Raw genomic sequence first — 72089 nt, forward strand, 5'->3', positions numbered from 1 at the left:
TTTGTTCAAGGTCATGGTATTTTTTATATTTAGATTTAGGCCACAGTGAAATTTACTATTTTTAGAACTGTTATGTTAATTGAATTTTATACATTGCTTTTCCAATTCCTTTCTTAAGGACAATAAATTTTTCATACTTGTTTAGGTTTAATTTAGAAATCATTAGTTGTTAAATTATGTAAAATACTCCAAATTTTTTAGATTGCTTTTAATCAGAGGTACCTAAGTTTCATTTTCTTTTCTTGAACACTTAAGCAGTTAATATTTTTTTTTTATATTAAAAAGGGTACTAAGATTGTTGCTAACCCTTAAACAAATATTGTAAAAACCATTTAAACCAATGTTTACACATTAATTATTGTTAGCTGGTTATCTTTAAGTGAATGATAGTCACATATGTTTTCCAAATTTCATATACATACAATAATCGTTTTGCCAATTTCTAACTTATTATAACAAATCAAAATCTCTACGGTTCTTTTTTAAAACAAATTTCAAAGTTTATAAAAATAAAAGGATGTTTTTCAAAATTCTAAGAACACAATGAAACTTACTTCGTTTACGGATATCATATATGTTTGTTGGAATATACTACATGTCTCTTATTTTAATGTTACAATTTTTTCAATTCCATGAGTTACATTCTTAGATGCATCTTTTCTTAAATAACCACTTTGAAGAAAGGAACACCTATTCGAATCATTACAAATTCATTTATATAATATAAATGTATTTCTTCTTCAAATTCATCCTTTTTTTTTTTTACTTTTGTATTAGCACTTTTCTACAATAATTTTTTTTTTGTTTTAAAATTTGTTGAAGTTCTTTATACTCCACGAAGTAGACATGCACTTCGCTAATCTTGTGGGCACAATGTTGCTTCCATAATAAAGATAATTTATTCAATTTTGAAAGACAATTCCTCTATTCATGGGGTGAGTAAATTGTCTTAAAAGGACAATTTAAATTTGTTAAGCTTAGACGTGTCTCTTGCATAGGAGGTTTAGTATTTTCTTAAAATGTGTACACACGTACACTATAAAATTTTATTATATACGTAAATATATTAATAATTTTGCCATTTATAACGACTTCTCACGGACCAATTTAGTAAACTTAATAGTAAAGTTCACAAGCAAAGAGAAAAAATTCCCTAAGATTTTGATGTTAAATCATCACAATGTTGATAGAGACTGCTTAGAAAAATTGAGGGAGTTTTTTTTTTCCTCTCTTTTCCTTTGATTGATTGATTCTGATTCCATATTTTGATTTCAATGCTTCTAATGAAAGGTGGCCATAAAAACAGTAAAGAAAGGATAAAAAGAGAGCAAATTATTTGATACAGGGTAGAAGATATTATCATATTTTTTCAATATGAACTTTTTTTTCTTTTGGTTCTTACATTTTTTTTAGATGTTCTAAATGTTTGAATGAGTTAGATCAGTTTATACTTACATTTGATATACTTTTAATTTTATTGGATAGTATTAAAAAAAAAGATAATTATGGTAAATTATAAAACTTTTAAAAATATTTACAAAATATATCAATATTTTAGATTCTATTACTGATAGACTTCTATTAGTGTTTATAGTCTATCAATATCTATCAGTGTCTTTCAATATTATTGATAGAAACTGTTAGATATCTACCAATATCTATCGATGACAAGAATAACAACAAAATAAGAGGTTTACTTTGGATAAATGACAATTTTATTTTTAAATTGACAAAATAGCAAAACATAAAATTTTTAAATAATAAATGGGAGAACAATGCCTTAAATGCCCCTACCTAATTGACAAATGTGATTTCTAAATACATTTGTAGCAGAATCCACAAATACCTTATAATTAATACAAACTATGCACCCATATATTTGGGACATGATTGCTCAAGGACGGAGGCTTCTTCAACGGCCAGGAGAACACGCCCTGGTGTGGCAACGTGCTACGGAGAAGGATGAATGGTGCAACAAGCTTCACGCGAATGGGAGACGTGACAACGACGACTGGGTTCGTGGAGATGCGACGATGGCGGTCGAAGCTTCGTGGACAAACATCGGTTGGAGTAAACACAATTTGCTCGCTTCAGATCCGGATGTCGTGACGTAAAGGAGATGGCTGACGGAAAGGGGAGCGACTCGGGGTGTGGCGGCTTGGGTTAACGAAAAACAAAAGCTTGACGGAGAACTAAGGTGACAGTGGCAGCTTCGACGGATGGAGGGAGATTGTTTTGTCGGAGATCTCAGTGGAGAGAAGAGAGGCAAGGACGGCGGCGGCCGTGTGATTTCGAAGAAGAAGATGAGAATAGGGGAGCTACGGTTGAGATGAAAAAGATGATGAATAATTTAGGTTTTACAAAAAGATATAATAATAATAATAATAAGGGGTCTTTTCAAAAATATAAAAAAGCGACAAAATATTTACTTTGTATAGAACAATTCCGAAAATGGAAAAAACCCAGAGGCCCACCGTGTAAAATACCAAAAATGCCCCGTCAACAATGCGTGTAATATATTTGGTAACGCGATTTGGTACACGATCGTTTAAGTAATTGGGTACACGATCGTTTAGATTTGTCAACACGATGGTTTAGATTTGGCTATCCCAAATCTAAACCATTTTTTTTAAAATTTTGGTATACGATCGTTTAGATTTGCCTACACGATCCTTTAGATTTGGGATCCAAATCTAAAAAAAAGTTCAAAATCTGGTATGCGATCGTTTAGATTTGACTACACGATCGTTTACATTTGGCTACATGATCATTTAGATTTAGCTACACGATTGTTTAGATTTGGAGTTCTAAATCTAAATTTTTTATGATTGTTTAGATCTGGGTACACGATCGTTTAGATTTGGTTACACAATCGTTTAGATTTGACTACACGATCATTTAGATTTGGCTACCTCAAATCTAAACAATTTTTTTTTCAAAATTTGGTATAAACGATTTTTTTTCAATATTTTTTATACACGATCTTTTAATTTTTGTTACTCTAATTTAAATTTCTAACCAATTTTTTCAAGATTCTTTATACAACATCTGCGTGAAAAAGAAAAGAAGAAAGATGATTTTTTTCAATATTCTTTATACACAATATTTTAGTTTTTTGTTACTCTAGTTTAAATGTCTAACCAATTTTTTCAAGATTCTTTAGACACTATCTGTTTAAGAAAGAAAATAAGAAAGACGATACAATGAAAAAAAAAAAAAAAAGAAACAGGAATAAAAAGAAATAGATTTAGTTACCCAAATCTATAAAAAAGAAAGATGGAAGAAATCGTATGAGTAAAGAGGAAGAAGACGATAAAAAATCGCATAGATGAGAAAAAGATGGAAGGACAAATCTGAAATATTTTAAAAATGGCTAAATTGATAGGCTTTGTTACACGGACCATAAATATTTCAGTAGTTTGCTATATTTAGAAAAGTTTCCCTAATAATAATAATATAATTTATATTATATTATATTATATTATAATATTATAAAACTTATATCTTTTTTTTTTCTTTTCCTTTCCAAACTTAAATAACTTTAACAATCAACAAAATAAAATCTCAATAACTTAAGATAATAATGTTGAAAATTTTTATCTCAGAATTTTGACATTAGGAATTCAAATTAAGAATCTAAACTTGATGTATTATGTGTGTTTCTTCCTTAAATAATTTAAAAAAATAAAGGGGTGAAATTAATAGATAATCCATTATCTTTGACATGATTTTAGAAATTCAATTTTGAATCTAAAATTAATTAATTTATGTATATTTTTTCGTAAATAATTTAAAAAATAGAAAACTATGAAATTAATAGATTGTTCATTATCTTTGGCATAATTTTAGAAATTCAATTTAAGAATCTAAAATTAATACACCCTATTTTGTATCCTAATAATTAGGGGATATTGAAGCTAATAACGTATCTTTAGGTTGAAACAATATAGGAATTGTTGAAACAATATTATATTTTGTTGATTTAGTTAAAAATTATTGTTTACAAATACAATAGGTAATTTCAAGCCAAAAAAAGTAAAAAAATATTTATGGCGGTTAGTTTTGCCATAAATCAAAATAATATAACAGTTTGCTATTTTTCTTTTTTTATGCTCATATTTGTTATTTCTATGGATTTTCCATATTTTTCGAAAATGTTTCATAAAAAACAATCGGTAAAGTATTATCCAATTTTTAAAATAAAAAAAATCACTGATCCATAAATTCTTCCATTCAAATTTTAGTTAAATCAAATGTCAAAATGAATAAACCTAGTTAAAAAGACACAATTTGATATAATATGATAAATTAACCTTCTTTTCTTAATTTTCAAAATCGAAATTTATCTTGTAAGATTGAGAAAGTTTTCACATTTTATAAGATAATCACATAGAAATAATTAAAACTACCATATCCAAAAAAAGTCATTAATTGATAATATAGTTTAAAATATACCATATCAATTAATGACAATTGATATATGTTTTTATCAATAGAAAGTGTTAAATCTTCATAATTGATAATTGTTTCTATAATGTTGGCTAAATGTTACATTTATTCCAGTAAATTTTTTAACACGTGAGTTTTTATATATATTTAACCGATGAGAACCCTAGATATATGCCGTGCTGAGTACTAAATAACACATGGCGAATATTACAACTAATTAATATCATACCATTTATTTATTTATTTATTTACAAAATTAGTTCATTACATTAAGCTGAATTTTTGTATTTGAGATGCTGAAATTACGTTCCCTCTCACCGTTGTCATATTTTAGGGGACCAAAACAAGACACTAAAACAGTATTTATAAGATATAAAGCTACCAAAAAGAATATGCTTGATTTGTGAAGTAGTTTTCATTGCTCAACTTTTTCTTTCACTAAAATTCCCATAATTCATTCAAAATTTTTGTTTGCAAAATGGGCTTTCTTTTTTCTTCTTTTACAATAATATTGAAATTTTTGGGTCCACAAGTTTGGATTATTTCTCCAAGTTGTTTGGTTTTATGGGGTTTGTTAATTATAATAAATAAAAAGAATAATATATATTTTAAATATCATTTCAAAGAAAATACAAAAGAAAAGAATATTGGAATGCTGAGAAGGATGACACCAAATTATTATTAATAATATTTTTATGGAGAGTGTGTTAAGAGAGTGGAGATTAACAAGGATATCATATTAAATTATTCATAGAGTGTGCAATCCACGTGACCACCACCAACTTTCCCATTATCTAATTCAAACTAAATCCAACCCTTCTTATCTCTTTGGCCAAATCTTATACCATCTTTATTTTAATTCATTCTTATTTTTAGCTAAATTATGATACTAATATACTGTTACAAATGTAAAAATGTAATGTAACTTGTAATTATCGTTTACTCTTTGGGTCTTTTTTTATGACCATAAATTATTTGATAGTATGATACCTATCTAGTATTAAAAAAGTGATGTGATTTGTATTTATCGTATATATAGAATTTTCTTTAATGAATAAAAAATATACGATATAGAACTTTATGTTAAAATGTATGATGTGTGACTTATGTGAAAAGAATGAATGAAATAAAGATCGAATTTATTCTATTCTATCGGATTTAAAATTTTGGATTTAACGTTGATCAAATCTAATATATGGTATTAGAATAATGGGTTAAGGAGTCTAAATTCTTAGAGTGTGAATTTTTTTATTCTACTTATTGATATTTGATTGCTTAAATATTAATTAGCTATCATGAATCAAATGAGTATACAAGACTATGTTTAAGAGGAAATGCTAAAAATATATTCAAGATAAAACATAATTCCACTCGTTAATTTTGTTAGTTAAGGTAGTGAAATATTGCACCCCAATGTTGTTTCACATGAAAGATGATATAAAATGAATCTGTTCCTATCATTGTGATTATTCATATAGTTAATGCACATTTCATTCTCGTTGAAAGCTTTAGCTTTATATCAAAGTCATGTTCTTCAATATCGTCACTATGTAACCTAGAAACTTCTTGTCCACAAATCCTACCATGAAAGCAAGATCGAGAACTTTTGAACAATATAGGTAATTATCCAAAATATAAGACCATTCAGTTCCAATAAAACTGCTATATCACTAAAAATACACTTAGAGGAGTAGAGTTAGGAGGACTACCATAATTTTCCATAAGATTGAAAATGAAAATTATTAGCTCAACACTATAAGTGATTATCTAATGATCAAAGTATGTTAGTCTAATTCCTGCAATATGTGTGTTTAATAATTTAAGTCAATTGGTATACTAGTGTAACGACCCAACTATTTATACTAAGTTAAGGGCATTACTAAAAAGAAACAATATCAAGAGACACTTTCTTGAAAAGAAGAAAACTAAATTTTCATTCAAAACATAATCCTGAAACACTAATATATAGATGCAGAAGCAAAATTGAGACTCCATATGGCATGTTACGGATCCTTCTCTGTCGCTCGCCAGCTTTCCTTTACCTTTACCTTTGCCTGAAATATTAAATATAGAAAAAGTTAGTATAAATATATACTCAGTAAGGGACCCACTACTAGTCCTGCTAGGTGTATGTTAACTTTCCATTAGAGTCTCGTAAGGAAGTACCCCTGAACTGGCACGTTCTCGAACACACGCAATCTAGTGATCTCGTAAGAACACATCTGGTCTTTGGTGAACCCAAAGGAATACCTAGTACAAAACTGATTTTCGGTGAAATGGAAAGAACACCTAGGACAAACTAATCTTTAGTGAACTCGGAAGAAACACTAAGACAATCGGGCCGTGAGTAACCCCATCGAGTCACTCATATACATGTCATTTCATACTAGACTGGTGATTCTGTCGGACTACACAATCATAAAATGGTGGTGATCCCAAGGGACACTCATGTGGGTATGACCCTAATAGATAAAGCTAACAGTATACCCTATTCATAGCATGTAGTATAACATAACATCATCATAAACATAACATGAGTATTAATCATAACATTCTAAATCATGAGATTAATACTTCATGCATTAACATCAACATCAATAGTCATCATCATTGACATACTACTACTCATAAACATAATATTAGTCATCATCATCAATCATCAACATCAACACATTATGCATCTTAGCTACATCAATGCATAATAGAAAATTACATGCAAGCTTTAACTTTAGTTCGAAGGTTTAGTAGGAGAATCCCTTACTTGGAGATTTTAGCCAAACAAAGTACTCCCTAGCTGACAGTAAAAATTCTTCAATTAATTTGATCCTAATCATAAAAAGAAATTTCAGTATCTTATTTAATAAAATTAGCAATTGGCTATCATCCAAAAATTCTCCTAAGTTAATTAACTTTCTAAAAAATGGGGTTGAAACCAATTCAACCTTGATTAAAAGAAATCAAAGATTAAATTAACAAATTATTAATTTAATAACTTTAGCTTATCAAGATTGCTCAAATGGAAGTTGAAAAATTCTTAAATCTTCAACTTTGCCAAAAGAACCAATCATAACTAAAATTGGTGAGGCGGCAGCAACAAAGGATTATGTTAACGAAGAAGATGAAGAATTTTTTTTCTTTTTTCTTTTCTTTTCAACTTAAATACGTTTACTTAATTTTAATTGCTGTCAATTAGTATATTTAATGTTATTTACTGGTTAATTACTAACTAGTATATTAATGATTTTCTTCCTAATTTTATTTCAACAATTACGGGAGATAGCAAAACTTTTAATCCTATTTTAATGTGATAATATTTGCAATTGTCCGATTGGATATATGCTTTATTGGTGTCAAGAAATAAATAAGTTGGTCCTGTAAATTAAGACCATTCCCTTTTGTTTTTGACTTCGTATCCATAATATTGGACTTTCACTAAGGTTTCTTTCTCTCACATCCACATGTTATAAGCAAAAGAATGTGTCAAAAACATCCGCAAATAGATTGGATTTGAAACATGTCCACCAACTAAAAGCCATATATATTTTTGGGTCATTCTTTTCATTTTTCACTACATTACATAACACAATGGGCTCATTGCATATCATGAATAGAACACATATCTTTTTTGATTAGGGTAATTATAATATGTAGCAATTTTTAGAATAATTATTAAGTATGTAGTAATATTTTAAAAAAATTGTAAATATAGCAAAATCTATCAATGATACACTTCTATCGTTGATAGACTCTTATGGTTTATCAGTGATAGACCAACATTTGCTACATGGTCTATCGGTGATAGACTTCTATCATTGATAGATTTTGACAGATTTTGCTATATTTGCAATTTTTTTAAAATGTTGCTATATACTTAATTATTTTGAATATAATTGCTACATTTGCAACTATCCCTTTCAATTACTACTTTTCTCTTTCATTCACAATATCGTTTCTTAAATAGAGTTTCCAAATTAACATATAGTCATATATATGATTCAAATATTTGGAGACTTTGGACAATGACATAACGTTTTCATATCTTTTTTCTAATTCACTTTTCGTCTATGCACTAATTAATTTTTTTTTAACATTTTTCATAGTAAAATAAACTAAAATATTTTTATTATAAACATCCATAGCAATTTAATAGAATTTTATCAATGATAATTATCAATATCTGTATTAATAGAATTTAATTTTTTTTTAAATTTTATAGATCTTTTCCAACAAATTTTCTATTTACAATCATTTTGCTGGATCGTTTATGTAAAAAAGGTGTTTAAATGTAGAATATAATAAGTAAAATATTTTTTTTTAGTTTTTCACACCCTATTTATAATTTTCTCAATATAACGTCTAGAAAAGTGTTAAAGAATAAAAACAAGCTTGATTTTACCGAAAAAGAAAAAAGAATTAAAATAAAAAGTCACTAGATAGAATATTAGCAAAATATTATTTAACATGTTACTACCATTGGAAAACCATCAAAACCCAAATGGCATTAAAATATTTGTGTAACGATGGAATAAATTATAAAACTACAATTTCTTGTTTTTGAATTGATTGATATTAGGGTTGAAAAGGATGATAGTTGCCTTATAAAAGTTTTGAAGCATTAAGTTCTTTGAAAAGTGTATCAATTTGTCAAAATAGTTGGTTGGTAAACATCATATCGTTAATCATCCTATTGGCAACTTTGTAATATCTTTTGTCATTATCAACTATTACATTTCTAAACCTCTATAGCTATTTTATAACTTGGCAATCCCGAACTTAATATTACACGTCATTATTGAAAGACGTTATAATATCATTTTTTTATTTTATTAATTTGTTTTATTATTATTATTTTAAGTTCAATACGGATTAGTGTAAGTGGAGATTCAAATTAATTGGTTTTTTTATTAAAAATATATTATTTAATTAGCTAAATCTTGTGTCATTTTTCAAAATTAAGAATTATATATATATATATATATATATATGAAAGAAAAAGGCATTTGACTTGGCAGTCAATAAAGTGATTTGTTGTAATTGTTTAAGAGAGAACATGTATATCATCACACTAATATGAGTTCAGTTGAACCGGCAGTTGTATGTATCTATAAACATAAAATCTTGAGTTCAAAGCTTCCAACCTAAAATTTTGAGTTCAAAACTTCCAACCTTAAGTTGTACTAAAAAATATATATATGAAATATTGTTTAATTTCAACTTAACTAAGATGAGAGTTACCTAGAATCTAAAATCTTCAATAATCATTTTGCAACATATTTTACTTTCCAATAATGAATCTTGTCAACAATTTTTTTAAACTTTATTTACAGTTTATAAAGTTTCTTTAAAATAAGAAGAAGAGTAAACATTCAACACATTAAATATATACATGTTTCTATAAAATTTTGAAATAAAAGTTTAAGAAATGGAAAATAAATTTTTGCCACTTATTTTATATTAAAATAGTTCATTTTCAATATATATAAAAAGATAATTTTCTACTCTAACATATGGCTAAACTAAAATAGATTGTTAGAATGTGTTGCCATGTGCTCGAGACGACACGGAGTAGCCGACATCCTCAAAATGGTTTGTTTTAAAACAAAATAGAAGTTGCCACTAATTTTTTTTTACGGTGTGATTGGACACCAAAATAGAGTAAACAATTTTTAAAAGAAAATCATAAAAAAAATAGTCTGCGAAAATTATAATTGAGTTCGAAAGTTAAATGTGTAAAGGGAAGGTGTTAGAACCCTTTATCACCCGTATAAACGATGGCCAATATTTTTTTCCTTTTTTCTTCAAAACCTAAATTGAAAATGTTGTTTGATTTTTATTTTTTTTACATCTTTTTTTTTTTTTTAAAATGACGTCTTATTTTATTCCCATTACTCTCATATTCATCAATTAGACTATATTGAGAAAACATTTTCTTTTCTTCTCATCTCAAGAGAGTGAAAAATTAGTACAATTTCTCAAAATTCGTCATCGAAATAGCCTTCTAATTAAGAGGGCTTTTTAAAACATTAATTAAAATCGTTTTTTCTTGTGATAAAATCTTGGACTTCCAAATTTCTTAGATTCCGTCGTAGGATTTTGTTCAAGGAAAACGATATAAGTTATTAGAAAAGATTGATTAGCCTTATAAAATTATAGATTAAATTTTGAAAGTTTAAAGGCATGAAATAAAATTATAACATTAAGACAAATTTTCTAAAGGATGAAAAAGTGTCTTTATGAAAGATCTTAAAACTGGAAGAATTTTAAATTAGAAATATTTTTAAAACATTTAAAAATTTTAATTAGAAAGAGCTTAAAAATTTAAATAGAAAATAAAATGATGTTTAATAAGAACATTAAATAAGTAGCACAAGACTAAAGAAGTAATCACAATAAATTAAGCAAATATAGAATAACATATTAAGATTTTGATAAAAGAAAACATATTGGAGATCGATCTCGAACTTCCAAAAAAACGATCTCCTCACCTCAATAATTCTAGAAAATCGGACTCCCAAATTTTCTAGATTCTGTTGTCGGATTTTTTAAAAAAAATAAGAAAATGAAGGAAAATGAGACATTATTAAAGAAAAATATCATATGCATTAATAAAAAGGATTAAAAAAACGATAGATATTAAAACAAAGAAAAACAAATAAGAGAAACTTAAGATTAACCTACAAGACAAAGTTAAATTTAGTAGAAGTAAATGATAATGATGGTGATGAAAATAATAATGATAATGATAATAATAATAATAATAATAATAACAATAATAATAATAATAACAATAATAATAAATAAAAATAACAACTAAACATTGTGGAATTGAATAAAATAAATTATAACAGACAACACAATAATAATAGAAAATGGAAAAAGAGAGAAAAAAGAAAAATATAGAAAGAAAGAAATACATACAAGAAAAGAAGAAAAAAGAAGAAAAAAGAAAAAAAAAATATACAGCGAGCAGCAAAAACCATGGTTTCCACCATAATACAATAATAATAATAATAAATAAATAAATAGCATTGTTGAGCAAGAAATTTTGACCAATTAAATTCCACCACGTCATTACAGTAAACATTGTGATAATTATAATTTGATTGGGTTTGGGTAATTAAGTTTTCTCATATCTAATCTAATTAGGCCCTTAGGTCAAAAAAATAATGGACCTGAGCCCCTTAAACAAGTGGGCTCGAGCCCAAACCCACAAAGCAAATGAGCCTAAGCCCAAGCCGCCAGGAAATGAGCCCAAAGCCCAAGCCCAATAGGCAAAGGACCCAAGCACAAGCCCAATAGGCAGATGAGCCCAAGCCAAAGCCCAACAAGCAAATGGGCCCAAGCCCACCTAAAGCCCATGAAATTTCTCTATAAATAGAGACATTTGTCATTCATTTTGGGAGCTTTTGGATTGGAGGAAGAATTGAGGCTCTGAAGAATTGAAGACTTAAACTTCTAAAAGCTCTTAGGAGGCGCAAGTTATTATCAACCTCGAGATCATCCTTCCGAAAGATTGAAGGCTTGGAAGATTAAAACTTTCCTAGAATTCCAGAACATTGAAGCTTGAGCCAACTTGTAACTATAGCTTCCTGAAGATTGAAGACCACGAAGTTCTAAGTTTTATTTTGTATTCAAGAGAAAGAATCAAACGAGTAAATATTAGAGATTGTATCCATAATACATAAATCAATACAAAGTTCAATTCCACGAATTACATTTTTCCTGAAATCTCGTGTGAACAGTTTGGCACGCCCGGTGAGACCGTCTCTACCTTTCATCTCTTTCTCTTTTTGAAGAACATCCAAAATGACATCTCAAGGCAACACTTCCAAAGCTCTCAGTGACATCGGCAAGCGACCAAGGGAGATTCAATCATTTGAAGATACGCCACCTTTTGAAGTCGCAAAGAATATTTGAGAGCAAATCTCCAAGCCACCAAAAGGTGGAATTGTAATCAAAGAAAATTCTGCGATTGACGAACACAACTCATTATCTGAGCGCTCAAACGAGGAGGTGCCTCATCCAAATATAATGTTAGTTATGGTGAGGGACGAGGATACAAGCGAAGACAGAATGGTAGAGCTCGAAAAAAAGATTAATATGCTCATGAAGGCGGTTGAAGAAAAGGATTTCGAGATTGCATCGCTGAAGAATCACATCGAGAGTCCTGACGCTGCTGAATCAAGTCACACACACATTATTAAGAAGGTTGACAAAGGGAAGGGGTAATTATGCAAGAAAGTCAACTACAAAATTTAACCTCAATCATATCGTTGTCTGTTCAATAGCTGCAAGAGATGATTACAAACTCCATCAAAACCCAATACGATGGACCTGCACAAATCTTCTTTTATATTCCAAGCCATATACGAAGAGGATTGACAATATGAGGATGCCACATGGATACCAACCACCCAAGTTATAATAGTTTGATGGAAAGGGCAATAAAAAACAACATGTTGCTCATTTCATCAAAACATGTGAAACTACTGGAACACGAGGAGATTTGTTAGTTAAGCAGTTCGTCCAAACTCTCAAAGGAAACACCTTCGAATGATACACTAACTTGGACCCTGAATCCATTGATAGTTGGGAGCAGCTTGAGAGGGACTTTCTCAACCGTTTTTACAGCACCCAACATATTGTTTACATGATAAAGTTAATTGCAACCAAGCAATGAAAGGGTGAGCTAGTCATTGACTATATTAATCGCTGGAGAGCATTAAGCCTTAGTTGCAAAGATAGATTAACTGAATTATCAGCTGTTGAAATGTGCACTCAAGGAATGCATTGGGGGCTCATGTACATCTTGTAGGGAATATAACCCCGTACTTTTGAAGAGTTAGCAACCAAAGCTCATGATATGGAGCTAAATATTGTTAATAGAGAAAACAATGATCTATTAGTCCCGAAAATTAGAAAAGAAAAGAAAGAAGTGAAGAGCACCCAGAAGGTATCGAAGGGTGTTACCAAGGAGGCTATGGTCGTTAGCACGGTCCCTTTAAAAGTTGTCTCCAAGGAAAAGATTATGGAAAAATGCCAAGATGAAGGCGAAAAAAGACGCCCAATGTTGAAAGAGAGACAAGAAAAATTTTACCCTTTTCAAGACTCTAACTTACCTTACATGTTAGACCAACTACTGGAAAAGCAACTCATTCAACTTCCTGAATGAAAACGACCTGCAGAAATGGGGAGAGTAAATGATCCCAATTACTGCAAATATCATCAAGTCGTCAGCCATCCCATGAAAAATGTTTTGTATTGAAGGAGTCGATTCTAAAGTTAGCTCTGGACAAAAAGATTGAGCTAGATCTTGATAATGTGGCATAAATAAATCATGCCGTAGTAATCATACAGCCAGATAATCAATTGTTTGCTATAGGGAGTCTAATGCAATTTGGATTGTTGGAGCCTGTTGTTATATATTATTTATTGGAGGCTTTACAAAATAATAACTTCCAGACTGTTTTCTCCAAGGAAGAAGAAAAGCAAGTAGATGATGCTGATGAGGGATAGACGCTGATAACACGTGGAAAGAAGCGTAAGCAAAATTTTTCCCAAAAAGAATCTCGCTCGTACTGAGAGTATAGGAGGAAGGGTAAGTCTCAAAGAAGAAAGACAAGAAAGAACCCGAGAAAGCTTCTACCAGATTATTGAAGAAAGTGAGGAGCTTCCTAAATCATGAAAACCAATAACTCTAAAGGACTTCTTTCTTGAAAACTTTCCAATAGAAATCGTCTCATGCCATACTATCAGTATGACTGAGGATGATGTTTTCTCCTCAAATTCGATGAAGGTGATACCCAAGCTAGAGGATTTGCTTTCTTTAGGCATAAATGATTTGTTGACACTATCGCGAGAAGCAAACGATACAATTATCGAGATATTAAAAATGATGATGTCTCGACTATTGCTACATCACCAACGAAGGCGTGTGATTCCTGTTATATATTGACATCATTCAGTGATGAAGATTTGCTACTTGGGTCAAAGCTTCATAACAGACCTTGATATGTGTCAGGATATGTTCGAAAACAAAAGCTCAATCAAATTCTCATTGATAATGGTTATGCCGTCAACATTCTGCCAAAGTCAACAATGAATCAATTAGGTATCTTAGTAGAAGAATTATCAAATAGTAAACTGGTGATTCAATGCTTTAATCAAGAAGCACAACGGGTAGTAGGCACTATTCATTTGGAAATGTAAGCAAGCACAATATTTCATGTGATCGTTTCAAGGACTACTTATAAAATGTTATTAGGGCGTCCATGGATATATAAAAATGGAATAGTAACTTCCACGCTCCATCAATGGTTTATATAAACAGGGAATTAGGAAGGTTGATACTGACACTAAGCCATTTTCAAAGTCTAAGTCTCACTTTGCTAATGCAAAATTTTACACAAAAAGTGATGATGTGAGTGAAGTCAAATCAACCAAAGTTTCAGTGGCTAAAGGCATTTATAAGCACCAACAAGAAACGATCACAACAAAAAGATCAAATAAAGGGGATGCACCCAATGGTCAACAAAATGATGAACCAACGACCTAAACTAAGTCAGGGGAACTAAGGAGTGAAAAGATAGCAATACCACTAAAGGAAGTCTCAAATCCCCCTGCTTTATGCTATATTCCTCTGTCTCGACGTAATAAGGGAGAATCACCATTTGCAGAATATCCAAAAAACTTGACGGTCGGAAGCATCGAGATCTTAAAGAAAAATTTCACCACGCCACTTATCAAGATAGAAAAATGAGAAGCAAAAAGATTTGAGAAAAAAGACTTAGAAGCATGCCTTCCAGAAAGATGAACAGTGGAGGGATTTGACCCAAAGGTATATAAGTTGATGGCAAAGGTGGGTTATGATTTTAAAACTCGTACTAAACTTAGAAGTGTGAAAATATTTGACGAAAGGCTCGAGCTTTCCCCTACACAAAGGAAGCTTCATAAACAAGGATATTCTATACCTAATTGTTGGAGTTGGATACAAGTCTTCCAAACCAGTTCAAATAGTTGGTAAAGGAAAATTGCAAGTCGCTAATACATGTCACATTATAGTTGAAGAAAGCAAAGATTCTGAAGTAGGCGAAAAAGATGGAAATCAAAGAAGTTTCATTTTTTATCGCATTACTTCTTCTGCTGCATGCCCTTCAATCTTCCACAGGTTGAGTACATCGACAGAGGATGACAAAATTCAAGGTTCAACTTCTAGTTCTACTCGACTTTCTGCCCTTCAACGGCTACACACAACTGCAAATAAAGTACAATTTACAAGTCCAACTTCGGTCACAAGAAAATTTACCTTCAGAAGGTTAAGCGTGTCAGTAACTAGAGGCCAAAAGAAACCTTCCATATCTGTCCCAAGCAAACCTGGCTTAATGACAGAGGATGAGGAAATTCGTAGTGCAGTTCCATCAAGAATGAAAAGAAAGATGTTCATCTTAGTAACTATAGAGGGTTCATTGAAAGTAAAGTGACATGACGTTGTTTTTGCTCTACCTGAAGATAATGAACCAGAAAACGAAGTAGATATGGTAGGTTGTTGCCATGTTACAATAGAAGAGACATCTGATCGTGATATATTTGAAGAAGATGTCGAAGCCGCTCCGTTATCACTTGAGGACGAGGGTTAATCAACAATTGATGAGTTAAAAGAAGTCAATCTTGGTATGAAAGAAGAACCTCGTCCAACCTTCATAAGCGCCCAACTTTCTGTTGATGATAAAAATGAGTATGTGAACTTACTCAAAGCATATAAAGATGTCTTTCTATGGTCTAAGAAAATGCCTGGACTTAATCCAAAGGTGGTCGTTCATCACTTTGCAATCAAATCAGAGCATCGACCAGTCAAGCAAGCCCAACGACGATTTCGACCATAACTCATTTCATAAATCGAGGAAGAGGTAAATAAGCTCATTGAGGCTGGATTTATTCGTCAAGTCAAGTACCCAACGTGGGTAGCTAATATTATTCCAGTAAGAAAGAAAAATGGCCAACTACATGTTTGTTTCGATTTTCACGACCTAAATAATGCATGTCCAAAAGATGACTTTCCTTTTGCCTATCATGGAAATCATAGATGCAATCGCAAGGCATGAAGCTTTATCTTTCATGGATGGGTCGTCAAGATATAATTAGATTAGAATGGCTCTAGATGATGAGGAGAAAACCGCACTTCAAACTCCAAAAGGTATATACTGTTATTAGGTAATGCCTTTCGGATTGAAAAATGTCGGTGCTACATATTAGAGCGCTATGCAAAGGATCTTTGGTGATATGCTACATAAACACATTAAATGTTATGTTGACGATCTCGTAGTAAAGTCCAAGAAGAAATGTGATCACCTGAAAGACCTGAAGCTTATACTTGATCACCTTAGGAAATATCAACTAAGAACGAGTCCTCTCAAGTGTGCATATGACGTAACTTTAGAGAAGTTTTTGGGATTTATAATGAGACATTGTGGAATCGAAGTTGATCACTCTAAAATTGATGCTATCCAAAAGATGCCAAGTATGAAGAACTTGTATGAGTTGAGACGATTGCAAGGTTGTTTGGCTTACATTAGAAGGTTTACATCTAATCTTACATGTTGATGTCAACCATTCCAAAGATTGATGAGGAAGGATGCAGTCTTTGATTGGGATCAGTCATGCTAAAATGTATTTGATAGCATAAAGAAGTATCTACTCAATCCTCTGGTCTTAAATGCCATCTGTAGCTTGAAAACCATTGATATTGTATGTCGCGGCTCAAGATATTTTGCTCAAGGCATTACTTGCACAAAAAAATGATAAGGGTAAGGAATGCACACTCTACTATCTAAGTAGAACTCTGATAGGAGCTGAGTTGAATTATTCTCCAATTAAGAAAATGTGTCTCGCCCTCTTCTTTGCAATAGATAAACTAAGACATTATATGTAAGCATTCACTATACATTTGGTGGGAAAAGCTGACCCTATCAAATATATCTTATCAAAGCCAGTCATCTTGGGACGCCTCCCTAAATGGGATATTAAACTCCAACAATATGATATTGTATATATCCTCTAACAAGCAGTAAAGGGCCAAGCATTGGCAGATTTCCTGGCAGATCATCCGATTCCATCAAATTGAAAATTATGTAATGACTTACTTGATGAGGAAGTATTGTTTGTTGAAAGTATGGAGCTTGGATCATGTTCTATGATGGTGTGGCATGAAGAAGTGGAGCTGGTGTCGGCATTGTCTTCATCTCTCCTGAGAAACATATGTTGCTATATAGCTTCACACTTGGTGAGTTGTGCTGAGTACTAAGTCCTAATCATTGGCCTGTAAATGGCCTCAGAATTTGGTTCTAAAATACATAGAAATATTCGGCGATTCAAAGTTAATCATAAATCAGCTCTCCTATCAATACGAGGTAAAACATTAAGACTTGAAGCCCTCCTTCATTTATGCTAGAAGATTGATGGAAAGATTCAACGACATAATATTAGAGCATATACCTAGATCAGAAAATAAGAAAGTTGATGCGCTTGCAAACTTGACCACTGCTTTAACAGTCTTAGAAGACGTACCGATAAACATTTTCGTTTGCCAAAAGTGGATCGTGCCCTCGATTGAAAGTCAATACGAAGAAGCTGATGTGATATCTGTGTATACAGTTGATGAAGAAGATTGACATCAACCCATTGTAGACTATTTGGAGCATGGCAAACTTTCCACCGATCTTTGACATTGAGCTGAGATACGTAGAAGAGTTATGCGATTTATTTATTACAATGACACATATTATCGACGCTCATATGAAGGTCTTCTTCTGCGATGCCTAGGAAAAGAGGAATTGACAAAGGCTATGATTCTTTGGACTTCATTTAAGCAAGGATTTTAACTATCTCAAGGTAAGGGAATTCCTACTACTGGACTCCATTTGAGATGTAGAACGCAGTGGCTGATATGAAAGTTAGATTATATTGACTGTACTGGACTGAATGTTGTGCGTTTATATAGAAAGCATTACTAGTATACACTTTAACTGATTACAGACGATCTGACTGTAATGTATAGTACAAATTTTGTGTTTGGCTGTTATGTGTAATTTTTTTTGACCGATGGGTCGTGCTGTTGGATGAATATAGATGATGAGGATTTATCTGAATATATATAATTTTGGTATATTGATGGGTTGTACTGTTAGTTGAATTTATATGATGATCTAATTGTCAGGTGTAATTACATATTGATGGTTTGTACTATGGAATGGAATTACATGGTGTAAATGTGAGATGTAGTTTAGTTGCATACACTGGTTAAGGGTATTGTGACTAAACTTCGATTGCTTGACTGATTATGCATAGAGACTGAACTAATAGTTAAGATGCTTTGTATATGATTGCCATGGACTGTTTAGACTGAACCTAGGGGTAACTGTTAACTTTATCTATGGGGTAGCGTACCTTGCAGGCACGGTGTCCTACGGGATCACCACATGTTGTGTATCCTTTGAGATTACTAAACTGATATGTATATCCTTTGAGATCACTAGATTCATATGTGTATCTGACGAGATCACTAGACTGATTGATGTGTGCATCACAAGGGATCACTAGACTGTTATGTTATAGGGTACCCTTTAATAGGAAGCTAATCGTTAATTTAGATTTGTTTCTTTATCCTAAGATGTTCCTTATCTCTAAGGTAACATGACCATTTTATTCTAAGTGTTTATGTCACAACCCCTCCCGGACTACCTGCTACCTTAGACCAAAAGATGGCGTGAAGCCAACGAACAACACTTTTCTGTACCTGTATCTGTCGACTCTGCTTAAAACTTCCATGTGATGAACTTTCCAATCTAGTATATAAACTATTATACATGCAACAAAACACAGCAGATCTTAGGCTAATCAAACACAGCTAGTCAAACACATACATGAAGTGTACCTCAAAATTTACCGATTTCACGAGTAAACCTAAAGACACCTTAATCAAAATATAACCAACAAAATTTACACAACTACAGCTCCTAAAGCTTATACAAACTGTGGAGTATCTATAACATACAAGGGTGTATATACATCACAACACAACAGACTCTATGCCCAACTCAAAACACGTACTGGCAATCGATAATGAAGCTTTCGCAGACTAAGGCAGTCTATCAGGCACCGGGAACTCGATCTCTACCTGGAAAATGGGTAAAATATTTTGGAAAGGGTGAGCTATGAAGTTCAGTGAGTGACTCAGTTTAAAACTATGAATTTAAAGATAAGAGCACATGAAAACTTTACACATATAAATCTGTTTATACAAGTCGTAAATGTAAACGTGTAGTAGTAAGAATAGCTTCCTTAAATACTCAGCATATTCATCATTGAAATCTAGCAAGGCATATCAAGTATATCGAAGCATTTTAACTAACATGACGAATCTACGTTGTGTAGGGTACACCTAGTACAACAACGTTTACAAGCACTACGATGTAGTGGGGCCCGCTCAGCACTCCCATCGTCTTTGTCGTAGTGGGGCCCACCCAGCACTCACGACAGCATCGTTGTTACGGAGTACACTCAATGTCAACAACGGAATCTAACTAGTGTGCACACGGTAATCTCTAGCCTCAGGCTCAAGATCTCAGTCATGTAGTTAATGAAAATTTCATAAATCATCTTAAAATATTAAAACATGCCTGCTTATAAATTTTACACAGCTCGAACTTTACTCAGCTCTTTCGTGGAAAATTGTAGTTCTTAAAACAAAACTTCATACTAATTCATGTTTTGCTTAAAATATTGTGGTTTAAATACTTTCCAAACATTTAATATCTACATGCTAGCATAAATTTCTTTAAGAAATCTAGTCTCCAAATGTATACTTGAAAATAGTCATGAAATTCAAATACCTTTCATGGCTTCGTAAATAAACATTTATCGCATTCAATCATAATAACAGTTATGGAAAATATTTCAAAGTTGGTTTTGTCACTCACAGTCTTAGGCTAGATCCTTGGTCTATAAGCTCGGTTTAATTCTTCTCAGCCTGCCAACAACCCAACCGAGTATTAAAACTCTAAACATTCTGGTTTCCAAAAGATATACATAACATGCCGCACCAAAGATGACGCTCTGTAACGCCCCGAAGTTCGAGGTAAACTTTTAGCATTTTAAGTGAATTGTTCGGAAATTTGAGTTTTGGTAAAACGATAAAATAATAATATAATATTGATTAGATTATTATTATCGGGAATTATTATTACAATTTTTAATGTTAATATTTTCTTTTTATTTATTTAAAATAAATATTAATAATTTTATTTAATATTATTATAATTAATTAATATTAATATTCTATTATAAATTTATATTAATTTTATTCAATATATATATATATATCATTATTTATTTTTATTATATTTAATATTATTATTAATATTATTATTATTTATTTTTATTACATATATTATTATTATTATTATTATATATATATATATTTTCAAAAAAAAAAAAGAAACCCTAAAGGCGCGAGCCCCCCCCCCCCCATCTTCTTTTTCGTTTTCACTTTCCTCGCGCGCCGCAGCCATCTCTCTCTCTCTCTCTCTCTATTCCGTTTCAGCGCCGCCGTCCACCATCTCTTCTCCGTGCACGCCGCGTCTCCAACTTCCCCGCCACGTTCCGTCTCCTTTCCGCCTGCAGCGTCGTCAGCTTCATCGTGTTCGTCCGCCGCGGCTCCCCATTCATTTCCGATTCCTTCTCGGCCTCACACAACAGCAGATCTGCCGCCGCTCGTCGCCGCTCCACGAAACAGCCAGCTGCGTTCCTCGTGCGTCGTCCGCGAATCGCCGCCGCCATTGCTCGCCGGGGGAAAATCGATCATCGTGGCTGCCGTTTTCATCCAACCCGACCCGAGGACTCGCATTTAACCCGAGACCCGCTTCCAGTCCGAGCCACACACGAATCCGAGTGAGCCGAGCCGAGTGAGCCGAGCCGCGAGCCACATTGAGCCGAGCCGCGAGCCGAGTTGAGCCGAGCCGCGAGCCGAGTTGAGCCGAGCCACAAGCCGAGCTGTGAGCCGAGGCCAAGCCGAGCCGAGCTCCTTGTTTCACCAAGCCACCTAAGCCTTCCTTCCTCTGCTCCGGGTCACGGTGAGTCTTCGGTAAGGATTGTTTTCGATGAATTCCCTAATGTTGCTACATCCGATTAGAGTTTGAATATTGGAATAAGATATGGCCCTACTTTTCTCCCTTGAAGGTAGTACAGAGTTGACGCTTGAGTTCTCGGGTCTCGCGGTAGGCTTGTTTGGAGGTAGTTTTCCTTTCCTTGGGTAAGTCAACGGATGTCGCTTCTGACCTTCTAAAACGACTTCTACTAGAGTCATCAACTAAAACCTTCGTGTTTTCATTTAGGTTGATCTGTTGAGCGTGGATTCGATCGAGGGGCATAACCGAGTATCAGGTAAGGGTTTTCCTACTACTGGACCTCAGATCGAGGCTGAAAACGTAGTAATCCACAGGGGATTACGCGTTAGTGACTGTACTGATTAACTGTATGTGTGTTGACTGTTAAGCACTGTTATTATATTTTGTCCGATGTAAAGGTACTGTGACTGCTAATTGTAGATTGGGATTCTATATTGATGGACCTTGAAGTTACGGTTCAGTATGTAGTAATCATTGGTCTGGATGTTGATCATGGAGTTTGGACGGGGAAGGACAGTGAGTCCGGTTTTGGTTGGTTAGTTGATTGAGTCTAGGGTTTTCCCTAATGGTGTGCGAATTGGTGACGCGTATAGCAACTGAGGGTGTAGTTGTTTAAACCTATACTATCTGACTGACAAAGCCTATGGCGGAACAGTAATATGAATGCCGTTGGGGTGTGACTATTGTGGACGGTTTAGTATGGACTGAGGGGTAACGGTTAGCTTCATTTATGGGGTAGTGTGCCTTACGGATATGTGCATCCTTCGGAAGCACTAGACTGATGTGTGCATCCTTCGGGAGCACTAGACTGATGTGTGCATCCTTCGGGAGCACTAGTTTGATGTGTGCATCCTTCGGGAGCACTAGACTGATATGTGCATCCTTCGGGAGCACTAGACTGATAGGTGCATCCTTCGGGAGCACTAGACTGATGTGTGCATCCTTCGGGAGCACTAGACTGATATGTGCATCCTTCGGGAGCACTAGACTGATATGTGCATCCTTCGGGAGCACTGGTCTGATATGTGCGTTCTACGGAACCACTAGACTGTTATGTAGGGCACCCCCGAATAGGAAGTTAACTGTTGTCCCCTAACGGGCCCAGTAGTGGGTCCGTTACTGGGTATGTTTATACTCACCCTTTCTCTTCTTAACTTTTCAGGTAAGGGCACGGCTAGGGGCAGACCGACGAGGGGCAGAAAGGATGCGTGAAGGCCATATGGACGTGTCTGGTTTTATTATCGCTTCCGCTGATGTATTTTGTTAGAATATCTGTTTTGGGGATTTTCTGTTGATAACTTACAAATTTTATTTGAAACCTTTGTGAATTTTGGATTTGATGACTTGAGATTTTATTCAAAACTTTTGCAACTGTGATTTGAAAGAGGGCCCGATACCGTTTTGTTGTTATATTCCTAACGTTTTAAGAAATCGTAGCTGGTTCATTATAAATTTTGTGTTGTGTGGTCGAGTCGTAGTATTGAGTAATGACCTCAGCTTAGTCCGGAAAGTTGGGTCGTTACAGTTGGTATCAGAGCCAGTTTTTAGGTTCTGTAGACTGACTTATAATGTGAGTCTGTATTTTGTGTCCTTATGGCTAAAACGATCCTTGCCACTCGTCAGGTACGCTCTCATGAAAGTATATGTATAACTCTATATACATTACCTTACCTAAATTAAACTGCAAAGTTAATTACCATTTATGACTAAAGGGATCACTGGTGGTTGTTAGGGAAATGCCGTCAAGGAGAGGTGCACGTAGGGGTGGTCGAGGAGGCCGAGGAAGAGGAGCAGGACGCGTTCAGCCTGAGGTGCAGCCCGAAGCCAAAGCCACTGACCCGGCTGCACCAGTTACTCATGCGGATCTAGCTGCCATGGAGCAGAGGTTTAGAGATTTGATTATGCAGATGCGGGAGCAGCAGCAGCCTGCCCCGCCAGCTCCAGCACCAGCTCCTGCTCCAGCTCCGGCTGCAGTACCAGTTGCGCCCCAGTTTGTGCCGGATCAGTTGTCTGCAGAGGCTAAGCACCTGAGGGATTTCAGGAAGTATAATCCCACGACATTTGATGGGTCTTTGGAGGACCCCACCAGGGCCCAGCTATGGTTATCGTCCTTGGAGACTATATTCCGTTACATGAAATGCCCTGAGGATCAGAAAGTTCAGTGTGCTGTTTTTATGTTGACTGACAGAGGTACTGCATGGTGGGAGACTACAGAGAGAATGCTGGGTGGTGATGTGAGTCAGATCACGTGGCAGCAGTTTAAGAAGAGTTTCTATGCGAAATTCTTCTCTGCTAGTTTGAGAGACGCCAAGCGGCAGGAGTTCCTGAACTTAGAGCAGGGTGACATGACAGTGGAGCAGTATGATGCGGAGTTTGAAATGTTATCCCGCTTTGCTCCCGAGATGATAGCGACCGAGGCGGCCAGAGCTGATAAGTTTGTTAGAGGCCTCCGACTGGACATTCAGGGTTTGGTCCGAGCTTTCCGACCCGCTACTCATGCCAATGCACTGCGCCTGGCAGTGGATCTCAGTTTACAAGAGAGGGCTAACTCGTCTAAGACCGCTGGTAGAGGTTCAACATTGGGACAGAAGAGGAAGGCTGAGCAGCAGCCTGTTCCAGTGCCACAGCGGAACTTCAGAGCAGGTGGTGAGTTTCGCCGCTTCCAGCAGAAACCTTTTGAGGCAGGGGAAGCTGCCAGAGGGAAGCCGTTGTGTACCACTTGTGGAAAGTACCATCTAGGCCGTTGTTTATTCGGAACCCGGACTTGCTTTAAGTGTAGGCAAGAGGGTCATACAGCTGACAGATGCCCGTTGAGACTTACGGGGAACGCATAGAATCAGGGAGCACGTGCTCCACACCAGGGCAGAGTCTTTGCTACCAACAAGACTGAGGCTGAGAAGGCAGGCACGGTGGTGACAGGTACGCTGCCAGTATTGGGGCATTACGCCTTAGTTTTGTTCGATTCGGGATCGTCACATTCTTTTATCTCTTCCGCATTTGTGTTGCATGCCCGCTTAGAGGTAGAGCCCTTACACCATGTTCTATCAGTATCTACTCCTTCCGGGGAGTGTATGTTGTCGAAGGAAAAGGTGAAAACATGCCAGATTGAGATAGCAGGCCATGTGATTGAGGTAACGTTGTTAGTTTTGGATATGCTCGACTTTGATGTAATCTTGGGTATGGATTGGTTAGCCGCTAACCACGCCAGCATAGATTGTTCCCGTAAGGAGGTAACGTTTAACCCTCCCTCGAGGGCCAGTTTTAAATTTAAGGGAGAAGGGTCAAGGTCGTTGCCTCAGGTAATCTCAGCCATCAGGGCCAGTAAACTGCTCAGTCAGGGTACTTGGGGTATCTTAGCGAGCGTGGTGGATACTAGAGAGGCCGATGTATCCCTGTCATCAGAACCGGTAGTGAGGGACTATCCGGATGTCTTTCCTGAGGAACTTCTAGGGTTACCTCCGCACAGGGAGGTTGAGTTTGCCATAGAGTTGGAGCCGGGCACGGTTCCTATATCCAGGGCCCCTTACAGAATGGCCCCCGCAGAGCTGAAAGAACTGAAGGTGCAGTTGCAAGAATTGCTTGATAAGGGATTCATTCGACCGAGCGTGTCACCTTGGGGTGCGCCAGTTTTATTTGTTAAGAAGAAGGATGGATCGATGCGTCTATGCATTGACTATAGGGAGTTGAACAAAGTAACCGTAAAGAACAGATATCCCTTGCCCAGGATCGACGATCTATTTGACCAGTTACAGGGAGCCACAGTATTCTCTAAAATTGATCTTCGGTCGGGATACCATCAGCTGAGGATTAAGGATAGGGATGTACCGAAAACAGCGTTTCGTTCCAGATATGGGCACTACGAGTTTATTGTGATGTCTTTTGGTTTGACGAATGCTCCGGCAGTGTTCATGGACTTGATGAACAGAGTGTTTAGGGAGTTCCTAGATACTTTTGTGATCGTGTTTATCGACGATATCTTGATATACTCCAAGACGGAGGCCGAACATGAGGAGCATTTACGTATAGTTCTGCAAACACTTCGGGATAATAAGTTGTATGCAAAGTTCTCGAAATGCGAGTTTTGGCTGAAACAGGTGTCTTTTCTGGGCCACGTGGTTTCTAAGGCTGGAGTCTCTGTGGATCTAGCTAAGATAGAGGCAGTCACCGGTTGGACCCGACCCTCCACAGTCAGTGAGGTTCGTAGCTTTCTGGGTTTGGCAGGTTATTATCGACGGTTTGTGGAGAATTTTTCTCGTATAGCTACTCCTCTTACTCAGTTGACCAGGAAGGGAGCTCCTTTTGTTTGGAGCAAGGCATGTAAGGACAGTTTCCAGAACCTTAAACAGAAGCTAGTTACCGCATCGGTTCTTACTGTACCTGATGGTTCTGGCAGTTTTGTGATATATAGTGATGCTTCCAAGAAGGGTTTGGGTTGTGTTTTGATGCAACAGGGTAAGGTGGTCGCTTATGCGTCTCGTCAGTTGAAGAGTCATGAGCAGAACTACCCTACACATGATTTGGAGTTGGCAGCGGTGGTTTTTGCTTTGAAAATATGGAGGCATTACTTATATGGTGAAAAGATACAGATCTTCACAGACCATAAGAGCCTGAAATACTTCTTTACTCAGAAAGAATTGAATCTGAGACAGCGGAGATGGCTTGAGTTAGTGAAGGATTACGATTGTGAGATACTGTATCATCCAGGCAAGGCAAATGTGGTAGCTGATGCTCTTAGTAGGAAGGTATCACATTCAGCAGCACTTATTACCCGACAGGCCCCATTGCATCGGGATCTCGAGCGGGCTGAGATTGCAGTGTCGGTGGGGGCAGTTACTATGCAGTTAGCCCAGTTGACGGTACAGCCGACTTTGAGGCAAAGGATCATTGATGCTCAGAGTAACGATCCTTATTTGGTCGAGAAACGTGGCCTAGCAGAGGCAGGGCAAGCGGAGGGGTTCTCCATATCCTCTGATGGTAGACTTGTGTTTGAGAGACGCCTCTGTGTGCCGTCAGACAGTGTGATTAAGACGGAATTATTATCTGAGGCTCATAGTTCCCCATTTTCCATGCACCCGGGTAGTACGAAGATGTATCAGGATCTGAAGCGGGTTTATTGGTGGCGTAACATGAAGAGGGAAGTAGCAGAATTTGTTAGTAGATGCTTGGTGTGTCAGCAGGTTAAGGCACCAAGGCAGAAACCAGCGGGTTTATTATAACCCTTGAGTATACCGGAATGGAAGTGGGAAAACGTGTCCATGGATTTCATTACAGGACTGCCGAGGACTCTGAGGGGTTTCACAGTGATTTGGGTTGTGGTGGACAGGCTTACCAAGTCAGCGCACTTCGTTCCGGGTAAATCCACCTATACTGCTAGTAAGTGGGCACAGCTGTACATGTCCGAGATAGTGAGGTTGCATGGGGTGCCAGTGTCGATTGTTTCTGATAGAGATGCCCGTTTCACTTCCAAATTCTGGAAGGGTTTGCAGACTGCTATGGGCACGAGGTTGGACTTTAGTACGGCTTTCCATCCACAGACTGACGGTCAGACTGAGCGTTTGAACCAGGTTTTAGAGGATATGTTGCGAGCGTGTGCATTGGAATTTCCAGGTAGCTGGGACTCCCACTTACATTTGATGGAATTTGCTTATAATAACAGTTATCAGGCTACTATCGGCATGGCACCATTTGTGGTAGGGGACAAGGTGTTCTTAAAGGTAGCACCTATGAGAGGTGTCGTGCGTTTTGAAAGGAGAGGAAAGCAGAGTCCCCGTTTTGTTGGGCCGTTTGAGATTCTGGAGCGGATTGGCCCTGTAGCTTATCGCCTGGCGTTGCCACCATCACTCTCGACAGTTCATGATCTGTTCCATGTCTCCATGTTGAGGAAGTACGTGCCAGATCCATCCCATGTAGTGGATTACGAGCCACTGGAAATTGATGAAAACTTGAGCTATACCGAACAACCCGTTGAGGTGCTGGCTAGAGAGGTGAAAACGTTGAGGAATAAAGAAATTCCTTTGGTTAAAGTCTTATGGCGGAATCACCGGGTGGAAGAGGCTACATGGGAGCGAGAAGATGACATGAGATCCCGTTATCCCGAGCTGTTCGAGGAATAAAACTTTCGAGGACGAAAGTTCCCTAAAGAGGGAAGAATGTAACGCCCCGAAGTTCGAGGTAAAATTTTAGCATTTTAAGTGAATTGTTCGGAAATTTGAGTTTTGGTAAAACGATAAAATAATAATATAATATTGATTAGATTATTATTATCGGGAATTATTATTACAATTTTTAATGTTAATATTTTCTTTTTATTTATTTAAAATAAATATTAATATTTTTATTTAATATTATTATAATTAATTATTATTAATATTCTATTATAAATTTATATTAATTTTATTCAATATATATATATATATATATATATCATTATTTATTTTTATTATATTTAATAATAATAATATTATTATTATTATTATTTATTTTTATTACATATATTATTATTATTATTATATATATATATATATATATTTTTTTTTTTCAAAAAAAAAAAAAAAAACCCTAAAGGCGCGAGCCCCCCATCTTCTTTTTCGTTTTCACTTTCCTCGCGCGTCGCAGCCATCTCTCTCTCTCTCTCTATTCCGTTTCAGCGCCGCCGTCCACCATCTCTTCTCCGTGCACGCCGCGTCTCCACCTTCCCCGCCACGTTCCGTCTCCTTTCCGCCTGCAGCGTCGTCAGCTTCATCGTGTTCGTCCGCCGCGGCTCCCCATCCATTTCCGATTCCTTCTCGGCTTCACACAACAGCAGATCTACCGCCGCTCGTCGCCGCTCCACTAAACAGCCAGCTGCGTTCCTCGTGCGTCGTCCGCGAATCGCCGCCGCCATCGCTCGCTGGGGGAAAATCGATCATCGTGGCTGCCGTTTTCATCCAACCCGACCCGAGGACCCGCATTTAACCCGAGACCCGCTTCCAGTCTGAGCCGAGCCGAGTGAGCCGAGTGAGCCGAGCCACGAGCCGAGTGAGCCGAGCTGCGAGCTGAGCCGCGAGCCGCACTGAGCCGAGCCGCGAGCCGAGTTGAGCCGAGTCGCGAGCCGAGTTGAGCCGAGCCGCGAGCCGAGTTGAGCCGAGCCACAAGCCGAGCTGTGAGCCGAGGCCAAGCCGAGCCGAGCCGAGGTGGAGCCGAGCCGAACGCCTTAAAGCCGAGCCGAGCTCCTTGTTTCACCAAGCCACCTAAGCCTTCCTTCCTCCGCTCCGGGTCACGGTGAGTCTTCGGTAAGGATTGTTTTCGATGAATTCCCTAATGTTGCTACATCCGATTAGAGTTTGAATATTGGAATAAGATATGGCCCTACTTTTCTCCCTTGAAGGTAGTACAGAGTTGACGCTTGAGTTCTCGGGTCTCGCGGTAGGCTTGTTTGGAGGTAGTTTTCCTTTTCTTGGGTAAGTCAACGGATGTCGCTTCTGACCTTCTAAAACGACTTCTAGTAGAGTCATCAACTAAAACCTTCGTGTTTTCATTTAGGTTGATCTGTTGAGCGTGGATTCGATCGAGGGGCATAACCGAGTATCAGGTAAGGGTTTTCCTACTACTGGACCTCAGATCGAGGCTGAAAACGTAGTAATCCACAGGGGATTACGCGTTAGTGACTGTACTGAATAACTGTATGTGTGTTGACTGTTAAGCACTGTTATTATATTTTGTCTGATGTAAAGGTACTGTGACTGCTAATTGTAGATTGGGATTCTATATTGATGGACCTTGAAGTTACGGTTCAGTATGTAGTAATCATTGGTCTGGATGTTGATCATGGAGTTTGGACGGGGAAGGACAGTGAGTCCGGTTTTGGTTGGTTAGTTGATTGAGTCTAGGGTTTTCCCTAATGGTGTGCGAATTGGTGACGCGTATAGCAACTGAGGGTGTAGTTGTTTAAACCTATACTATCTGACTGACAAAGCCTATGGCGGAACTGTAATATGAATGTCGTTGGGGTGTGACTGTTGTGGACGGTTTAGTATGGACTGAGGGGTAACGGTTAGCTTCATCTATGGGGTAGTGTGCCTTACGGATATGTGCATCCTTCGGAAGCACTAGACTGATATGTGCATCCTTCGGGAGCACTAGACTGATATGTGCATCCTTCGGGAGCACTAGACTGATGTGTGCATCCTTCGGGAGCACTAGACTGATATGTGCATCCTTCGGGAGCACTAGACTGATAGGTGCATCCTTCGGGAGCACTAGACTGATGTGCATCCTTCGGGAGCACTAGACTGATATGTGCATCCTTCGGGAGCACTAGACTGATATGTGCATCCTTCGGGAGCACTGGACTGATATGTGCGTTCTACGGAACCACTAGACTGTTATGTAGGGCACCTCCGAATAGGAAGTTAACTGTTGTCCCCTAACGGGCCCAGTAGTGGGTCCCTTACTGGGTATGTTTATACTCACCCTTTCTCTTCTTAACTTTTCAGGTAAGGGCACGGCTAGGGGCAGACCGACGAGGGGCAGAAAGGATGCGTGGGGCAGAAAGGATGCGTGAAGGCCATATGGACGTGTCTGGTTTTATTATCGCTTCCGCTGATGTATTTTGTTAGAATATCTGTTTTGGGGATTTTCTGTTGATAACTTACAAATTTTATTTGAAACCTTTGTGAATTTTGGATTTGATGACTTGAGATTTTATTCAAAACTTTTGCAACTGTGATTTGAAACAGGGCCCGATACCGTTTTGTTGTTATATTCCTAACGTTTTAAGAAATCGTAGCTGGTTCATTATAAATTTTGTGTTGTGTGGTCGAGTCGTAGTATTGAGTAATGACCTCAGCTTAGTCCGGAAAGTTGGGTCGTTACACGCTCACGAAAACAAAGCTTAAGAAATAAAATCCTATTTCAACAATTCTCTAAAATTTCCAGATTTCTAACATAAACTTCAAAGGACTATAACTTTCTCAATACTTAACTAAAATGAGTGTTCTTTATATCAAAATCTTCACTTTGAGATCCTCTAAAACTTACCTGAAGACATATAAATCTGATTCCCCGTGCATAAACACATATGACCCTCAAAACAGAACCACTTCCAGAATCGCGCGCACACGACCTCTTTAACTTGTCCCTACAATGTAACTGATTTTTAGTCGTTTTTGCTTTACAATTTCTTCATGAAAGTTGTAGTAAATTGCATAAGCTTTCCAACCATACAAAATAGAGATTCTAACTCCACCGATACACTCTGAAATACAAGAAAAACAAGAGACCTTCTGATTTCGAGTGAAAACCAACTGCCATGTTTTCTTCATCAAAAAGCACCAAATGAATATCCGAATTTGCTCCAACGTTATTCATAAAGTTTGTTTAAAAATGAGTTAACTTTCAGTAAATGTAAATCTCACCTCTTAATTCCTTTTGAAGAGTTTAAACCGAATTAAAAACCAGTGATGTGCAGAATGAACTAAAATTCAGCCATGGATACACTTTGCTTGAGTTCTCCTCCTCTTCTTCAACCTCAAAATTCTAGTAAAATTTCTCTTCTTCTTCAAAACTCTCTCTTAGAAGTTCTCTGCAAATTGAAGAAAGAAAAAAAAATGGAAGTTGGATGTCTTCAAAATTCTTGGCAGTGAAGGGAAGAGAAGAAGAAGAAGAAAAGAAAAAATGAAATTTTCTTCTCCTTTTCTTCTTTTTCTCCTTTCTTTTCTTTCTTTTCTTTAATTTATTTAATAAAACTATTTAATATATAAATATATATATATATATATATATATATATTTACACTTAATTTCCATTTTCTTTTTCTTTTTTTTTCCACATTTAAAGAAATTAAACCAAGAAAATATCGGGTTTACAATTTACCTTCCCTTTAGAAAATTTCGTCCTCGAAATTTAGAATGTCCTTAACTGAAAAGTATCGGATATCTCTTCTTCATCTGATATTCTGGTTCTCAAGTTGCCTCCTCCGCTCCATGATGTCTCCACAAAACCTTTATGAGTGGAATCGTTTTGTTTCTCAAAACTTGTTCCTTTCTGTCGAGAATCTGAACTGGTTCTTCAACATAACTCAAATCTTCTTTTAATTCAACGGGTTGCTCTTGCAACACATGTGATGGATCTGGTATATATTTTCTTAACATGGATACATGGAAAACATCATGTATTCGTGCAAGTTCTATTGGCAACTCAAGTCTATACGCTGCTGGTCCCACTCGTTCCGTTGTCTGATATGGCCCAATATATCTAGGACTTAACTTACCTTTTCTTCCGAAACGAATAACACCTCACCATGGAGATAATTTCAAGAAAACTTGATCTCCAACTTGGAATTCTAGGTTTCTTCGTCGCTTATCCGCATAACTTTTCTGTCGATCTTGGGATATCCTCAGATTTTCTCTGATCAACTTAATATTGTTTGTCGTAATCTGAACCAACTTAGGACCTACTAACTTCCGCTCTCCCACTTCATTCCAGCACACCGGAGTTCTGCATGGTCTCCCGTATTAGGCTTCATATGGTGCCATACCGATACTAGACTGATAGTTATTATTATAAGCAAACTCCATAAGTGGCAAGTGGGTAACCCAACTTCCTTTAAGTTGTAGGACACATGCTCTCAACATGTCCTCTAAAGTTTGGATGGTCCTTTCGAACTGACCATCTGTTTGGGGATGAAATGATGTACTAAACTTTAGCCCTGTTCCCATTGCTTTCTGTAAACTAGGCCAAAATTTAGAAGTAAACCTCGGATCCCTATCTGAAACTATGGACACTATTACTTCATACTGACTCACAATCTTATCAGCATATAATCTCGCTAGCTGGTCTAACTAGATGTCATTTTAATCAGTATAAATCGTGTCGTCTTGGTGAGTCTGTCTACTATTACCCATATACCATCATGTCCACTGGATGTACGAGGTAATCCAAATAGAAAATCCATAGTAATATGCTACCATTTCCACTCTAGCACTGGCAAAGGATTAAGAAATCCTCCTGGCCTCTGTCTTACTGGTTTAACCTGTTGACAAATCAAACATCTATCAACATATTCAGCTATCTCTTGCTTCATTCCAGACCACCAATAAGTCTTCTTTAAAGCTCTGTACATCTTGGTGCTACCTGGATGCATAGCGTAAGCTGAACTGTGAGCTTCTTCTAGAATAGCATTCTTAAGCTCACTGATATTCGGAACACATAATCTTCCCTGTTTAACAATGGCTCCATCTGTTCCTAACTCAAACTCCACCTCTAAGCCTTTCTTGGATTTCTCAAACTTCTTCTGTAAATTACTGTCTTCTGACTGTCTTCTTACAATCTCAGTTACTAGAGAAGACCGAACCTGAAAATGAGCTAAGAGACTTCCTGAATCCTCTGTAGTTACTACTACCTTGGAACCTCTTAACTCATTCAACAATGCTACTCGAATACAACACAAGGCACTCTTCGGAAGTTTTGACTTCCTACTTAATGCATCTGCTACTACGTTAGCCTTACCTGGATGATACTCTATAGTACAATCATAATCTTTAATCAGTTCTAGCCATCGCCTTTGTCTCAGATTTAGCTCTTTCTGATCAAAAATATACTTCAGACTTTTATGATCTGTGAAATATGGCACTTTTCCCCGAACAAATAGTGTCTCCAGATTTTTAGTGCTAAAACAACTGCTGCTAGCTCAAGATCATGGGTAGGGTAATTACACTCATGCTCCTTCAACTGCCTTGAAGCATAAGCTATTACATTCCCATCTTTCATAAGCACACAACCTAATCCTAGCCTTGAAGCATCACATTAAATCACATAGTCCTTCCCTGTTACAGAAAGTGCCAAAATAGGTGCTGTAACTAGTCTTTTCTTCAACTCCTGAAAACTTTGCTCGCATTTATCTAACCACTCAAACTTAACATTCTTCCTTATCAAAGCGGTCAAAGGCAATGCCAATCGAGAGAAATCCTCAATAAAACACCTATAGTATCCTGCCAAACCCAGGAAAATACGTACTTTTATCGCACTAATTGGTCTTTCCCAATTGAAAACCGCTTCTACTTTTTGTGGATCGACACTAACTCCTTTTGTTGAAACTACATGCCCCAAAAATACTACTTGTTCCAACCAGAACTCACATTTGCTGAACTTAGCGTATAACTGTTTTTCACGTAGAGTCTGTAGAACAATCCTCAAATGTTCCTCATGAGATTCTCTGTCAACCGAGTAAACTAATATATCATCAATGAACACAATCACAAACTGATCTAAATACCGATGGAAGATCCTGTTCATGAAATCCATGAAAATCGTTGGCGCATTCGTTAAACCGAATGGCATAACTCGAAACTCATAATGCCCATACCTCGAAACTCATAATGTCCATACCTCGTTGTAAATGCTGTCTTAGCAATATCTGATTCTCTAACCTTCAACTGGTGGTATCCTGACCTTAAGTTAATCTTAGAGAACAACGCTGCTCCCCTTAGTTGATCAAATAAGTCATCGATGCGTGGTAAAGGATACTTGTTACGTATTCTAACCTTGTTTAACTGTCTATAGTCAATACATAATCTAAGGGTACCATCTTTCTTTTTCACAAAAAGCACTGGTGCTCCCCACGGCGAAACACTAGGCCTGATGTATCCCTTGTCAACTAGTTCTTGTAACTGCATCTTCTATTCTTTTAGCTCGCTTGGAGCCATTCTATACGGGGCCTGTGAAATAGGTGCTGTTCCTGGTAATAATTCAATGGTGAACTCAATCTCTCTATCAGGTGGCAAACCTGACAGATCATCTGGAAATACATCAAGAAACTCTTTCACCACAGGAACATCTTCTGGCTTTAGCTTTTCTCTCTGCACTACTACGATGTGTGCAAGAAACGTTGTGCAACCCTTCCTCAGTAATTTCTCAGCTTTCAAAACTGAGATTAAACTTCTAGAAATGGCCTTCCTCATACCTCTAAAAACCACTTCAGCAAAGCCTGGTTTTCTGAAAACCACTTCCTTCCTATGGCAATCCGTAGATGCATAGTGAGCAAATAAGAAATCCATTCCCAAAATTACATCTAACTTTGCAACTCTAGTGGTAGCAAGTCCACTAGCAAACTGATACCTTCTACTAAAACTTCACAATTACGTAACACCTCATTAACAAGTAAAACGTCACCAACTGGAGTGTATATAGCTAACCCCTCATATAAAGGCTCTAGCATCCTATTCAACTTAGTCAGAAATATACTAGAAACAAAGGAATGCGTAGCACCTGGATCAAATAAAACATCTGCAGGTACATTACAAATAAGAATCGTACCAGTAATAACGTCTGGTGCGTCCTCCGCTTCTAGTTGAGTCATAGCATAGACTTTTCCCTGTTGCCTCGGTCTTCCAACAACTCCTTTTTGCCTTGCACCACTGGTGCCCTCTGTTGGAACCACTGAAACTCTCGATTGCTCAACTGTCTGGGACCCAACTCCCTGATCTCTCTGAACTGTCATGTTCAACTGCAGACAATCTTTCTTGAAATTTCCTGGCTATCCGCACTGGTAACATACACCGGCACCTACCAAACACTGACCCCGATGGTTCTTGCCACAACTCATGCATGGTGTTTGCCTGACGGTACTAGCAATGGACTCCTAACCTGGTTGCGATCTTGCTGTTGATCTAATGGGTTGACTAGGTATTCTCTGGCTCTGTCTCTGAAAAACACTACCATAACTCACGTTCCTCGATGCTTGGCCTCCAGAGCGATTCTTAAAATCTTGAGGGCTTGAAATATTTATCCCAGGCATGAACCTCCGCTGCTCACGGCCTCTAAATCCACTAGCTGTTGAAGTCCCATGACTAAGCTCCACTGCCGATTTATCTTCTATTATACTCTGCTCCACACGAAGGGAAGTCTCCACTAACTGAGAGAAATTCGTCCACTTAGCAATGGCTGTAACTGGGGTACGTATTTCAAAACGCAACCCTCTTTCAAACCTTCGGCACCTGTCACTCTCAGAAGCTACAATAACGTCAGCATACCGTGAAAGCTCGGTATACTTCCTCTCATACTCAGCCACTGAAAGTGATCCTTGTTTCAACCCCAGAAATTCATCCCTCTTGGCTTCGTAGTATGTGCTAGGATAATACTTATCTTCGAATATGCCTCTAAAAGTCTGCCAGTCTAAAGCACGTGCATCACTGCGTCTTGCTAATATAGATTTCCACCATCCTTCAGCCTCTTTTTGCAACAAAAATGTGGCCAATCTAACCTTTCGCTCCTCAGGACAATTCATCACATCAAAACACTTTTCAAGCATATTCAACTAGTTCTCTGCATCAGCTGGATCTGTGGAACCCTCAAACACTGTAGCCCCTAACTTCTTCAGTCGTTCAATTCCGTATGTCTTTTCTAGATCCCTAGGCTCTGCTCTATCTGGCCTTCCTATTTCCTGTGTAGTTCTCGCAAACTGCTCGTTTCCTGCCCCACCTCGAACTCTTAGGGTACTAGATTCCCCTACAGATGGACCTTGGGTAGGACCTTGCATCCCGTCCTGATTCTGCCGGCGTCGTCTACCAGTACGTGGTGGCATGACTCCTATAATATGTCAACACATTAGACATACTATAAATACTTAACTCAAATACATGATACTAAATGTCTACTCACATATTAATAATAATTGGACTCACTTCTACCCTTACCTAGACCATACTCCACTAGTTCCCTTTAAGCTAACTTGATTTTCAATTATTTACTTTCCAGTTTCTTCTTAGAGCTAACCGCTCTACCTTAATTCCCATGGAGCAAACTGCTCTGATACCAAGTTGTTACACCCCCTCTCGGACTACCTGCTACCTTAGACCAAAAGATGGCGTGAAGCCGACGAACAACACTTTTCTGTACCTGTATCTGTCGACTCTGCTTAAAACTTTCATGTGATGAACTTGCCAATCTAGTATATAAACTATTATACATGCAACAAAACACAGTGGATCCTAGGCTAGTCAAACACAGCTAGTCAAACACATACATGAAGTGTACCTCAAAATTTACCGATTTCACGAGTAAACCTAAAGACACCTTAATCAAAATATAACCAACAAAATTTACACAACTACAGCTCCTAAAGCTTATACAAACTGTGGAGTATCTATAACATACAAGGGTGTATATACATCACAACACAACAGACTCTATGCCCAACTCAAAACACGTACTGGCAATCGATAATGAAGCTTCGCAGACTAAGGCAGTCTATCAGGCACCGGGAACTCGATCTCTACCTGGAAAATGGGCAAAACATTTTGGAAAGGGTGAGCTATGAAGCTCAATGAGTGACTCAGTTTAAAACTATGAATTTAAAGATAAGAGCACGTGAAAACTTTACACATATAAATCTATTTATACAAGTCGTAAATGTAAATGTGTAGTAGTAAGAATAGCTTCCTTAAATACTCAGCATGTTCATCATTGAAATCTAGCAAGGCATATCAAGTATATCGAAGCATTTTAACTAACATGACGAATCTACGTTGTGTAGGGTACACCTAGTACAACAACGTTTACAAGCACTACGATGTAGTGGGGCCCGCCCAGCACTCCCATCGTCTTTGTCATAGTGGGGCCCGCCCAGCACTCACGACAGCATCGTTGTTACGGAGTACACTCAACGTCAACAACAGAATCTAACCAGTGTGCACACGGTAATCTCTAGCCTCCGGCTCAAGATCTCAGTCATGTAGTTAATGAAAATTTCATAAATCATCTTAAAATATTAAAACATGCCTGCTTATAAATTTTACACAAAGCTCGAACTTTACTCAGCTCTTTCGTGGAAAATTGTAGTTCTTAAAACAAAACTTCATACTAATTCATGTTTTGCCTAAAATATTGTGGTTTAAATACTTTCCAAACATTTAATATCTACGTGCTAGCATAAATTTCTTTAAGAAATCTAGTCTCCAAATGTATACTTGAAAATAGTCATGAAATTCAAATACCTTTCATGGCTTCGTAAATAAACATTTATCGCATTCAATCATAATAACAGTTATGGAAAATATTTCAAAGTTGGTTTTGTCACTCACAGTCTTGGGCTAGATCCTTGGTCTATAAGCTCGGTTTAATTCTTCTCGGCCTGCCAACAACATACCGAGTATTAAAACTCTAAACATTCTGGTTTCCTAAAGATATACATAACATGTCGCACCAAAGATGACGCTCACGAAAACAAAGCTTAACAAATAAAATCCTATTTCAACAATTCTCTAAAATTTCCAGATTTCTAACATAAATTTCAAAGGACTATAACTTTCTCAATACTTAACCAAAATGAGTGTTCTTTATATCAAAATCTTCATTTTGAGATCCTCTAAAACTTACCCGAAGACATATAGATCTGATTCCCCGTGCATAAACACATATAACCCTCAAAACAGAACCACTTCCAGAATCGCGCGCACACGACCTCTTTAAACTTTCCCTACAATTTAACTAATTTTTAGTCGTTTTTGGTTTACAATTTCTTCATGGAAGTTGTAATAAATTGAATAAGCTTTCCAACCATACCAAATAGAGATTTTAACTCCACCGATACACTCTGAAATATAAGAAAAACCAAAGACCTCCTGATTTCGAATGAAAACCAACTTCCCTGTTTTCTTCATCAAAAAGCACCAAATGAATATCCGAATTTGCTCCAACGTTCTTCATAAAGTTTGTTTAAAAATGAGTTAACTTTCAGTAAATGTAAATCTCACCTCTTAATTCTTTTTGAAGAGTTCAAACCGAATTAAAAACCAGTGATGTGCAGAATGAACTAAAGTTCTTCTTCCAAACTCTCTCTTAGAAGTTCTCTGCAAATTGAAGAAGAAAAAAAAATGGAAGTTGGATGTCTTCAAAATTCTTGGCGGTGAAGGGAAGAGAAGAAGAAGAAGAAAAGAAAAAATGAAATTTTCTTCTCCTTTTCTTCTTTTTATCCTTTCTTTTCTTTCTTTTTTTTAATTTATTTAATAAAACTATTTAATATATATATATATATATATATATATATATATTTACACTTAATTTCCATTTCCATTTTTTTTCCACATTTAAAGAAATTAAACCAAGAAAATATCGGGTTTACAGTTTAGTCTTGTATCCTTTTGTGACCTCTATTTACACCCTAGTCTTCTCAACACTAGAGTTTCACTAGAATGCTAAACTAAATGGCCAATTGAAATTAGCATTATCAACGTTATTTATAAACAAAAGGAGAATGCGAACTCATAAGTAATATGTTAATCATAATACACAACTATGTTCTAAAGTACCTAAGACATTCACACTATTGAACCTCTTGAGAGATTTAGCTTATAATTATTGATAGAGTAATTAATTTTATTAAATCAAAAGTTGTTATAATGTAGTTCAGTGGAAGGGAGAAAACTAGAAAAACAGTGAAGTTCTCTTTTGCGACTTGGGTTACAAAAATGTCATCCAAATAAAGGGGCTATAAAAAGGTGAAGGAACTTTCTCAGACTTTTCCTTTCATCGTCTTCCTCGTCAATCGTTTACATCATGGTAACTACTTCAAAAGAACTGTCGCGATTGACAATCTAACTTGCATACAAAAAGATTCGAATCTATATTCATTTCGATCTATCTCCATCATCCACATATATCTACCACCATCTATATCGCATACAAAAAGGTCTTAATCTATATTCATTTTGATCAATCTATATCTATCGCGATTTATCTCAAATACAAACATGTCTGTTTCTATACTGATTGTATATATTTCATTTAACATAATTTATACTAGTCTTCTTTTTTTACAAATATAAGGTGAGCAAGAATCAAAAAGGTCTGAGTCTATATTCATTTCGATCTATCTCCACTATCCACATATATATAGCATGATCTATATCGCATATAAAGAGGCCTTAATCTATATTCTTTTCATTCCATCTATATCTATCACGATCTATGACACATATAAACATGTCTGTTTCTATATTGTTTGTATATATTTCATTGAATATAATTTATATTAGTCTTCTTTTTTACAAATAGATGGTGAGCAAGAATCAACAAGCATCGTGTAGCAAATCAATAAGGTGTAAAGCAAAGACAAAAGAAAGAAAAATAAAGAAAGAAAAAGGAATAAAGGTAACAAACTAGAATGTGAATATTTTTCTATATAACATTGTATATTTGTGTATCTTTTTCTTTATAGCACTCCGCATTTGTAAATTTGTTTAAACGTACCCTTGTTTGAAACATACTATTTATTATGTCATGCAATAGGTGAAACACTATCCAAACGACATTATTATGGAAGATGAACAAAAAACCCTTAGAATTACTGTATACTACAGCTTAGAAACATTGAATCAGATCAAGTCAAAAATAGACAAAAGCATTGTCTCTCGAGTTTTGACAAACAGTCCTTTTGGCTAGTTCCTTAACATTAAAATGGCCAAAATACCAACACAATTCCTGACTTTTCTATTAAGAAAACAATGCCATACAAAAAAACTAATGTCCTTGCTTTCAACTTCAATGGACATATAGCAGAATTTGGGCTGAAAGACTTTTGTTTTGTGACTGGACTAAAAGGTCACAAATTTCCTGAGTTAAATCTAGGAGAAAGAAAAGAAAATGTTCTGAAGAATGCGCTTTTCCGTCATGATGACTTTATAACAAGAAGAGATATAGAAAGAACTTTCAAAGCATTGTGCAATGAGGAAAACTCATTGAAAGAAAAACTAAATAACCTCTATATCTTAGAAGCATTTTTAATTCTCAAACAGCAACACAACCACATAAATCTCCCACATCTAGACATATTGGATAATGAAGAAATCTTCAAAGGCTATCCATGGGGGAGGTTATCATACATCCTAACATATCATTTCCTGAAAATAGCATCATACAGTGACAAGGATGTTGTACACCTTCAAGGGTTTTCCCTAGCTTTAGTCCATTGGGCTTTTGAGAAAATACCAAAACTTTCCAATTTAGATGTTGGGTTTGGAAGAAAGCTTGCAAAAGGAAGGACTACCAATTGTAACATAGGAATGTTTGGAAACAAGTGATTGGAGGACTCTAAACATCAACATTTTTTAATCTGAGAATGTAAGTAAACTTAGAGCATGCTTATATAAATATAAATATATATATATATATATATATATATGTCTATCCAGATAGACAATAAAAGATTTTCTATCCATGTCTATCTTGAATAGATGATGATATAAATCTATCACTATTTATCAAAACCTTTGCTACTACTTTTTCACTAATAATCTAATATCATTTTATTTGTAGTTCTCTGTGACACCTCTAGACTCATCAGAAGAAGTGTCTCAAACAATTTTGAGATATTTCAAAAATATTGAGAAGCAAGAAAGAAAAGTAAAAGCAGAGCAACAACAAAAAAAAAAGAGAGAAAGAAATGGAAAAAACAATGAAACAAATAAAATCTGAAATGATATAAGTGAAATAAGAAGAAATCAAGAAAAAATAGAAACAGAACAAATATTATTAAGAAAGGGAATAAAAGAAATAAAATGCATGTTAACAATGGTTATGACAAGCTTTAATGTTCCACCACCATCAGCCAAACTTCAACAACAACAGGATGAGAAAGAAGTTGCATATACAAAAGTCGTGGAGAAAAATAGACCACCTACTAGTAGGCTTGATCTTTGTTATGATGATGAACAAGTTAATACAATGGTGAAGTATGCAACAACAAATTGCCTTACGGTTAGTGCCTTATTCATTTTCCACTCCTTTGTTTTGTTCCATGTTCCTCAATTTCCAAATGAAATAAAACACGATTATGTTGTTCTTTTTTTTTACAGGAAACTGCTGTTTTGGAAACACAAAATAGCTTGGAAACAAGAGCAACAAAAGGAAAACAAAAGTTGATTGAAGAAGATGAGTTTGACAATAATGAAACTGAAACTAAAGAAGAAATTGACACTGATAGCAGTCAAGAACCACAAGAAGAAATTGACATTGATAGCAGTCAAGAACCAGAAGAAGTTAAAACAAAAAGAAACAAGAGAGACGAAAGAAGAATGTCAACTCAAGAATACATTGATACTGCTTCATCCTTCGACTTACAAATTTCACAATATTTTAGAGATGATTTATAATGTTTGTAAAGCTTCAAATCTTTAAATTTAACTTTCAAAAATTTCTTTATTTTATACTTGAGAAATTTGTATTCCATTTCACTCTTTATATCCTACACTATCTTGTAAAATGTATGAAGGGATCAATTACATTTATTACCACGATCGTTTATATTCAACAATACCATCATTTAATCACATAAATAAATATTCGCTTAAATAATATACTCCACGATTGCGTAAATTGTACAACATCATCGTTTAACATCTTATAAATGATATCCTACACGATAGTTTTGTTGTCGTTTATATTCAATAATACCATCGTTTAATCACATAAATAAATATTTGCTTAAATAGTATACTCCACGATCGCGTAAGTTGTACAACATCATCGTTTAACAACATCTTATAAATAATATCCTACACGATTGTTTAGGTGTACAACATCATCGTTTAACATTATATATTTTTCTAATCGTTTAACAATGCGATAAATTACATTTTTTAAAAGATCGTTTTGACTTCATTACACGATCGTTTATATATATATATATATGTTAAACAGTAAGGAATGTAATCCACATTTTAAAAAAAGCACGCGATACACAAATTGTACAATATTGCCCCTTTGGTAAAAATAACCAATATATACATTTCGCCTTCTTCGTTTTCCATCACTTCGATCGCAATACACAAACGCACTGATCACTCATCATTTCCTCTCAAAGATTTCCAATTACATTTTTCTCTTCACGTCAAAAGGGATTTTGCTAAATTTTTCTTACTATAACGTTACGCTTCATCTTCTTTATATTTCAAACATTTCAACTTCTGTCTTGAAAAACTATCGTGTTGTTCTTAAATTCTTATTCTCTAGCGTTTAGGTTTTCGGATTCATTTAAACTTCTGTACTATAGATTGTTAAATGTTTCAACTTATGAGTACTTATCGATTAACTTTATTACGAATGTCTTTCTATTTGGATTAAACAATCTGTTACATCAACGATAGTTTAATTTTAGGGTTTATGGTTTAGTGTTTTATAAACGATCGTGTACATAACAAAAGTATATTATGATCATTATTTTCAAGATGGTTGTATTCCTGCCACTGTCTTATGCCAAATGCACAAGATTAGTTGTTTTATTAAAGATAAACTGACCAAGGAATAGCTGCAGATGTTCCACAAATCAATTTTTGGTCCACTACTGAATGTCAACATGGTCTTCAACGGCCAGTTGATCCATCATTTCTTGTTGAGGTAGATACCTGAAGAAGCCAACACAACTGGAATCTATTTTTCTATTTTGGGGAAGAATGTCTGTTTCACCCAAACTGAATTCAACATCATAACTAAGTTGTGGCCAATCAGTGTAACATTGGAGAAAGACTATGATAATAAGCGCCTACAAACCCTTCTATTTAGATTAGAGAACAAGAAAATAATAACGTGCTTGGAACTTGAAGAAATTTTCAAAAACTTTGAGTTTACAAATGATGAAAATGCTGTGAAGGTTGCCCTGGCCCTTTTTATCGAAACTGTGATGGTGGGAAGGATAAAAAAAACATAGTTTGATATGGATATTTTGGGAAAAGTTGATGATGAAGAAGTTTTCAAGAACTTTTGATTGGTCAACTTTCTTCTACACTCGTTTGCTCAACAATTTGAAGATAATTCTACAAGGAAAAAAAGAAGCATACGAGTTAAAGAGAGCAAGAAGTTCCAAAGCCATGACATACTACAACAAAAAAGGTTACGTACTTACTTTTCAGGTAATTTTTATTTTTTATACACTTTAATTAATTATAAATTAAACATCAAAGTTTAACATATTTGTTTAAATGTTTTAGGTGTGGGCTTATGAAATACTCTCAACTGCAAGTGAGCACCTAGCCACAAAAAACAGCAAAGGATCAATCCCTAGAATATTAAGATGGAATTGCACATAAGCTCCATCTTATAAAATGTTGCAGAAGAACATATTCGACAATAAGAATGTAAGTAAAATTTTTCAACAATCGTTTAAAACAATTGCACGACTGTTTAGCAAAATTACACGATCGTTTACATTTGAACATATACGATCGTTTAGCTTAATGCAATATCGTTTATGTCGAATACCATATCGAGTATCATATTATTTTATAAATGATCGTTTAGTAGCTTGTTTGATATACAACGTATTCACAATACTTTAATAGTAACATTGCAGACTATTGTTCAAGCTAAACTCAAGCTATCAACCCAAGAGAAAGCTTTCATGGAAAGTCGAATTCGAGGGGATGATAACATGGAAATGGAGGACGATGAATCAATGCCAGATATTAACAATAGTGATAACAGTACTCCTAATGATACAACAAACAATCAATCATTGGACAACAACAATTTACAGTCAACTTCATCTCCACAACTGTCACCACGAAGGAAAAAAAAAGACAAACAGTGGCTGATGAGTCCGAAATGCATCCAATGACCAAGAAGAAAAGCTGCAGATCCAATGACAAAGAATAACAAAGTCCAAAATCCTACAAAAGACTGAAAAAGCACATCAAAGAAGTTCGTAAGGATGTATCCACGGTAACTTCTATAGTCTGTAGGATGGATGACACAATCAGAAAGTAATCATTGGAGCTGTCTGAAATGAAGCAAATGCTAGAGAGATTGCTTAAAGTAAACTTTGTTTTCATAAAGTATTTTGTTTATCAGTTGTTTAAATAAACGATCGTGTAACTAAAATATATGATCGCCTATCAAATTTCAATGATCGTTTACCATAGTTACACAATCGTTCAGTAATACATCATCATTTACTTTTTATACACGATCGTTTAGCAATTTTTTTTTAAAATTTTATTTTCATTTTTATTTATTTATTAAAATCAAAATCAAAATCAAAATCAAGGCAATAATGATACTTATCACTTCCAAGATGATCTTCATGATGGATTTAATCAAGACAATATGGACAAAAATGATGATCATCAGAATAGAGAAGATATGATGAGAATGACCAGCCATATGTTGAAGAACAACACACTCAAGATCATAACTTGGAAACTCAAAGGTTAAACATTTCATTCATTGTTTACTGCTTTATAATGTTAAAAATTGCTTACATTCTAAATAAGCAACCATTGTATTTTTTCTTATTCTTATTTTTTTCTCATTTTGTTTGGGGAGCATCAAGAGGAATCTGGTAGTGATATAAGCATAGACGGCAAGGATGTAGACTTGCTACTGACTATAAGTGATATATCAGACAATCTAAATGCTCAAAGTCAAAAAGAAAAAGATCTGCCAGAAATGATTACTAACCTTCCACTTGTGAGCCAACCTCTTCCACTTTGTGAGATACTACCTTTATCAAGTAGTACTCTCAACCAACCTGCAATGGCTCCATTGGATCAAACTGTACAAATTCATGAAGTGCCACCATCAATTTCAATTGTAAATGAAGAATCTCAACTGGTATGTATACACAACAATTGTATAGTCCTTTGAATTAAGAGTTTGTTTCTTATCTAATATTATGCATTGTAAGAAATACAAAAAAATGATTAAGTAGTTACTTTGGCTGAGATAGAAAAAGAAAATGAACTAGTAACTGAGGATCAAACAATTGGAAATGTGCAACAATTTACCTCAGCTAAAAAAATAAAATCTCAATTGGTATGTATACACAACAAAATGTGTAGTCCTTTAAATGAATAGTTTATTACTTGTCTAATATCATACATTACAGAAAAAACCAAAACAATAGGTTGAGATTCAAAAAAAATGATGAAGCAGTTACTTTGGTTTTAAATAAACCAGTAACGAAGAAAAAAAGTTCTACAATTGATTTAGAATCTTTATTGGTATATATATAAAAGAACTCTGAAGTACTTTGCATCAATTATTATTGTTTTTTATTTTTTTCCTTAGTTAACAACATTGTGCATTATAGAAAATAAATGAAGATCAACAAAGACCAATAAAGAGAAGAAAACTATGTAAAATAGCAAATAAAAAGGTGCTTGATCATGATCAACAAGTTAATCCACCCACAACATCTACTAAGATCATATCAGAACCTGCAATACATGTCCTAAATGTCGAAATCAGAGATGTAGTTAGATATGATCCCATGTGGAAAGTGGATCCAAAATTATGGAAGACATACTTAGCATGGAAAAGATAAAAAAAACAACTCATGAAGAAAGGAAAGTAGTCTCCACAACCAGAAAAAAAAAAAAAAAAAAGAATTTTTCAAAAAGCTTGATGAAAACAAATGGATACCAGGAGACCTAAGTATTCTTTCCAAATTTCATTTTATATATAAAAATACACGATGGAGTACAATATACTTTATCTAACCAAATGATCGTTTATATATATTACATTATCTCTTCGTAAGGAAAATAATGTTGTAAACTATCACTTGTATTTTCTAAACGATCGCTTCTATTCACTAAACGATCGTTTAAATATATTACACGATCGCTTAGTAAGTAAACGATCACTTGTCTTTTCTAAACGATTCCTTATACTCTCCTTTCTATTCACTAAACCATCGTTTAATTTTCTTTGTAGACCATAGATTTGCTAGTGTCCCACTTACAGAAAAAAATATTGCATATCAAGCAACTTTGCAAGTATACTTTTAGAGGAATAGATTCCGCGTTTATAGTAAGTTGTTGTTCTTTAATTATTTTTTTTTGTATAGAAGTTAAACTGCATAATTATATTTTGACTAAATTTTTTTACATGATCTTCAAGATTGGAATCAATAAGCCAGACTGCATAGTTTGGCAATATCTTTTTGATACTCATGTGCTGACAGCAGACAATAAGAAAGTTGAATGGACAAACACAATAGCACACTTAAATCTATAGACAGAAGAAGATTTGGAATACTATTTTAACACAACTGCTAGTGATTTTCAAGATAAACTAGGGTGGGGAGATGTCAACTACGTGATTGGCTGCATCAACATAAAAGAACACTGGTTGGCTATTGCAGCTGATATGAGGAAATGCAAGATCTACGTGTTCGACTCGATGCCAAATTATGTTGAGAAGAAACTTGTTGATCAAGCTCTTGAAATGCCTGCACGATGCATCCCCTCGCTCCCAATTGCAATTGGAATGAACCTCCTTTCAAAATGTTTCAAATATAGCCGCTGGCCAGTACTCATATTGAATACCACATTACAGAAAAGGCATTCATTGGACTGTAGCATTTTCTGTTCAAAATTTATTGAATGTCTTGTAACAAATGCTGACCATGATTGTCTAACTGTGCAAAACATGAAACTGTTTAGACAACAGTATGTACTTGAACTTTGGGAAAATAAATACTTTTGGTAAATAAATATATATTTGGTTCTTGCACTTTTGAGCAAATGTTTATATTCGTTTAGATATATATCACAAAAAAATGGGTTGTATAAAAATATAAAAATATTCGTGTAGAGAAATACTCATCGTACATATGTCTTTAAGCGATCGTTTAGTAAAATCTAAATGATCTTCTTAATAAACATAAAAAATATTAAGCGATCGTTTAGTAAAGTCTAAACGATCTTCTTAATAAACATAAAAAATATTAAGCGATCGTTTATATGAACCACACTAATATCTAAAAGAATATTAAGCGATTTCCTAAACGTACAGGTGAAGAATATTAAATGATCATTTATATGTATCACACTAATGTAACAAATCGTGCATATATTTTTAAGCGATCGTTTAGTAAAGTCTAAAAAATCTTCTTAATAAACATAAAAAAATATTAAGCGATGGTTTATATAAACCACACTAATATCTAAAAGAATATTAAGCGATTTCCTAAATGTACAGATGAAAAATATTAAGCGATCGTTTATATGTATCAGACCAATGTAACAGATCATGCATATATCTTTAAGCAATCGTTTAATAAAGTCTAAACGATCTTCTTAATAAAGATAAAAAATATAAAGCAATCGTTTATATAAACCACACTAATATCTAAAAGAATATTAAGCGATTTCCTAAACGTACAGTTGAAGAATATTAAGCGATCGTTTATATGTATCACACTAATGTAACAGATCGTGCATATATCTTTAAGTGATCGTTAAGTAAAGTCTAAACGATCTTCTTAATAAACATAAAAAATATTAAGCGATCGTTTGTATATCTAATGTCTAAACGATATCAAGTCTCCATCAAATTTAATATCAAACGTGTATACATAATAATGAAAGAGAGATAGTACACATTTTCATTAATTGTTCAAACCTTGCCTTGCTTACAAGTCCTACTAATATGTCATTTACAATTACAATTGGAACATCTGATTGAACTATTAAATTCCCCGACAAATGGAATTCTTTGTTTTCTTGGTCTTCCAACTTGCCGTTTAAAGACTGGAGGTAATATTTTCATGACAGAATCTACAACTCTCCAATCAAAATGAGATCCAACAGTTTGAATACAACCATTGTATGTTACTGATACTGTTTCTCTATAATAAAAATCAGATACATAAAAATAGGTATCTAAATTAAGTATTCGTAGAACAGTAAGAGCATGTGCACAAGGAATTTCTTCAACATCCCATACTCGGCAACTACAACATCCCTCGTTTAACTTCACAATATACTGTTGATTTCTATTCGTTACTTGGTATTCAGTTGTACTTATTGGATCAACCTAATACATAACAGAAATAACGACAATTAATAAAATAAGAAGAAATAATTTTCAATCTCTGTATATATCAGATATATATAGATATCAATCTATCAGTGTGTATCTGAGATAGGAACAGATAAATTACTATCTTTATCTATTGGATAGATAAAGATAGCAATCTATCTCTAACTGTTTGAGATAAAAAAAAACCTTACCAATAATCTTCTTGACTTTTCATGTTCTAAACGCAAAATGTTCTCAACCCAAGAAGTCAAATGACTTTTCATTGTAGAAGCAGCTTTACTTCGTTCATAAAACCACTTTTGCAATACATCCCTAATTGAACAAAGCATCGTTGCCACATGTAGTTCTCTAAGATCTTTAAACACTGAATTTACACTTTCTGCACAATTTGATGTCATCATTCTATACCTTCGTCTACGTGAATATGTCCAAGACCACTTCTTAAAACCAACACTACTAAGATGATCTCTAATATTTGAACAAACAGACTCCATGCATCTTATGTGGTACTTAAATTCTTCAACAGTGTAGGCATAAGCACAACTAAGAAAATACTTATCAAGTAGTGGATCCTTAAAATGGAGTTTCAAGTTACTTAAAAGATGTTTTGTGTATACACAATACTCAACATCAGGAAACACTCTTAAAACTCCTTTGGGGATGTTAAGATGCCTATGAGAAAAAATGACTAAATTAACCCGCTCTGAAAAATTACTTCGTATCTTCTCAAAAAACCATGTCCATGATACATCATTTTCAGAATCTACAATGGCAAAAGCAAGAGGAAAGATTTGATTGCTACCATCTAGTGATGAGGCAGTTAATAGGATGCCACCAAACTTACACTTCAAAAATGTCTCATCAACAAAAATAATAGGTCCACAATATTTCCACCCCTAAATTGATGCACCAAAAGCCATAAAGCAAAACTTGAAATGACCACTATCATCCATTTCTAAAGCAGTGCATGTACCTATAATAATTAAAACACATTTCTATCGGCACAAACAAAAAAGAATAGAAAGAATCTGAAAGATGCGAATATTGGTCTATCTAGATAAACTGCGATATTAGTCTATCCACACCTATCTGCAAACCAATTTAAATTTGATATAAAAAACTGATCATACCTAGGTTAGATTAACCAATTTATCAAAGAATCTTGGAATCAATGCATACTATTCAACTGTGTCACCATGTAATATATTTACCATATGTTCTTTTGCCCTCCAAGCTTTCTGGTAACATATATTAACTACAAGATTTGTACGAGCCTTAGGCACAATCTTTTTAGGAATGGAACGATCAGTAGACATGAATCTAAAATCATATATCAAACAATTGCCAATTACTGTTGAAGAAGCTTGCATGCGAGAAGTTTGGACAGTACTCAATGAACAATCATGGTCAGAAGTGTATTTTCTTAGCATCCACAAATCACTCTTTTTATAACAAGATGCCCTTACATCCATTCACAGCCTTCTTGCAAACATCTAAATTCAAGAGACCTCAAATTTGATACTGTAGTCCTAAATTGAAAGTTGTTCTTCACGGCTATTATGAAAAAACACTTTGAAAACACTTCTTTACTTTCAAATAAACTTTTTTCCATCAAATCAGAATAATAAGAAATGTCTCTTATAACTTCATCATTTGAAACAGAAGAAGAAAAACCTATATTCAGTGACACATCAACATTCCCCTGTACACTACTAGATGAAGAAGACGTTTCCAAACAATCAACACTTACATGGGCAACTAATGGATGTCTACTAGTTGCATCTTTAACAAAAGCTAAATACCAAGCAACATCATTGTCCTTCTTTATCGACACCACAATTTGAACATTACTTTTACCAAAATCAAGTAAAACAGATAATTCTATTAATTCACCCAATTCAAGTTGTTCACATGTCAAAGCAACCAAAGAATTAAAGCTGATTTGAATATCTACCAAAATTCCAGACACTAAGTAATTCTCATAAAGATTGCAGCCATTCCATTGACCTCCATAAAAAACAACAATAGAAATAGACATTCTAATCTGGAAAAAAAATATAATTAAGTATTTAGATGTAATAAGAGAATACTAAACGATCATGCAAAGAAGTTAATAAATACTAAATGATCGTTTAACACCAATACAAGATTGTCTATAATAAATTAAACGATCGTTTAAAGACACTGATCGTTTAAACCATCGTATCCAATTTGATATACGATCGTTTAAAGATACTGATCATTTAAAGATACTGATCGTTTAAACCATCATATTGAATTTGATACACGATCATTTTAAGACGCTAATTGTTTAAACAATCGTATTGAATTTGATACAAAATCGTTTAAAGATGCGGATCATACAAAATATTGAAAATTTTCGTGTTCATAAAGATAAATGATCGTGTTCATATAACAAAATGATCATTTGTATATTGTTAAACAATCACGTTGATAGAGGTAAACGATCAAGTAATTCAATGAATATTATCCTGAAAAACTTCAAACTATCGATCTTCATAATGATATACACATCTTACAGTGATTCTTAAAAGTTCAAAATGAAAAAAAACCTTAAATTCTTACGAACAACAAAAAACTCAAATGACATTCATATTGAAATATAAATTCTTAAATCAACGTAAACAATAATCAAAACCTTCAACGATCTTCATAACCAAATACAGGATGTCTTATAGTAATACCTACATATGCTAAACATTCTATCTTCACGCCGACATATATAATGCTTAACGAAATTTTATAATCAACTAAATAGTTAAAAAAAACGATATTTAGAATATTCACCAAAACCAAAATAAAGGAGATGATATTAACAGAGCAATATACACGATCTTGATTGTCCAAGATGACAAGAAGAGAAACGATGTTATCGAAGATGATGGATATCAGAGCGAATGGTCAAAAATTACAAAAAATAACTTGGCATAGCTCGAATGATCAAGATGAGAGAAATATAAAAGACGAGATAAATAAGTCAGAAATGACGATCGTGAAAAAATTGGGAAAAAGAAGAAAATCAGATTTGAAAGATCGTTATTAAAGATTAAGGGCAAATAAGGAATTCTGAAGAAAAAAAATTACCTTAATGGGCTTGTTATACGAGCCGTAAATAGTTTATAGTTTTGTTACATTTATGTAAGTTTTCCTAATAATAATAATAAGTTATTATTATTATTATTATTATTATTATTATTATTATTATTATTATTATTATTACTATTACTAATATATTAATTAGGTTCCTCAATCCTCGTGAATATTATTCATATTCTTCCCAAAATTTTCTTCTTCCTTGAAATCCTAGTGTCGTCATCGTCCTCTCTAATCTATCCTCATCGAAACCTTGTACCGCAGCCACAACCACTCGTCGGTCTCCTTCTTTGTTGTCGTTTGTTTGAAGTCGTCTGTCCCACTCCATTTTCTGTGAAGCGTCAGCATTCCTCCATCTGCATTCTCCACCATCGTTTCCATTGTGTCGCATGTCGAGTTTCTCCTTAAGCCATTTAAGCCATTTGGTTAGTTTTTGATAAGGTGTTTTGTTTGGGTTTAGGTATGTCCATCAACTTTTAGCATTAATGCTAAAATCAATTAATTTTGGATTGATTTTGGATTATTTTTCCTTCAAGGTTCTTTTAGGTAAATTTAAGTTGGAGGTTTTGAGCTGTGAAGTTTTCCCAGTCAAGGTTAAATTGATTTTGACCTCAAGTTTAGGTAAGTTGAATTGAGATGATTTTTGGATCGTTATAGTTGGTATTAGAGACTAAGTTTTTAGGTTCTATAAACTGACTTACAATGTAAGTTTTTTATTTTGTCCTTAAGGCTAATATGGTCCTTCGTCGCTCGTCAGATATGTTTTATGATACAAGTTTATGAATATGTATATGACCTTGCCTATACTAAACTAGATTAGTATGAATGTTATGAATTTATTGTGAAAGACTTTTGGAGGTGGAATTTAGGAATAATGCAGCTACGTACAGGTGCTAGAGGAGGAAGAGGAGATGGGCATAACCAATCTAAAGGTCAGCCTACTGTGCAAGTTATCGACCTTGCTGCATCGGTCACACATACGGACCTTGTTTCAATGGAGTAAAGGTTTAAAGATATGTTAACACAGGCATTGGCTCCATTTCAGCCAGTTTAGCCAGCCTCTGTTCAGGCCTTAGTTGCACCTATTCAGGCCCTAGTTATACCAGAATGTACCATATCAATTATTAACTGAGGTAAAACATCTGCGGGATTTCAAGAAATACGAACCGCATACTTTCAATGGATCATTGGAAGATTTCACCAAAACAGAGATGTGGTTGACTTTTGTAGAAACTATATTTCGTTACATGAGGTGTCCTAACATCCCAGAAGGTGTAGTGCACCATGTTCTTACTGAAGGAGTGAGGTAGAGTCTAGTCAGAGTCTACAGAGAGGATGCTAGGTGGAGTGTTCGAATTTATGTCCTAAAACTCGTAGTTTGTAGTTAAAATTATATTATATTCAATAAAGTAGTTATTGAGGACTTATTAGTGAAAACAATACTATAATCTTGAATCCAATAAACTAAGGCCCCGAGGCTATCTAGTGTAGACTTGAAATTTATGTAGAGAAAAAAGCGTGGATCAAGTTCGAGTATATAGCCCAAGCGGTCTATAGTGTATGAATAAAGTTGGGTACCTTATTCTGGGAACACTATGGATGCGGCTACTTTGTAGTTAGTACAAATGATGTGATCTTGAATTGTTCATGTAGAGATATGAAAATGGGGGCATCCTATGTAAAGAGTTTACAGAAAACAAAAACCAAGAAATAGTCACTTTTAAGTTATAATATTGTTGTCCCTTCACTAGTATCTTTTTTTAAAAAAAAGTTATAATACCGTTAACTGTATAAAACTGTTTGTTTCATTATTTAATGACCTAGGTAACTTAATCTTAATCCTAAGCTAACTATGAATTTTATATTTGGGTGTATGTCCTAGTTTATTGCATTCATATGATTATTGTACTCATATGTTCTATTCTCTCACAATTAAATTCAACGTTTTTTTCTCACACTAGAAGTTTTTGTCCAAGGGGAGTTTGTTGGAATTTATGTCATTAAACTCGTAGTTTGTAGTTAAAATTATATTCTATTCAATAAAGTAGTTATTGTGGACTTATTAGAGAAAATAGAATACTATAATCTTGAATCCAATAAACTAAGGTCTCAAGACTATTTAGTGTAGACTTAAATTTTATGTAGAGACATAAACGTGGATCAAGTTCGAGTATATAACCTAAACGGTCTACAATGTATGAATAAGGTTGAATCTTATTTTGGAAATGCTATAGATGCGGTTCGTTGTGTAGTTAGTACAAATAATGTGATGCTGAATCGTTCATGTAGAGACATGAAAGTGGGGTCATCATATGTAAAAAGTTTACATAAGACTAGAACCAAGAAATAGTTACTTTTAAGTTATAACACCGTTGACTGTATAAAACAGACTATTTCATTTTTTTGATGACTTAGGTAACTTAATCTTAATCCTGAACTAACTATGAACTTCTGTCCATACGAAATTATTCTTAGATCTGTATAGGTGTGGGCAGCTCAATGGCGCTGGCCCAACATGCCTCTCATTTTAGGAGTAAAACTAGGTGGATGACTAGAGACATAGGGTGAAGACGAAATTTACTCCTTCCCACTTTAGGGTTAATAAATAGGTTGTTCTCTTAAAGACTGAATTCAAGTCTTGAATAAGGAGACCACCTTCTCATTGGCCTGACAGGGATTCAGTTTATAGGTTGGACCTTAAACCAATTGTTTAATAGTAGATCCGTAGGACTTAAGGTGCAAAATGTAATCTCGGAGTAAAACGATATTTTTACCCAGTCGAGATTACGAACAACCTATGAAGGATTAACTCAATGGTCATGGTTATATCAATTGGACAAAAAATATCTATAGTGAGGGGAGTGCAACTACGGGACTTTAGTGGAATGACCTGTTAGTTAACAAATGTTGATTAGCTCAGTCAAAAATGGTTTAGCTAGTTAATTTCAGATCATTGGAGCCCATGATCTATAATTCCATTAGGTTCCCCTACTAGCTCATATGGAATTAACTTAGAACAATATGTTGAAATAATTCAAAATGTTCAAATTAGGCAAAGAGAGAGAAACCAACAAATATATGTGATATAGTCATTGATTATAAGTTTGAGATAGAGCTTTATGTTTAAATTTGATTTAAATCAAAATATGAACACGAATTCATATTCGAAAGCTCAGAATTGATGGAAATGGTCAAAGTTGTAAAAAGTCAAAATGTTGACTTTTGACTTTGAAAAGTTAAACTTTGACCGATTTTATTTTCAGATTTGATTTAAATTTCATAAAAGTGAATGCCGATTCGTGCTTGAAAGGTCGAAATTAGTTAAGACGAACAAAATGGTAAAAAGTCAAAATGTAGACTTTTGACTTGAAAAGTTAAAGCTTAACTTTGACTAGAATGGTCAAACGACCATTTTATCCCTTCCCTAAAGTTAGTAAAAAAATCCAACATTTTGTTGGATAATCCCACTAACTCTTAGTGGGATAAATGGATGTTCATGGTGATGACACCAAGCCCATTAAGAGAAGTTGGAATGGAGATTAATTCCACTAATTGTAAGTGGAAAGTGAGTGTTGAATTTGGGTGAACTTATTGCATGTAATTTGGTTATTTAAAGGGCATTTTTCAAATATTTGAGAACTTTGAAAACTTTTTATTTTAAATTAAAAAAATTCTTCCAAATATATTTCTCTCCCAATTCTCAAACCTAAATTCCTACCTCCAAATTCAATCTTTCCAAAATTTCTTTCACATATCGAGTTCCACCACCTGGTTCTAAGTCCGAAAAATAGCAGGTCAACTCTAGTAAAAGTCTCGATTCGAGTTTGTGAGGAGGTTATCAAGGAATTGGGAAGCTACAATGGTTTTTCTTCAAGCCTAATTTATAAGTTCGATTAGGGTTCCTAATGCATGTTAATCACTAAATATAGTTTAGTTGCAATTAGGATAAAAATTTGATCTTATTACCACTGCGCATGTTTTGTATTCCATCATGGAGATCCAATCTAAGACCTTTGATAAATCAGCCAGCTCTGGTAGCCTCATTCTCTAGTAACTTAGGAGCAAAATGGGATAGCATTTCAAATTCCTAGTCATATTGCTCCATAATAATCTAACATTACTTCAGTTCTAGGAGCTCTTGAAGCTTGACATCTTTTAGGTTGGCAGAGAAGAATTTAGCAAAAAACTTTTACTTGAATTATTTTCAGGTAATCTAATTCACGTCACCACCTAACATTCTCTCGGTGGACTCCCACCAGGTTGTGCCTCTTTCCCTCAATAAGAACACATAACACTATACCTTCTCGTTGTTAGGGCACCTCATGAAATGAAAAATGGTTTCCACAGAAGTAAACAACATTTGTGCCTTGGTGGGGTGTTCCAAGGATCCATCAAAAGTCTAAGGGTTATACTTCCTAAAATCCCTTAAGTGCTTAATCTCTGCTGACAGTTGATCTAGTACGCTCTGGGTACCACTGGGGCTTAAATAAGGGTTGGCTGGGTTTGCTAGGCAGGTTAAAACTGTGCCAATGCCTTTATTAACATATCTATGTACCTTTGCTCTATTGCAACAAGGTCTGCATGTGTGATAGTTGCAATGGGTTTGGCAGTTTGTACAGCAAGCTGACCTTGAAGCTGGTTATGCCCAACTCCTCTGCTCCCCTACCACCTTTACGAGCACTTTTGCATGATGACATTTTTCTTGAATTTCACCACCAAAAGTTCTTCACAATTCAATTATTACATTCATACTAATCTAGTTTAATTCAGCAAAGGTCATATACATATGCATAATCATCTACCATTAAATATACATGACGAGTGAGCTGGTCTACAGAACATAAAGGGTCGTGTAGCCATAGGGAAAAATCAAAGACTTACATCATGAGCTAGTCTACAGAACATAAAAACTACGGCTCTTATACCAACTGTAACGACCAGTACTTCTAAATTAAGATAAGGTAATTACCCAAAAGATAATTTTTCAAAGACACTTTCTTGAGAAGGGGATAGCTAAAATTTTTATATATTTTAATATCAAATAAATCTTTGGAAAACATAAAATTTGCAAAACCAATAAGAATAAATTTAAAAAACGTGACTTGCGGGTTCTAAAAATTTTAAAGAAAATAAAAATAAATAAATAAGATAAAACCTTAAGTAAAATATCTAAAATTTAAAATGCTAAAAAACATATAAATAGACGCGGAAGTTGAACTGAGTCCCCATACGGATCCTTCCTGTTGCTTGCAAGCCTTCCAAATCTTATACCTTTGCTTGAAATATTAAACATAGAAAAGAGTCGGGATATAAATGTAGCCAATAAGGGACCCACTACTTGTCCTGCTATGTAATCAGTTTACTTTTCGTTAGGAACATAATCATAACATCGTGTGTCCAATGGAGCACACCTGGGTGATTGAGACCGTACGAACACCTCTAAATTGTACGAGTGATCCCGTGGGAACACCTCTAGTCGTGCGAGTGATCGTAGGTACACACTTTATAAACATTTCTATAATACGTAGGTACACCCCTAATCGTGAAAGTGGTCCCATCAAAACACCCCTAGTTGTGCGAGTGACCCCTTATACACAGTATAACTGTCTCCTCACCGTGCATGTGATCCGTAGGTACACCTCTAAATCATGTCTGTAGTTCTGTATGAACACTCCTAGTATTACGAGTGACCCAATAAATAGGATTACAATATAAGTGGGGTAAGAAGCTTAACTGATATACCACAGTCCAAAAGCATGTAACAATCAACATAGCATGGTAGGAATGATCAGTCATAACAGTCCATAAAGCATGAAATCCAATAAATCATGCCTAATCATCATTTAACATCAATCAACAACCATAACATCTCATAACAGTCCATAAAGCATGAAATCCAATAAATCATCCTACTATCCTTGCATAATCACAAAATACATACAAACTCTTAAAATTTAATTTGAAGTTTAAGTAGTGAAATTTCTTGGCTTGGATTAGTTAAATAATGAATTGCTAGCTGACAGTCAAAGATTTTCCAACGAACCAATCCTAGGAGAATTCAACAACTTAATTAATAAAATTAACACTTGGCTAATGACCCTAATATCTTTCTAAATCAACTTACCCAAAGTTGAGGTTGAAACCATTTCAACCTTGATTGAGAAAATTTCACAAATTAATTCTTCAAAAACTTAACCAATTGATCTTAAGGCTCTGTTTGAACGCCCTGAAGGAAGATCGACGTGGCTTGCGGCTCGAATAAAGGAAACGTGTTGCACGAAACGATGGAAGGCAGCTCACAAACGAAAAATGGTAGGGCTTGGTCTGAAACGCTCGACAACAAAGGCAGCTAATCTATGTGGAGGGAAACATAGAAGAAGCTCCAATGGTTGATGTATGTGAAGGCTTGTTGATCGACAAAAAACGAAGGGGAGGTCCAAATGGCTCGAGAAAACTTGGAACTCAACTTGTGACGATCCACGACGACAACTGCTAACGGCAGAGAACGGTGAAGAAGAGCTGATGAGGGCAGCGACTAGGGTTGAACGAAGGTAGTGGAAAGGTTGAAGATAAAGTGCACGGGAAATGACGCGATTTAAATATAATCAATAACAATATTATTATTAATATAATATCATTCTTGTTATTGTTAATATATTTCTTTTCCTTTTAATTTTTTTCCAAATAAAATCAAATCCTCTATCTCTTCATTTAAATCTCTCATCCAATTGAATTTTTCTCTTCCCCAAAATAATTATACTTTTACAAACTTTTCACACAATATAATTATTTTTCTTTTTCTCAATAAATATCTTTTCCGCAAATAATTTCCTTTCAACCATTACCTTATCTTCATCTTCTTCCCAAAATACAATATTTTTATCTTAATAAAATTATATTTTCACAAATATAGTTATTATAGCCACCTATTTTGTTTGATTTAATTATGATGTTGTTGTTGTTGTTGTTGTTGTTGTTGTTGTTGTTGTTGTTGTTGTTGTTGTTGTTGTTGTTGTTGTTGTTGTTGTTGTTGTTGTTGTTGTTGTTGTTGTTGTTGTTGTTGTTGTTGTTGTTGTTGTTGTTGTTGTTGTTGTTGTTGTTGTTGTTGTTGTTGTTGTTGTTGTTGTTGTTGTTGTTGTTGTTGTTGTTGTTGTTGTTGTTGTTGTTGTTGTTGTTGTTGTTGTTGTTGTTGTTGTTGTTGTTGTTGTTGTTGTTGTTGTTGTTGTTGTTGTTGTTGTTGTTGTTGTTGGTGGTGGTGGTGGTGGTGGTGGTGGTGGTGTTCTCTTATTCTTATTATTCTTATTCTTATTATTATTATTATTATTCTTCTTCTTCTTCTTCTTCTTATTATTATTATTATTATTATTATTATTATTATTATTATTATTATTATTATTATTATTATATTATTATTATTATTATTATTATTATTATTATTATTATTATTTGATCATCATCATCATCATCATCATCATCATCATGGGAAAGTGTGGCTATGTGGGCAGAGTAGTTGCAGCAAGAGTCAGATACAGTTTAGCTCAAGAGTTTGGAAATTTCTCTTCATAAGAAGTGTCACTTAGGGTTTGTTAACAACTAAGTGGAAGATCTGAAGAGCTTATAGGAGAGTTTGATCGAGGAGCATAGAATGGAGTTTGTGAAGGCATACGGAAATATAGCTGACCTCATGTATACCAATATTAATGTGCATGCTTTACAAGGACTAGTGCATTTTTGGGATCCTATGTTGAAATGTTTCACATTCAGTCCATTTGATTTAACTCCTACTCTAGAGGAATATCAAGCATTGGTCAGTATACCACATTCCATCAGAAGTAAGGTCTATGTACATAATCGAAAATTAACTCTGCAAAGATCGTTATCCAAGTTTCTGGGTGACATTCACGCATCTGATATAAGGGAACAAATGAAGACCAAGGAAGGGAAAAGTTCTATCCCTATTGATTATTTAATTAACCTCGCACGTGGATGTTTACTTGAAAAGAAACGCCTGTCTCTTTTGGCTCTATGTATTTACAATACAATTATCTTCTCGAGAATTAAGGGGTACGTAGAAGCAGAAGTGGTTAAATTCTTTGTTGGAATGGAAAGAGGAGCTAACTCAATCATTCTGATCCTAGTAGAAACCTTTAGATCATTAAGCCATTGTCGAGTCAAGGGTAAAGAAAAATTCTTCAGATGCACTTCAATGCTTTTCATATAGATTTCCAGTCATTTGAAATATCCAAGTGAGTTTGGGTGTCCTCGGATAAAGTTTAGTAGTCTTTGGAACATTATGAGGAATACCGTGAAGGACTTCAATGTTGCACTCTGGAATCATAAGACTCTGAACCTTTCATTTTAGATGCAATTCCTCGGTCATGTAACAATGGAAGAAGTAGTTTGGAGAGCACTGTGGGTACCCACAAGTAATTTATCATACTGTTGTCGACAATTACTATTTGTCCCACTTTTTAGGCTTGTGGGAAGGAACTGCTTATTCTCCTTTATTGGTGTTGCACCATACATGGTCAAAACAATTTGCACCAGTCATCTATGGGTTGGAAGATTGGGATTTCTCTTACGAGGCTGATAAGACAGGTCAAGGTGCAAGAAGCAGTAGAAGCATGGAAGGTTGTAAGAAGAATAAAGAGTCTACGACATTGCGAGGGTACTATAAATCAGTACAACATTTGGAGAGCTACTAGAATTGGGGTTGAACTAGTTATTGCCCCACAATCTTTGGATCCCAACAATGTTTTTAGAATAAATCATGACGATCAAGAAAAGGACTTGAAACAGTTGAGAGAGAGGAACCAGGTCCTAGCAAAGGAGAATGAGGGGCTGAGGGAAGAAGTCAAGCGTTGGGTACAACAAGCTACAACTTCTCAGAGATAATTGGAAGAAGCCAAACGACATCTTCAAAGACAGTTAGAGTTGGAAAAGGACATGGATTCTTTAAACATTGAGACTATTCAGATAAGGAAGAAAAATAAGAGACTATTAAAAGATATTGCTACTTTGGATAATGAAGTTGAAGCTCAAAAGGTGTGCATTAGGAAATTAAAGCATGAGTTGGAAAGAGTGAACAAGGTTGCTGTAGATTTTCAAAGTGCATTGGATCAGTAAGGGACATCAACTCAAACAATCACTAGAGAAATTGAGATTTTACAAAATTCAACTAAAGAATATAAAATATGGCTTACGGAAGAGCAGTGCAAAAATGCACTTCTACGGAAGGCTGTTGCAAGTTCTGAACATTAGTTTTTTATTTGTCGCAATGCGTGAGAGGTGGTGACAGAAGATCATGCTCGATTAAAGAATGAGCATTAAGAAGTGTTAGCAGATTTTGCAATTTGGAGAGATGAATATAACATTCTGAGGCACAAATATGAGGATGTTAAAGAACAGATTGAGCAAGAAGCTGAAAAGCTAAGGCATATGGCAAGAATGGCAATCAGTTCTCAACACGAGCTATAGCCCTCCAATAAGACGTCGTACCCACACAACGAGGCAGTCAAGAGATGTCTCGTTTCCTAGCGATTATAGGGCATTATCTTGGGTGTTTTGGGTGCTACCATTAGAGTCATAAACATATATCTCATTGTACCTTTCAAAAATTTCATGTGTGATAGTAGTAGACTTTTGAGGTTTATTGTCATCCTATCTAATGGTATTTTGAAATGAAAGTCTATCTTTTATCACTCTCTTTTCTTTTCTTTTTATTTATTTATTTATTATGTATTTTCTTCCTCCTTCTGTATATTTTTCTTCGATTAATTAAATCATTATTCCTTTCTTTTACAAACAAAGATTAAAAGGTTAAAGGTTACAAAGTAGCTCGGGATTCACTTTCTCATCATCATTACTAGACGAGAAGAAAGGCAAGGATAATGGATGATCAGGTTAATGATCAGGTCCAGGCAGTACGTTAGGATGTAGAGGAATTGAAATAGCAGATGACAAAAATTCTAAAATTACTCACTACCGGGAAAGGGAAGGGTGTTGCAGGAACATCTTCACATGTGGAAATCAGTTTGAATCAAACAGATGACACACCTGCATTCCCTCCTAGATTTACTTCACAAATGATGTCTAGCCCACACTTGGCGGGTACACAATATCCCCAATCATTTCCTATACCAGAGTCCAATCAGACCTCACAACAAGCAGCTCAAACAAGTGATCCAGTATCCACCCCTGTCATAGAGCATGGTAGAAAGATCTCAGAGGATCAAGGGAGCAAAAGAAGGCTAGAGTTTTTGGAGGAAAGGTTGTAAGCTATTAAGGGTGCAGATGTATATGGGGATGTTAATGCATCACGTTTATGTCTGATCGCAGATGTAGTAATCCCTCCAAAATTCAAGATTCCAGATTTTGAGAAATATAATGGGACTACGTGTCCAAAAAGTCACTTGGTTATGTACTGTCGAAAAATGTCAGCTTATGCTCACAATGACAAGCTTCTCATTCATTCTTTTTAGGATAGTTTAGTTGGCTCAGCCTCTTGTTGGTATATGCACTTAGATAGCTCACAAGTGCATGGATGGAAGGATCTCGCTGATGTCTTCTTAAAATAGTACAAATATAATATTAATATGGCACCGGATCATTTGGACCTCCAACGAATGGAGAAAAAAAGTGTTGAGTCGTTTAAGGAGTATGCGTAACGATGGAGGGAGGTGGGTGCAACCTCCTTTGACAGATAGAGAATTGACAGATACATTCATAAATACTCTACGAATTCCATACTACAATAGAATGATTGGCAGTTCATCAACCAACTTCTCGGACATTATTATGATTGGAGAAAGAATTGACTTTGGAGTAAAGAATGGAAGAATTACGGATTATGCTTCAGAATCAAGAAGAATGATGACACCAAAAAAGAGGGAAGGAGAGGTGTACGAGGTGAACTCGACCTAAAGAACAGCTACACGTATGTCATCACTTGTAGTTGGGCAAACAAATTACTCTCCCAATCCTCACGATGGTGGACAGAGTCAGCCAAATTCAAGTTTTGTAAAAAATAATTAGAAGCAGACTCGCTTCAACCCCATACCTATGTCATATACTGAATTATTGCCATAGTTACTAAAGAATCATCAGGTTGCCTAAGTGCCTCAAGTGCCTTTACAACCACCATACGCCAAGTGGTACGACCCAAATGCAAAACGTGAGTATCATGCTGGAGCGATGGGGCATTCTACTAAAAATTGCTATCTTTTGAAAGCTAAAACTACAAAGTTTGGTAAAAGCTGGTTGATTGAAATTTTAGAAGATTGGAGAGGAACCAAATGTCAATCAAAACCCTCTCCCAAACCACGAAAATCCTGTAATAAACGTTGTTGATACATCAGTCGAATGATACAAAAGCGACGTATATGAAATAGTTACACAGATTAGAGTTGAAATAGTTATTCAGATTCTTGATGAAGCTAGATATCTACTACAAAGAGTTGATAGTGACAGCATAAAAGGAAAAAAAGGTATTAACAAGGAGGCGTGTTTACTTCATCCTAAGACATGAGAGCATTCCATAAAAACTTGTGTTGAGTTTAGGAATGAAGTACAGAACTTGATGGACGCAAAAATTTTAATAGTGAGTCAGACGAACATACAAGAAGTTGAGATTGATGTGATTTCCAAGACTTCTGAAAAGGCGTCATCTATACGAGAACAGTTAATCATCCAATATAAAGGGAAGCCGAGTAGCACACATGTATTCAGATGCCTAAAACAATGACTGTAGAAGTACCGGGTCCTTTTCCTTATAAGGATAATCGAGTGGTACCATAGAAATATGAATGCCAATTAATAACAGATAATGTTACCTCTGTAACAGCAGGAGGGATGACTCGTAGTGGAAGATGTTATGCACAAGAAAACTTAAAAAGCATATAAAAAGAAGATTAAGCGCAACAACACAAGGGCAAAGCCATTCAGGTAGAAAGTGAAAATGACTTGAATGATTTGAGCAAGTTCTTTACCAAGAAAACTACTATAATGAAAAAACCGATTGATCCTGAACTTGTCTCTAAAGTGGAAGCACGTGAGTTTTTAAAGCTGATCAAACATAGTGAGTACAAAATAATTGAACAACTTCATCGTACCCCAGCTCGTATATCAATTTTGTCATTATTCATGAACTCTGAATCTCATTGCAAGGTCTTGCTTGATATTTTAAATCAAGCACACGTGGGACAGAACATCTCAGTGAATGCCTTAGTTAGATTGTTGAAAATATAACTACAACAAATTGTATTTCATTACAGATGAAGAGATCCCTCCTGAAGGCATGGGACATACTAAGGCTTTACATATATCTATCTGTAAGATGCAAGGACCACCATGTAGCAAGGGTCCTAGTTGACAATAGGTCATCTCTGAATATTATGTCAAGATCCACTTTGATGAAACTACATATAGATCCATCTTACTTAAAGCCAAGTACGATGGTTGTTAGGGATTTTGACGGTGCTCATAGAGAAGTAATTGGAGATATAGAAATTTCCTTAAAAATTGGACCTTCCACCTTTAATGTGTCATTCCAGGTAATGGATGTGAATTCTTCTTATAGTTGTCTGCTCGGACAACCTTGGATCCATTGAGCAGGGGCAATCCCGTCTTTACTACACCAGAGGGTAAAGTTTAGTGTGGAAGGTGGTCAAGCGAACGTCTATGTAGAGGAAGACATGTTTGTGACAAAGGCGTGAACACCCCTTTATGTTAAGGCGACAAAAGAAGCTTTGGAGTGTTCGTATAAGTCATTTGAAGTTCTTAATGCTACTATTCTCCCTACTGAGGCTTGGATCTAGTTCGTTATTTGTCTAAAACATCTATAATGATTGCAAAGATAATGATAAGAAGTGGCTTTCAATTACACGGAGGACTAGGAAAAGATAACCAAAGAAATCCAAAGGTGCTTTTCTTCCAAGGGCTAAGGAAAGGTTCAAATTGGGGTATAGGCCAACAGCTGCTGAGTGGGAGAAAGTACGAGTCAAGAAGAGGGAAGAGCGAAATGCACACCTCGAGGGGCATGAAGTTAAACAGGGAAAAATGAAAATACCTCATTTGTCTCAATCTTTCAAGTCTGGTTAATTGCTTTTCAATGACAACGAGACAACAAAGCACAACAAGGATTTTGAGGCATTGGTTGCTGTCATCTCTAAAGGCCCCCCTTGTTTCTTCCATTGGTTTACCCTTGCTCGCCAGGGGTCGAACTGAGGAATTGAGAGATTAAAGAAATGACATAAGTCACGAAAGAACAATCAAAGTAATGTTGTTGTTATGTATCCTATGGTTATGCCTAAGGCCATAGGGCTATCTTTCTAATAAGGGAACTTTTCATTACTTCTATTTTAAATATCAATCTAGTAACTCTATGTACTTTCCTTTTGATAAGAAATGAAAGGTCAATCAAATTTCTTTCTTTCCCTATCACTATGTCTTTTCCTTCTACAAACACATATATATCTTTTTTTTTTCCTTTCACCTACTTTATCTTTTACCAATACAATTAAGGGTCATAGGCACTAGAAGAGATAGAGATGATGATGATATATTTGTCAATTTTGATGTTCCAATCTATAATCTTGAGCAAAATATTGAAGATGAATGTGAAGTGTCACCAAAATTACTAAGGTTGATAGAGCAAGAAGAAAAGATGACTGAACCTTATCAAGAGCCTTTAGAAGTTATCAATTTAGGGACCTTTGAAGATGTGAAAGAACTACGAATTGGCACTTTAGCCTCAAAACAAGGTCGTTCAAGTCTTATTGCTTTACTTCATGAATACAATGATATATTCGCATGGTCCTACCTAGATATGTTTGGCTTAGATATTGAGATTGTAACGCATCAGCTACCACTCAAGCCTAAATCTAAATCCATAAGACAGAAGCTTCGCAAAATAAAGCCTGAAATGTTGATCAAGATAAAAGAAAAGGTTAAAAAACAATTTAGTGCTAGTTTTTTTGCAGTGGCCAAATACCCAGAATGGGTCGCTAATACCGTCACAGTTCCTAAGAAGGATGGAAAGGTCAGAATGTTCGTGGACTATAGAGATTTGAATCGGACAAGTCCAAAAGACAATTTTCCCCTTCCTTACATCGATGTACTAGTAGATAATACAGCTGGATATTCTACTTTTTCATTTATGGATGGATTTTCAAGGTACAATCAAATCAAGATGGCACCAGAAGATCGAGAAAAGACAACGTTTATCACTTTATGGGGAACTTTTTATTACAAAGTCATGCCTTTTGGTCTAAAAAGTGCAGGGGAAACTTACCAGAAAGTTATGGTTACGTTGTTCCATGACTTGATGCATAAGGAAATAGAATTTTATGTTGATGATATGATAGCAAAATCTAAACCTGGAGAAGGGCATGTAGATATCCTTCGCAAGCTTTTTGATAGGCTACGAAATTTTCAATTGAAGCTTAATCCAGCAAAGTGCATATTCGGGGTATCATCTAGAAAATTATTAGGGTTTCTTGTTAGTGAGGAGGGAATTAAATTAGATCTAGATAAAGTTAAGGCGATAGTGGATTTAAAACCACCAAAAACTCAAAAGAATGTTAGGAGCTTTTTAGGTAGACTAAATTACATTGTGCGATTTATTTCACACATCACTCAAACTTGCGAGCCAATACTAAGGCTCCTTCGTAAGAGTGAGATATGTTGTTGGAACGAGAATTGCCAAAAAGCCTTTGATAAAATCAAAGTTTATCTGCAAAATCCCCCAATTCTTGTGCCAGCAACTTCCAGGCGACCATTGATCTTATACTTGACGATGAGGGAAGAATTAATTGGTTATGTGTTGGGACAACATGATTCTTTAGGAAGAAAAGAGCGAGTTGTTTATTATTTAAGCAAGAAGTTCACGAGATACGAGTCAAAGTACTCATTGTTGGAAAAACGTGTTGTGTTTTAGCATGGACAACTCAAAGACTAAGACAACACATGTTGTACTACACCACTTGGCTCATTTCGAAAATGGATCCTATAAAGTACATTTTTGAAAAGCCATCCTTGTCTGGACGAATAGCTAAATGGTAGGTGTTTCTATCCGAGTATGATATCATCTATGTTACAAGAAAGGTCGTAAAAGGAAGTGCAATTATCGATTGTTTAGCTGATTTGCCAGTCGAAGACTATGAACCAATGAAATTTGAATTTCTAGATGAGGACGTCATGACAGTATCAGTACACCTCAAGATACAGAAATATGGACAATGTTCTTTGATGGAGCCATAAATGAGGTAGGACATGGTGTGGGGGCTATTCTAACATCTCCTGATGGAAAATCGTATCCTCTAACTGCTAAGTTGTACTTTGATTGCACAAATAACATTGCTGAATATGAAACATGTAGTATGGGAGTTAAAATGGCCTATGACTTGAAGATTAAGAAGTTGCAAGTTTATGAAGATTCTCTCTTAGTAATACATCAGCTCAATGGGGAATGGGAGACGAGAGACTCTAAATTGATTCCCTACAACAAGTACATTTGAGAATTGGCTCAAACTTTTAAGTCAATGACATTCAAGCATGTCCCACATGAAAGTAATCAAATAGCAGATGCATTGGCTACTCTATCTGCCATGTTTAATGTGGTTTACAATGAGGAGATTTAGCCTATAAAAACTAAAAAACGTGAAGCGTCAGTGTATTGCATGAGAGTTAAGCAGGAGCCTGATGGAAAACCTTGGTATCACGACATTAGACGTTACATTACGTGTCAAGAATATCCCTTAGGAGCATCTAAAAATAGTAGACATGCCATTAGAAAGTTGGCTATGAGTTTCTTTCTTAGCGAAGAAGTGTTGTAGAAGAGAAATTATGATATGACTCTTCTAGGATGTGTAGATGCTTCAGAAGCTAAGATAATTTTAGAAGAAGTTCACGAGGGAGTTTGCGGAACACATGCAAATGGACACATGATGAAAAGATAAATTTTACGTGCCAGTTATTATTGATTGACAATGGAATCAGATTGTATCAAGTACGCAAGAAAATGTCATAAATGTCAAATATACGCTGATAAAATTCATGCTCCAGCTTCTCCCTTGCATGTGTACTTGAAACCCGTTTTTTTAAAAAATTTACGTCATAAACATTCTTAAAAACAAAATGCATATACACACTATTTAAACATAAATGAAAACATGTCATAAAAATCTTTAGTCGTAGTGGTTTTCAAGCCATATCATGAGATAACGTATATAAATACAAAAAATGCTTGAAAGTAAACCACTCACAATCAGTATCTCTATCCCTTGGGGTTATACGCTTTCTCTACTTCAATTTGGTCTTAAACAACGATTAATGACCTTCAGTTATCTTCGCATATCGAGATATCACAACTTTTCCTAAAATACTTCATCATGCCAACTCAAACTAGTTAAGGTTCAATAGATCAACTCCACTTTTCCTATTAACTTTATATCATTCACCACATGCTTTATTTTAAGCTTAAATTCACTTTTGGACCCTTAAACTTTAACTTAAACTCCTACACCACAAGCACCCAAACTTAAATCGTAGTTTAAAACCATCTACTCTTATAACTAATATCCATACCTTAAAGGTTTAAACCCATAAACAACTTCATATCAACCTAATGAGCCAAAACTTAGGAACTTACCCAAACTTGTCTAAAACAACCCTAAACGTGTTGATCAATGTTTCTAAGTCCTCCAAATCTTCAATCGTTCGTACATAACCTTATGGGTAATATCAAGTTCATGTTAAAACTAAATGGATATTCATGAAACTTACCAAAATTACCCAAAAACTTACCAAACACTTATGAAAGTAGCCTTAATCTTAATGGACAACACCCTAACGACTTCCTAATTCGAAAACAAGCATTCACCATCCTGGGCTATTCAATTTTATTACATAAACTTAATAGGCATTCAAGAACTCTAGAAAAAACTCAACGAAATTACTCCAAACTTTCCAAGAACTCAACAAAGTAGTTTAAATTTCAATTTTCAATACCATAACTACTATCAAACTTCGAAATCTATCATCCAACACCATGGTTTATTCAAAGTTATCACTAAAATTAGATGGGTACTCAAGAATGACTCCAAAAACTTAAAAATCTTACCCCAAGTTGTGCCAAAATGCCTAAATTAGAGTGTCTAAACAGCTGGACAGTGGTTTAAACTCTTTTAAAACTCAAATTTGGCATTAGAATGTAGTGGGTAAATGTGAAAATCAAGTTAAACTTAATGGGTACTCAAAACTTAATGAGAAAAATCCATAAACTCACTAGAAAGTACCAAAATTGAACCTTGAACTGCGATTTAGATAAAGCTAGTACCGGCTATGTCACAAAATCGAACACAAGCGGCGGCTAGAAGAACAACCACGGCAGCTGGGTCACTTATGAGGAACGATGGACAACCACGGTCACGTCATTCGACGTACTACAACCGGCAGCGTGCTACAGCAACTTCTACCAACAACAATGGCTAATGCATGAAGAGGAAGACGCAAATGCTGGCGTCGACTGAGTTACATCGGCCGACGAGTCCAACACCGCAAGGAGTGGCTGATGGCGGCGTTGGCTAGAGGAGAGAAAGAAAGGCGATGAGCGAAAGAGGTTTCTAGAGAGGGGAAAGGGCTTTCACGATTTCTTCAAGAAGAAGGAGAAGAAGAAGAAGAAATTGTTATTTTTTTTAACTGAATAATAATAGAATAACCAAAATTCCCTTCAATTCAAATTAAACTCACTTTTCACTATTCTTCATTCTTTTCAACACCTAAACAAAACAAATTAAGTTTTAAAACCCAATTAAAATAGTTCTAAAATTTCTTTATCACATGAATCAATCTTAAGGAGTATAAAAGTATTCCAACTTGTTTTTTACCATTCAGGAGATATTTAATGAATAAAAAAATAATAAAAATAAGGGAGAGCGCGATGAGGGCTTACAAGCTACTACCTCCTTTAAAGAATTTCATCCTCGAAATTCGGTCAAGATGATGATGTGAAAAGATGTGGGTATCGCGCCTTCATTGCCTGCTTCGTCTCCCACGTTGCTTCTTTAATATCATGGTTCCTCCAAAGAACCTTGACTAATGGTTCGACTTTGTTTCTTATCACTTGTTCTTTCTTGTCAAGAATTTGTATTGGTTTCTCTTTGTAGGAAAAGTTCTCTTTCAAATGAACTGATTGTGCTTCCAGAATATGAGACAGATCTGGAACATACTTATGCAATATTGACACATGAAACACATCATGAATCCTAGAAAGTTCCATAGGCAACGCCAAACGATATGTTGCAGGCCCAATACATTTTAGTATCTCATAAAGCCCAATAAATCTTGGACCCAGCTTTCCTTTTCTGCCAAAAAGAAGCACACATTTCCAAGGAGATAACTTTAGAAAGACCTTGTCACCAACCTCAAATTCCAAGTCTCTTTGGCGCTTATCTGCATAACTCTTTTAACGATCCTTAGCTATTTTCAACTTTTCTCTAATAAATTTCACATTCTCAGAAGTGGTTTGTACTAATTCTTGCCCCACTAACTTCCTTTCTCCAACTTCGTCCCAGCACACTGAAGTTCTACAACGTCTACCATATAATGCCTCAGAAGATACCATTCCAATACTTGAATGGAAACTATTATTGTATGCAAATTCCATCAATGGAAGGTGAGTATCCCAATTACCCTTAAACTGCAAAACACAAGCTCTAAACATATCCTCCAAGGTCTGAATGGTTCGTTCTGACTGGCCATCTGTCTAAGGATGAAATGCAGTACTGAAATGTAACTTAGTACCCAAAGCTTGTTGTAAACTTGGCCAAAATTTTGAGGTAAACCTAGAGTCTTAATCAGACACAATAGATACGGGAGCTCCATACGCTCTCACAATCTTATCAACGTACAATTTGGCCAGCTTATCCAAGTTAAAAGTGACCTTGACTGGTAGAAATCTTGTTGTCGTCGCAAGTCTGTCATAGGTAGGGTAATTGTAATCATGCTTCTTTAATTGTCTAGAAGCATAAGCCACTACCTTTCTTTTTTGCATCAAGACACAACCCAACCCTTGATGAGAAGCATCACAATAGATCTCGAATTCTACACAAAGCGTCGGAAGTGTTAAAATGGAAGCTATTACAAGCCTTTTCTTTAACTCTTGAAAACAACGTTCACAAGCATCTGTCCATTCAAACTTTACATTCTTCTTGGTTAATGTTGGTTAACGGAAGTGCCAATTTCAAAAACCTTTCCACAAATCATCGATAATACCCCGCTAAACCAAGAAAACTTTGTATCTCAGTGATAGAGGTAGGTTTTTCCCACTTATCTACTGCTTCAATTTTTTGAGAATCGACACAAATGCCTTCCGCTGAAACCACATGACCCAAAAATACTACCTGATCTAGCCAAAAATCGCACTTACTGAATTTAACATACAACTCTCGATCCCACAGTATCTTTAACACTATTCTGAGGTGTTCAACATGCTTTTCTTTACTTCCAGAATAAACCAATATGTCGTCTATGAACACGATAACAAACTAATCTAAGTACGGATGAAAGACCCTATTCATCAAGTCCATGAAGGCTACAGGGGCATTAGTCAATCTAAAAGGGATCACCAAGAATTCATAATGCCCATATCTCATTCGAAAAGCTGTTTTCAGGATATATGACTCTTTAACTTTCAACTGATGGTAACCTGATCTCAAGTCAATCTTAGAGAATACAAAGGCACCATGAAGTTTATCAAACAAATCATCTATTCGGGGCAAAGGATATTTGTTACGTATTGTTACCTTATTTAATTGCCGATAGTCAATACATAACCTCAATGTAGCATCCTTCTTTTTAACAAACAACATTGATGCACCCCATGGAGATGCACTAGGTCGGATAAAGCCATCCACCAATTCCTGCAACTGTAATTTTAGTTCTCTTAGTTCCATCGGTGCCATTCTATAGGGAGCTTGTGAAATGGGTGCAATCCCAAACACTAAATCAATTGAGAATTCAATCTCTTTATCAAATGGTAGTCCCGATAACTCTTTCAGAAAAACATCTGGGAATTCTCTTACCATTGGTATATCTTCAAGCTTCAGCTTACTAGCCTGTGTATCCATTACATATGCTAGGTAAGTCATACAACCCTTCCTTAACAATTTAGTGGCCTTTAAAGCAAAGATCACATAGGTGGAAAGTATTTTTCTATCACCGCGGAAAATGATTTCGTTCTTCCCTGGACGTTTAAAAACAATCTCTTTTTTATGACATTTTAGGGAGGCATAGTGATTAGATAAAAAATTCATTCCCAAGATAATATCAAACTTATGAATGTTTAACGAAATCAAATCCACTTCTAAAGTTTCACCATCAATATGAACCATACAATTTCGGTACACACTATTGACTATGAAACTATCGCCTACAGGTGTACTTATCAACAATTCTCAGTCAGACTTTCTAACTCTTTTTCGACCCCAACTATGAACATAATAGAGACAAAAAAATGTGTTGCACCAAGATCCATTAAGACATGTGCAGATT

At 35.3% G+C, this 72089-nt stretch overlaps 1 protein-coding gene across 1 annotated transcript; it reads right to left on the reverse strand.

The window, feature by feature from the left end:
• Positions 1 to 19402: 19402 nt before the first annotated feature.
• On the reverse strand, positions 19403 to 36443 carry LOC127148387 (uncharacterized). The gene is made up of 2 exons (XM_051081909.1): positions 34923 to 36443; positions 19403 to 19621 (listed from the first exon to the last, which is right to left on the reverse strand). The coding sequence occupies exon 1, from the start codon at positions 35914 to 35916 to the stop codon at positions 35248 to 35250; it is 669 nt and encodes a 222-aa protein (XP_050937866.1). The 5' UTR covers positions 35917 to 36443; the 3' UTR covers positions 19403 to 19621; positions 34923 to 35247.
• Positions 36444 to 72089: the final 35646 nt, after the last annotated feature.

Source organism: Cucumis melo, chromosome 3, assembly GCF_025177605.1.
Source record: "Cucumis melo cultivar AY chromosome 3, USDA_Cmelo_AY_1.0, whole genome shotgun sequence".
NCBI lineage: Eukaryota > Viridiplantae > Streptophyta > Magnoliopsida > Cucurbitales > Cucurbitaceae > Cucumis > Cucumis melo.

What these genes read in the sequence shown, in the direction of transcription:
- LOC127148387 (XM_051081909.1), bottom strand. Translation starts at nt 35,916, where the DNA reads ATGCTTGAAAAGTGTTTTGATGTGATGAATTGTCCTGAGGAGCGAAAG.